This window comes from Onychostoma macrolepis, chromosome 05 (genome assembly GCF_012432095.1).
Source record: "Onychostoma macrolepis isolate SWU-2019 chromosome 05, ASM1243209v1, whole genome shotgun sequence".
NCBI lineage: Eukaryota > Metazoa > Chordata > Actinopteri > Cypriniformes > Cyprinidae > Onychostoma > Onychostoma macrolepis.
Window position 1 is genome coordinate 6,810,466 of NC_081159.1, and position 53,387 is coordinate 6,863,852.

The 53,387-nt window shown below is 36.1% G+C and overlaps 1 protein-coding gene across 2 annotated transcripts; it reads left to right on the plus strand.

The window, feature by feature from the left end:
• The first annotated feature begins 12,109 nt into the window (after positions 1 to 12,109).
• olfm1a (olfactomedin 1a) lies at positions 12,110 to 38,704 on the plus strand. Of its 2 annotated transcripts, none has more exons than XM_058776998.1 (6): positions 12,110 to 12,672; positions 17,899 to 18,048; positions 18,179 to 18,334; positions 20,577 to 20,796; positions 34,200 to 34,306; positions 36,386 to 38,704. In XM_058776998.1, exons 1-6 carry the CDS (start codon positions 12,607 to 12,609, stop codon positions 37,058 to 37,060), a joined length of 1,374 nt encoding a protein of 457 aa, XP_058632981.1. In that variant the 5' UTR covers positions 12,110 to 12,606; the 3' UTR covers positions 37,061 to 38,704. The 2 variants fall into 2 exon arrangements, with proteins under 2 accessions (XP_058632981.1, XP_058632980.1); XM_058776997.1 differs by lacking the exon at positions 12,110 to 12,672 and adding an exon at positions 15,046 to 15,536.
• Positions 38,705 to 53,387: the final 14,683 nt, after the last annotated feature.

The window sequence follows — 53,387 nt, forward strand, 5'->3', positions numbered from 1 at the left end:
GTGCAAATGTGAATCAAAGATTGCCACCACAAAAAAAAAAAAAAAAATAGGAGCACATTATGCTCCTATCCTTTGTGTTTTAGATCCTACATCAAAGGCTTGGTTGGTCCTCAGCATCCTATTGAAACTGTTTCAGAGAGGGTTTGTCCTTTAATGAGACTGTTAAAGAGTTTTAATCTTGCTCTATGGTGCCACTGCATACTGTTAAAGCTGAGGACTGAACACTGCTGATTAGGATAAGTGAGATTATAATAAGATCTCCTTTTGATGCATGTCACAGCATGATTTTAATTCACACTTCTATTTTTGAACAATGTCTTCAGATACCAGTCGTTTGGCTATTGTTATGGAAAAATGACTGCTCTATTTTATGCCATTATTTGAAGACATACTAGAATCATCCTCAGATACCGTTGCATCAGCGAGACACTTGACCACAGGGTGTTCAGTCAGGCCATCTTTGAAATGTTAATATGTAAAGCACTTGCAAAAATGACAAGTAACCAGGCAACTGAGAAAAAAATCTTTAATTGTGTAATACGGCACTTGTGCAAAGTGAGATCTCTTCCCCGAGATGTTAAATTATGAGCATGGCAGGGTGAAAAGATAGGCTACAGGAAATTGATGTGAGCTAAAGCAGCATGACCTGAAATTCTGTAAATGAAAGAGGCTGATGTTGAATCTCACTCCTATAGAGGCATCAATCAATGTCCAATCTGAAAATGAATGAATGTTCCTCTGTGTTCCACTGAGCTATGATTAATCTACAAGTCCAACATTATGTAACTCCACACATTCATTTGCCCCTAATTCTACTTTCCCTTTCACACAAACACGTTTGAAGACTTCTGTGTGTTAGCGTATGATTCTATAAAAATCTCTTTGAAAAGAAAGATTGTGGCAGCAGATGTAAAGGTACTGAAAAGAAACAAAAGCACTTTGTGTATTTTCACTAGTCTCAAAATCAAAAAGAGAAAGAGACTGAAAAGTGGGACATCTCCCCAAGCTTGTCTCAAAACCTCTCAAGGGCTTTGTTTTGCCTAAGCAGGGAGTCTATTTATGCATTCATTTATAAGCCTGCTTCGAGTATTTGCAGTGGAAAACAAACTATTTGCTAGAGACACTGATATAAGTCCTTGATGTGAGAGCACATTTATCTTATAGGATAAATTTGGTGTCTACTATTAGTGATATTAGATGAAAAGAATATATATCCACAAATAAAACTGCGTTCTTATCCATATGCTAACAAGCACAATTCAGTGCAGGTGGTGGGCTTCCCTAGAGTCTCCTGCATCATGGACTATCTTATACTGACAGGCAATGGTTTGTGAAGCTATATGTCAGAAATGACATTCATTGACAGTTTTCCTCCACCACCCCTTCTCCGCACTTACAACTATTCCTGTCCTAACCTGTAGTGGGGGAGGTAGGGAGGTGGGGAGGTGGTGGGGGGGGTCAAATATTTAGCACGCCAAATACGCTTAAACTTTATTCTATTTATTATATGTAAGTGTGAACTTGTGAAATGTCCTATATATCACTATTCACACTACCTGCTTAAGTTTTATAACAATCCATCTGCTGTAGACTGCATCACAAATAGCAAGCTAAGGGTTCTTGGACCTGAGAGTCAATGTTCATGGAATGTTCAAGTCAAGCTATGCAGTATTTTCTGAAGCAGTTTAACTCTTTCAACATGTGTAGCAAGGTAAAAGAAATCTCCAGGCTGGAGTGTTCATTTCTGCGCTGTGGTAAACTAGAAGGCTAACGTCAATACTGCATAACCCTGGATTCACACATCTATCCATCCGTCTAGTCCTGTGGTTGTCAACGTTTTTGACTCCAAGGCCGCAACGATATTCTGTTGCCCAGTGATTAACGATTAAAGATGAGGATTTAAAAATATATATGCTTTACAATTTTACTCGATAAAATATTTTAGAGCTTGACATAATTGCAAAAATATATATTCATATTCAATGTATAAAAACGAAATTACATTTTTTAAACAACATTTTTTCAATTAGGTTGGTGGGAACCATGGTTCTTCAAAGTTTGTTTTGAGGGTAAGAGGGTGAATTAAAATAAGAAATATTTTGTTATTAATGTTATTTTAATTCTTGTCTTATTTTAAATCATTTGAAGTCATAACCTGAAATAAAATCATTTAGTGGGCCCTATAGCCCCTAGTTGAAAACCACTGGTCTAGTTGGTGGTAGTCTATAGTCTGTTTGCTTGCTTGTTTCTTTTTGCATCTTTTAGTCAAAATATAATATATAACAATGACATTCAAAAATGGATCTGCGATCCCTAAGGAGTTTAATGAAGTACCACAGGAGTTCTGCTAATTATTGTTTGATCACAAAGTAATTTTTGTGATGAAAAAAAGTTAAACGAAACAACAGTACAATATTAAGTTACTTTAGCTTTAATTGAAGTTATTATATGTGTTATTGGCCAAGATTAAAATGCAGCAGTTTTATATAATATCTAACCTGAGGTCTCTGCTCTCACTCATCTCCATATGCACTATGTGGCTTATTTGGCATGAAAAAAGACCCCTGAATTATACTGTTAATTTATTTACTTATTATTTACATATGTAAAAGTAAAAAGTAGTCTTCAAACAAAGACTGTTTGCACATTCTGTTTGTTGTAGTACTGCAACAGCAGGTGTTAATTTGACCTTTAATACAAGGAGTTTACTCTAGACTGTTGTGCTTCTTAAGGCCACTGTGGTGATGACATTTAGCCTATCGCTCTTTTGGGTGAGTCAATTACTGTCAGTAAATGGAGAAACCTTAACGATGGCATTTAAGGTTGTTCATATTGATTAAATGAGGATGTTGAAACTTTAATATCTTGAATTTGTTCGGTACAGGTTGTTTTGGGCTAAAAATGACATTTATATTTGTATTTTTATTCAATACTTAAACGTACACATTATGTATAATTTAAACATGTAAATGATACACTACTGACAAACATTTGAAATAATTATGATTTTATGAAGTCTTTTATGCTCATGCACTAAGGCTGCATTTATTTAAAAATACAGTAAAAAATAGTAACATTGTGTATTTTCAAGAGCCATAATGCTTGTGCTCATTTATAATAATGTTTATTATTATTATCAATGTTGAAACCAGTTTTTGTTGCTTAATATTTGTAAGGAAACATAAAGCTTGTTTTCAGGAGTCTTTAATGAATAGAAATTTCAAAAGAACAGTATCTTATTTAAAATAGTAATATAGTATATGTATATATATGTGTGTATACACACACACACAGCAAATTTATTAAAAATAAAAAACTTAAATGATTCCATTGCATAAGTATTCATACCCCTATCTGGGACCTATCTCATATTGCTTGTAGATGTTACTACACTTTGAGTGAAGTTAACCTGTGGCAAATCTAATTGAATTGGTATGATTTCAAAAACGCACACACATCTTAATAAAAGGTCTAACAGCTGATAATGCATATCAGAGCAAAAAAAAAAAAAAACAAGCCCTGAGGTCAAAAGAACTGCCTGTTGGGCTCAGAAACAGGTTTGCATCAAGCCACGCATCTGGGGAAGAGTTCAGAAAAAATAAAATTCTGATTGAAGGGTCACAGCAAAATGTAGTCTCTGTTACCCTTAATGGAAGAAGTTTGAAACAACCAGGGCTGCATTTCCCAAAAGCATCGTAAGCTTAAGTTGATCGTAGCTCCATTGGGTCTACGATGTACTTAAGCTTACGATCCTTTTAGGAAACGCAGCCCAGGACTCTTCCTAGAGCTGGCCTCCTGGCCAAACTGAGCAATTGATGGAGAAGGGCCTTGCCTAGACTACTAACCTGATGGTTACTCTAGTTGAGCTCCATGATGTGGAGACAAGAAAAATCTACAGAAGGACAAACATCACTGCAACACTCCACCAATCTGGGCTTTATGGTGGTGTGGCAAGACTCAATCCTCTCTTCAGTGAAGACACATGAAAACACACTTGGAATTTGCATATAAGCACCTAAAGGACCCTCAGACTCTGAGAAACAAGATTCTCTGATCTGATAAACCTCAATGTTTTTCAGCGGCAGGCACTGAGGGACTCGTCAGAGCAGAAGAAAAGCTCAATGCACCAAAATATTAAGATAGCCTTAATGAAAACCTAGTCCAGAGCATTCAGAAACTCAGACTGGGCAGATGGTTCACCTTCCAACAGGACAATGACCCTATGCACGCAGCAAGAGTGGCTTAGACAACTCTGTGAAATTCTTTGAGTGGCCCAGCCAAAGTCTGAGCTTGAACTCAATCAAACATTTCTAGAGAAACCTGAAAATGTGCACCTGCTCCCATCCAACCTGACAGACATTGAGAGGTGAAGAGGTGAGGTGAAGAATGGCAGATAATTTACCAAATGTTGATGAGCAAAGCTTGTCGCATCAAACAAAAAAGATTTGAGACTTGATGTGAATTTAAAAAAAAAAAATTTTTAAGCAGTTTAACATAAGGCAACAACATAATAAAACGTGAAAAAATGAAGGGGTAGGAATACTTTTGCAAGGCACTGTATATATGTATATACAAGGGCGTAACCATGGTATAGATATTGGGGGGGTCCAAATGTGAACAGTGAATAGTGGCACTTATCTGCACCTCTGCATTGTAATACATTATAAAATAGTATGCAATAACTTATTGAGTGTAATTTTTAAATTTTATTTAAAATTATTAGGACAAAAGCCCTCCCTACACCTACCCTACCCGATACTTTATGCTCGACTTTTTGATTATTTACTTCATTTTTATTGGAAAATAAATGCTTTTCTGATGTGATTTGAAATTTAAAAAGGGAGAAAAAAAGTTCGCCAAAAGGCAGATTCGAACCCTGGTCGAGCGTGTCAAAAGAAGCGTAACACACGCTTTACCATCTGCGCCACTGAATCTAACGAATGATTATTGTCTTTTGCTAATTTGACTATCCCAATAATACCTTTGTGGGTGGAATTAATGTAAATAGCCTCTGTCAACAACATGGATATTGGCACTTAGACACTCCGATTTTTTTTTTTTTTATTCCCAACAATTAAACAGTTGCCCACAGAAAAAAACAGGGGGTGCTGCAGCACCCTCAGCACCCCCACTTCCCGCGCCTCTGTTACCGTCTGGAAAAAAAAGGCGAATGTCCGCCTGTTCGTCCAGTCCTGCTTCTTTGTTTTAGCTCCTACCTTCATTTAATTTAAGCACCAGTTACAGTCGGACTGAGCGGGTTTTTCAAACGATGCCGCAAGCCGGCGTTTACGGGCTCAACCAAGTGTACAATTGAGGGGGGGTGGTCACACAGTTTTGTTTCCCTTGTTTTTCCTAAATTGAAAGTAAATCGGAAATAACAGGTCCACTAGGCTACAACCAGGGTTCATTAAAGGAGGGAATACCATATGTCACATATTACAATATAATAGGCCTATTATTGGGGGGGACAGATTGGTATTTTTCCAATTTTGGGGGGGACACGTCCCCCCCAAAGTATGTGGTGGTTACGCCCATGTGTGTGTATATATATATATATATATATATATATATATATATATATACACACTGTAAAAAAAATTCCGTAAAAATACAGTACAATATACCGTAATAATTTGAAGGAATTGTCCGTATTTGTTTTTTACAGGTGTTTTTCCGTATTTTTTTAATTACGCTTTGCATTGTGGGAACGAAGCTCAGTCGATTATCGGCGCGAAAACAGTGCTTGAGCAGACGCCATTATTCACAGAGACAGTCTCGGTAAAAATTTCATTTTAAAGTCGGATTTCGGGTTTGAGGAACCGTTTTTACACTTCCGTGGTAAATTATATTTTGTTAAATGTAACAAACTGTAACGTTAACGTTGCTGTCTTCCTTGTTTGCCAAATGAATATCAGGGCCGTCGCATTTGACATTTTCAGCACACCGTCACATCTCACTCCACGTGGAGGTAAGTTACGTGTTACAGTGTGCTCACTTTCAGTTTTATAAATAAGTTTATTAACTTTTAATTGTTATTGATGCGGTGTATTTGTTACTGCGCGTGCCGTAACGCATCCGGCATGTTAACGTTAACGAGGTGATGTTAAGCAGCTGTGATAAAGTTAAATCTGAAGTGTCCTACAACTTTGTTTAGAGCGCTTTATGCCTTCAACAGAAGCTGGCAGAGCAATTGTCAAGAAAAGAAGATACCATTACGACTTTTTTTTTTTATTCTTTAAAAGAGATTTTACGACTAGGTGAAGATCTGACATCGCGGAATTCTTCAAGGATAACGCAACTTTTCTGCCAAACGAGGTAGGTTTAGACATTTTATTGTCTTGTTTGTTACACAAACACACGCACACACACACACACGAGAAGTTTGTTCGGTAACGTTAACGTTATTGACACGCTGTCGGTGAACGCACAAGCTTCAGACACGCGTCAGGAGCGCATCGAGTTCTCTCGCACTTACACGGACAAAAGCACACAAAATTATGTCAAAATGACCATTTTTGGTTAGTGACAGTTTTAAATAAGTTAAAATGTCTTGACTGATGTAATGTTGGGATGTGTGTCGATGTGAGTCATGTTTTAAAGGGACAGCAGTTAATGACATTCACTGTTTCTTCTGTTTTCTTTTCTAATGACAGGTCGTAATTGCTGCTGTATTGTGCATCCCAAGTACCCCCTGCATTCTTATCAAGGGTTTGTATTCTGTTTTATTTATTAACACTATAGTTTTTATTTATGGAAGCATATGGGGAGCAAAATTCAGTTTGAAATGCAAAATGGCAATGCATTTCTGTATTTAAATTGACATTTTCCCATACATACAGTGAGGAAAATAAGTATTTGAACACCCTGCTATTTTGCAAGTTCTCCCACTTAGAAATCATGGAGGGGTCTGAAATTGTCATCGTAGGTGCATGTCCACTGTGAGAGACATAATCTAAAAAAAATCCAGAAATCACAATGTATGATTTTTAACTATTTATTTGTATGATACAGCTGCAAATAAGTATTTGAACACCTGAGAAAATCAATGTTAATATTTGGTACAGTAGCCTTTGTTTGCAATTACAGAGGTCAAATGTTTCCTGTAGTTTTTCACCAGGTTTGCACACACTGCAGGAGGGATTTTGGCCCACCTCCACACAGATCTTCTCTAGATCAGTCAGGTTTCTGGCCTGTCGCTGAGAAACACGGAGTTTGAGCTCCCTCCAAAGATTCTCTATTGGGTTTAGGTCTGGAGACTGGCTAGGCCACGCCAGAACCTTGATATGCTTCTTACAGAGCCACTCCTTGGTTATCCTGGCTGTGTGCTTCGGGTCATTGTCATGTTGGAAGACCCAGCCTCGACCCATCTTCAATGCTCTAACTGAGGGAAGGAGGTTGTTCCCCAAAATCTCGCAATACATGGCCCTGGTCATCCTCTCCTTAATACAGTGCAGTCACCCTGTCCCATGTGCAGAAAAACACCCCAAAGCATGATGCTACCACCCCATGCTTCACAGTAGGGATGGTGTTCTTGGGATGGTACTCATCATTCTTCTTCCTCCAAACCCGTTTAGTGGAATTATGACCAAAAAGTTCTATTTTGGTCTCATCTGACCACATGACTTTCTCCCATGACTCCTCTGGATCATCCAAATGGTCATTGGCAAACTTAAGTCGGGCCTGGACATGTGCTGGTTTAAGCAGGGGAACCTTCCGTGCCATGCATGATTTCAAACCATGACGCCTTAGTGTATTACCAACAGTAACCTTGGAAACGGTGGTCCCAGCTCTTTTCAGGTCATTGACCAGCTCCTCCCGTGTAGTTCTGGGCTGATTTCTCATCTTTCTTAGGATCATTGAGACCCCACGAGGTGAGATCTTGCATGGAGCCCCAGTCCGAGGGAGATTGACAGTCATGTTTAGCTTCTTCCATTTTCTAATGATTGCTCCAACAGTGGACCTTTTTCACCAAGCTGCTTGGCAATTTCCCGTAGCCCTTTCCAGCCTTGTGGAGGTGTACAATTTTGTCTCTAGTGTCTTTGGACAGCTCTTTGGTCTTGGCCATGTTAGTAGTTGGATTCTTACTGATTGTATGGGGTGGACAGGTGTCTTTATGCAGCTAACGACCTCAAACAGGTGCATCTAATTTAGGATAATAAATGGAGTGGAGGTGGACATTTTAAAGGCAGACTAACAGGTCTTTGAGGGTCAGAATTCTAGCTGATAGACAGGTGTTCAAATACTTATTTGCAGCTGTATCATACAAATAAATAGTTAAAAAATCATACATTGTGATTTCTGGATTTTTTTTTTTTTTAGATTGTCTCTCACAGTAGACATGCACCTACGATGACAATTTCAGACCCCTCCATGATTTCTAAGTGGGAGAACTTGCAAAATAGCAGGGTGTTCAAATACTTATTTTCCTCAGTGTATGTGCAATATTTAGTGCAAAATGAAAATTCAATTATATAATTTACGTTTGCTATTTCCTACACTAGTTTTAATATGCAAAATAAAATCATATTTTAACGCTTTATAAGTTGCAAAATGAAAATGTATTACACAAATTTATTAGATATGTTTAATATGTCCAAGCCAAGACTGTAGTAAAATTATCATTTAATTGCTGTTTTTCCCAAATGCATTTAGACTTAAGGACACTTGGGATTGCATTTTCATCACAATACCGCATGATAATTGTTGAAAAATGCAGTAAGAATTTGAGGATGCGTTCTGAGCCAAGGGTGCAGCAAAAGGGTAGCAAAATGGTGTTTTAAATGTCTTTTATTTTTCTTAAATGCATTGACGCTTGCATATAAGACATTTCAATTGCATTTTCATTTAATACTTCGCTATGAATTTAAAGTCAATGTGGATTTGAAATGCATTTGAAAATGCAACATGCCCCTGGCCTGTCAATCGTTAGGTGGGGCTCAGCAACAGGATGCACAATAGGTCAATATTAACTGTCAACCAAACTTATTCATTGCGGGGTATCAAATGAAAATGTTATTGAAATGTCTTGTATGTAAGTGTCAATGCATTTAAGAAAAATAAAAGACATTTAAATCAGCATTTTGCTACCCTTTTGCTGCACCTTTGGCTCAGAATGCATCCTCAAATTCTCACTGCATTTTGCTACAATTATCATGCGGTATCACGATGAAAATGCAATCCCAAGTGTCCTACCCCTAAGTCTAAATGCATTTAGGAAAAACAGCATTTAAATGATAGTTTTGCTACAGTTTTTGCTTGGACATGTTAAACACATCTAATCAATTTGGGTAATAATTTTTGTTTTAATTAACTTAATATTGTGAATAATTAACTTATAAAGTGTTAAAATATGTTTTTAATTTGCATATTAAAACTAGTGTAGAAAATGGCAAATGTAAATTATATAACTGAATTTTCATTTTACACTAAAATTTGGACATGTATGGCAAAATGTAAATAAAAATATAGAACTACATTGCCATTTTATGTATTGCAATGCATTTCCATTTTGCATATTTCAAATTTAATTTTGCTACCCATATGCTTCCATTTTTATTTACCTTTAGGGATGTTCAATACTGACTAGTAATTGAGTCGTTTATTCAGTTGACTTTGTTATTTAAGTTCTTTTGTGTATGAAAGATTTAATCAATGTTTGGAGTGGCTTTCTGAATTTACAATGTGTTTATAATTTCTTATTTTTTTTATTATTGATGATTCCAGATTGCTGTCATTCAAGAACTTATCATTTCCTCCCCCATTGTGGCTGAGCTACACATTGTCTTCATTTTATTTTAAACATAAAACATCCAGAGGAGATGGCACCTACGTTGGAATTCATACAAATGTAAGGAACATATGTAATGAAACTGTGTATAAAGCATTTTGTTGTGTTGCTGTTTAGTTGAAAATAATCAAAGGGGTTAGTTCACTCAAAAATGAAAATTCTGTCATTAATTACTCATCCTCATATTGTTCCAAACCCATAAGACCTTCGTTCATCTTTGCAACACAAATTACGATATTTTTGATGAAGTCTGAGCGCTTTCTGACTCTCCAGCAAGGGTCCTTACACGGTCAAGGCACAGAAACGTAGTATAAGGACATTGCTAAAACAGTCCATATGCCATCAGTGGTTCAGTCTGAACTTTATGAAGTGATGAGAATACTTTTTGTACGCAAAGAAAATAAAAATAACTTTATTCAAGTTGTTATTTAACAAAAACAGCGTATCCGTGTGGTGCGGCTGACACAGAACAGCGTACGCAGTTTGCGCTTAGCGGGTATTCTCCAAAATGGCGCTACTGTGACGCAGATGCGACGAATTGTTGAATAAAGTTGTATTTTTATTTTCTTTGTGTACAAAAAGTATTCTCATCACTTCATAAAGTTCAGATTGAACCACTGATGGCAGATGGACTATTTTGACGATGCTTTTCAAACTTTTCTGGGTCAAAATATGTTAAATTGTGTTCTGAAGACGAACGAAGCTTTTACGGGTTTGGAACGACATGGCAGAAAGTGATTAATGACAGAATTTTCATTTTGGGGAGGAGTAACCCTTTAAGTATATCATAAAACATTGTTGACAAGATCACATGACGGATACAACTGGAGACCACTGGAAATGCAAGTTTAGCATTTTATAAACAATGTTTGAACTGGAACTTGATAATTCAATCTCAACCTGTTCTGCACGTTACTCTATACTTCACTTTCATTCATTTCATTTCTTATCATTTCCAGTCTTCCTGTGAAGAAATCCTGAACGAGGGTCGACTGTTCAGATGAAGGGATCCTACGCTTCCAAGACTCGTGTATGAACAACTTCGAGAATCCATGTACAATTTGAGCTTTTTTCAAATCTCAACATGGAACTTGGACTGAACATGCAGCAAAAGGGAAAAAAAAAAAAAGTTTCCCCAAGCTGGCACATGGCAAGAGATACTAAAAGCACACAAACACTTGGAGCCCTGCTGTTAATTTAGATTGTATAGTTCTCTTAGTTTCACATTGAAATGTCAGGCATGAGTGCATGAATCTTTGTTCTTTATTTTCAAATGATGTACAAAGTTTTTTTTTTTTTTTCTTTGTAGTACCATGTCAATTGTAGATGACAGAATTCACATTTTTGTCCTTTTAAATAACATTTCACTTGACTATTGACTAGAAGTCTGTAGCAATTGTTATTAAATGACAGCCCTGGCTTTGTATTAATTTTTTCCCATGTATCTGAAAATGTTTTGAATCTTGACTGTTTCACAGTGAAGTTTGTGACCACTATTTGGTGCAACACCAATATTGTACAAGTAGCTGCTCATGTTTTCTTTTTTCTGCCTGGTGCTGTTTAAAACTAAAACACATTGTTAAATGAATTGATGTCATAATATTTTTGTCTTCACCTGTTAAAGGCAAATAAAAGCTACTGAACGCACTTTTAAGAATGTTTACATGAGGTAAAAATAAACCATGTTCAATTTGTATATATTGTGCTGGATTTATTTGCAACTAAAGATAGGCCTATGCTATAATTTTTTAGAAATTTCTGCAAAACGGATTGTCCGTTTATGGTACAGAAGAAAATGTAAGTCTACAGAATTTTCCTATTTAATGTGGAAGGAAATGTCCGTAAATTTAACAGAAAATGTCCTGGTAATTTTCTGCCAGTATATTATCCGTTTTTTTTACGGAATTTGTTTTTACAGTGTATGTGTGTGTGTATATATATATATATATATATATGTAATTTTATAAGTATAAAAAGATATTTAGGATATAGGTATAGCTATAAAGATATATAAAGGTTTCTTATGATATGAATTTACATAATTTAACGTTTTATAAAACCATTATTTATTACGTATTATAAATAGCCTAATGACAATCATCATCATCATTATTTTTTATTATTTAATTAACTTTTATAGTTCTGATAGTTCTAAATGACAAACGAATATTTAATAATGTGTCAGCTTTAATTTATTATTATTATTATTATTATTAGTGGTACCCAAGGAGGACGTAGTCTCCATGGCAACGTCGTCACTCCTTTTTATTATCCTTATAGTGAAGTCCTGGCACCTGTGCTGTGAACTGTGCTGTTTGCCGCGCGCTGATAGAGCTCGTGTCCAGCAGTGATCGCAGATTAGGAGCGCGCTCTCCACTCCAGCAGCTCGTCTCGCGCTGCTCAGGTCCCCTCTAGGTTTTTGAATCTCCCACGCCAGTTCGTGTCACATCCGGTTCAGCACCACTGCTTGGCCCCGCTTCTCAAATTTCCTGCCCACACCTACTCTCTCGTATTAACCAGCCAAGTTTGTCTAGTGATGAAGTAATATTTTCGCCGCTCTCCTGCTCATCCCTACATTCGCGGTCGGAACGCCGGTTCAGCAGGACAGAGGACGAGGAGGCGTCGAGAAGCTGAGATGAGATAAATATGCAAAGAGGCGGCTCCGCAAACCATTCCAGTCTCATTTTTTCCATTATTTTGGCGCTGAATTAAAATATATACGTACATTCAAGAGGAGCATCTGATAGAGAGCCGGACAGCAGCACAGAAAACAGCTCTGCATGTGATATCCTCGGATCAGGTGGCATCGGCGGCAGAAGATGCAGCCTGCAAGCAAGCTCCTGAGTCTCACCCTCCTTGTACTGATGGGCACTGAACTCACCCAAGTAGGTTTATAAACGCCATTTTCAGCGCACATCTCAGGCTAATTAGGCAGATATGCTCAAAATAAGCCGGTCTCGTGTATTATCATAAAGGCAGATTAATCTATTGGGCAGCAGAGATCGGGAAGGACTAATATGATTAAACCTCATTTAGAAGAAAAAATCACAGCAGGGATTCTCTTTTCTAGAGCTTTGATCCCACATGGCTAGAGGGGTTTTTAAAAATAGTAACTTCTAGTGGTATATAGGCTTTATTGTAGGTGATTATGAATGTCTTTACAGAGTAATAGTTGACTGTTTTAGTGTTTGAAGATAAATGCATCTTGGTAGCAGTGAAGACTCTATTAGTGTGTGTGAGACAGTGATCATCGGTATCATTTTATCATTTGTATGATTATTCCTATTGAAGATAAAACACTCCAGGGCTTGTGTAGTGTATTCCCATTATCCACACACTGTGATTGTCTCTGACACTCTACAATCTCACTTTGAAGACAAAAATAACGAGTAAATTGCTTTCTCCACACTCCACATTGATGCCTGCTCTTCAGTAACTAGGTTTTTTCTTACGCCTTGACATCAAATCCCTGTTGGTGAGTTAATCAAATGGTAACAGCTATACTGAATGGACAAGGTCATTAGTATAATATTGCAAATTTAATTGATTTTGCCTCTTTTCTATATTCTCCATGCAAGACACAAGGCTTGATTAAATGTATGTTTTTTTTTTTTTTTTTGTCTTTCTTGGGGCATTTTATTTAACCTTATTAGACTACAAGTATTTAAACAGGTTAAAATGTTCTAAGTCATTATATACTGTAGGCTAATTGGGAATTATTGGATGATTCATAAAACAAAATCAGTCATCTGAAACTAAGTGCCCTGTGCCATAATTTGTAATCTGTCCCAAATTATGAACCACTGAAAGAGAGAGAGAGAGAAAGAAAGAGAGATCCTGTCTGATTTAATTTAAAAATCAGGTTGACACAAAAAAATATATATGTTAACTATGGCATTAGACGCACTTCATATTATAGCATGCTAATAATATCATAAGTTAAACATTATTTTAGACAGCATCTTTAATCAACCTTAAGTAGTAAGTAGTTTCACATTCGATTTTATAAAATTCATTCAAATTGTTCATAAATCTGATTGACCTGCACAGGAAGAAAACTTCTCATGTGTAAATCAGTGATTGATCAGATATTTCTCTTCATATGTTTGCGCAGGTGAAAACAAGTGAAAACAAATGTTTATAGCCAAAATTAAAAAGAAAAAGAAAAAAAAAAGGACAGAAAATGAAGAAGAAGAAGAAGATAACAAGGATGTAGATTAGATCTGTTTAAGAGTTGAGTCTGTCTGTGAGTGCTAATTTGTCACTAGTTCGTTTAGAACGTGTCTATGGTTTATTTGTGCATAAAACAAATATGCAAATAATAATAATAATAATATGATGCATGGTAGAGAAGGGGGTGTTGAGGGTTTGATAGGAACTTTTGTCCAGGAGAAAACTGTTAAACTGAGGAGGAAACCTGTACTGCCCTCTGTTGGCTAAATAATACCATGACATGCTGAGAGATAACCTGTGTCAATGCTCAGCTATCCTATTAAAAATCCTCTGTTCAGAAATGACTCATAAATAGCACTCATAAAGCACTCAGTTTTAGGCTGAGCATAAGTGAGTTATCTTTTTAATCAAACATCTGTTGATATTTCAGAGTTTAATGAAATGCTCAGAGAGCATTAACAATCATAGCTACTTTAGAGAACATAAAATATGTGGGTAGCCTACTGTGCACTGAGAGAGCCTGTAGATGGCTGCAATATTACACCGATGAGCCGCAACACAGCGCGCGAATTATTCAATGGGGTCGACTTTGAAGAGCAAAAAAGATCATTTTCGTCTCGCGTAACGCAAAAACGCAAAAATTGTACCGTCTACACCAGCACCTTTAACCGTCCGTCATAAGGCGTAGCCTAACAAAGCGATAGATAGGCTACTGTTTTTCCGATGCCCCCAATAGCCTACTTTTTATTGAGTCATATTATAACAAACCATTTAAATCAATAAAGCAATGAATTAAAAACTTTTCATCTAAAAAAACAAAAAAATAAATAAATAAAAACTGCTGAACTGTCGAACGCGATTTAGCTATGTTCGCAAACGCCTTTTTTTTTTAGCACATTCTGAAAAACGTGTTTTAATTTTTTTGAAGGTTTATGACTTAATAAAACATCGCTTGCTGTTTTAAGGGCGATTTTAGAGCAAACTAGGCTACACTGTTTGTCTATTAAAACCTGTTTTTAACTATTGCTGTCAGCGTGGGTATTGTGAGAGTAACGAAAAAACTTTGTATGTGTTTAGTGATTTATATATCCGTGCGTCAAGCGCCTGGAGGAGGTTTGTGATATTTATGAATATTTCACCAGTATAGCGGGTGGGCGGAGGCACGGAACCAATGAGATGAGATGGTCTGCTGAACCTCCGTCATTATTCGCGTGAAGAGAGAAGACAGAACAGCAATCTTCCCAGAAACCGAGAGAGCTCGAGTAATTATAAAGTTCAGTATAGGATAGCGCAAGTGGAAATGCCAGAGATGAATTCATTTACACTGGGTGCTTTACAGAAGCACATCACCTCTGTCAGCAGCGCAGGTTACAGTTTCCTCCTGGAATGTGTATAATGAAGGTTACTGGGAAAGAGGAGAGCAGAGATGTCGGTGCCTTTGCTGAAAATTGGAGTAGTGCTCAGCACGATGGCGATGATCACCAACTGGATGTCGCAAACCTTGCCCTCTCTAGTAGGTCTGAATAGCACTAAATTAAGCGTGGCACCTCCGGGTGTGCCGGACCGGAGCACTGGCGTGAGTTTCCTCATTCTCTTTGTTCATGAGCTGTGAAAACCATTTAATTATTTATATCTTATAAATTATAGGCTACTATTTAAATAATGTAGGTTAGAAAATGGAAAAATTATGTTCATACACAGTAGAATCCATTCCGACTCCGGAATATAGCCTAGGCTAAATATTTTTACAATGTACCATGTTAATATAATGTTTTTTCTTTAATGTTCTGTGCCGTTTTGGTTACGTAGTATTCTTTTAAGTACCTTGGAGTACCGTAAAATATCATAGTAGCCTATATAAATATGATAATTATTTAGTAGGCTACTACAGATTGAGGTCCCATTACAGTAGGCTATCAGAGGCAGTGAAACTGTTTAAGTGTTTGTCTGTCTTTTGTGTTTTGGTGGAATTGTTGCTGTGCTATGGCCAAAAAAAGAAAAAAGTAAGACCTCAATTATTCATTTGGACTGCACGACTTTAAGCAGACCTATTTCTTTTGTATGGCTCTGCGTGATTCATGTAGTGTAGCAACACAAAAGGTGGCAAATAATATAAATTCATTTTTTGACACATTGAACTTTTGCAAAGGAAAGCAAAAATGCATTATCATTAGTTCAGTGTTTCTTGTTTAAGACATCTGTACTTATCAGAAGGTTCGTTTATGAGATGAGGTACTGTAGTAGGAACCAGCTGGTTGGAGTCGAGCAGTGACAGCATGTGAATTCATTATTATACAGATTTTCCAATGGGCAAAAACCTTTGTCTTTTCAGGTTCAAACGATGCAATCAGGTAAAAATATGTCTCAGCGGGGGGGAGTATTGACTTTGAGTGTGTTTATAGTCTTGAGTAATTTTTATTAGTCACCTGCAATCTTGCAAATCCTGTGTTGAAATCTATACTAATTAAATCAGTTGTTTGTTAGCAAGGGAATTGTAAAAAAAGAAAATAAATAAATAAAATTCTTATGTAATAGTTTATATGCCTCCACTATTTTTGTATTGTGATGAGATCTGTCCTCAAAGAGTAAAAACATTAGATTTTATTATAATCTAAATTCAGCATTACAATGGCAGCAGATTTGCAAAGATGTTCCTTCGATTTAATAAAAAGTGCTTTCTGTCCGCACTGGTTATGAATATGGATTATTCATTAGATTACTCAGGATTAGGACAAGACATATGGAAACGCTCACTCTTCCAGATGGCTCTTTTATGTAAAACCAGTGGGTCATAAAATCCCCTTCGAGAAAAGACCATTTCACATCAAAGCACCAACTATGAAAATCCTTTAAAAAACTGTTTTGTCAGTATATATTGACCACTAATACACTGCTCTGCTCCTGATGTACAAGGAGGAACAAAATGTGAGCAATGGAAATAAAATAATACAGAGATTAAATACTGTACCAAAAAAAATTATATATATATATATATATATATATATATATTAGTGCTGTCAACGATTAATCGCATCAAAATATGTTTTGTTTACATAATATATGAGTGTGTACTGTGAATGTTTATTATGTATATATAAATACAAACACATGCATGTATATATTTAAGAAAAATATGTTGTTTATATGAATGTATAAACGTAAATATTTTCAATATATATACTGAATGTGTGTGTGTATTTATATATACATAATAAATAAACACAGTACACATACATATATTATGTAAACAAAACTTTATTTTGGATGCAATTAATCGTTTGACAGCACTTATATGTATATATGTATGTGTATATAAAATAACTAATTTTTATATATATAAATTAACAAATATATTATTATGATAATATATAATAATTAATTATTTTGTAGTAAAGTAGTTTTAAAACTAAAATAATATTATGTATGTATTATGTATAATATATCAACTTTATAAACACTTTTGCTGGAAAACAATTGTGTATGGTGCAACACATTACTGATTTGTTTTTCATTTTCATTTTATTCTGATGCTGCCAACTCATGCTGCCAAGATAATCACAAGTCATCCTTAAACTGACAAAACCCTTGTCTATATCATCCAGTTAAATAGTGTTACTTTAGTGACATGTTTACTTCAGTAGAATTCACAAAAGCAACATTTCATAAACCATAGGCAACCAAACGTTTAAGTTCACGGGACATTAAAAAAACAATCCATAAATGTATGATTATTGCAACGTAAAACTTGCACTGGCATGACAGTTTCTATCAGCTGGCCAGAAACTCTATCACTCTGACCCTTGTGTAGGGCTCAGGTAATTAACCTTCCCAAAGACTGCAGTGGGAGAAAGAAGAAGACTGTTACAAAGCTGTTTCCTATAAAGCACATCCCGATCAGTCAGTGACCTTTTTTCCTCTTCGTTTTGTCCTTTGCCCAGGTGCTGCCTGCTAACCCAGAGGAGTCGTGGCAGGTGTACAGCTCGGCTCAAGACAGTGAGGGCAGGTGTGTGTGCACTGTTGTGGCTCCTCAGCAGACCATGTGTTCACGGGATGCCAGGACCAAACAACTGAGACAGCTCCTGGAAAAAGTAACCTTTGAAACTAATCCACACAAAGACCTACTGACAGAATACACAGCTCACTGAATGCCTTTCATAGTTCTGTTCACCCAGCACATGGCTTATTATTCTTCTCTTATGTTCTCTTTCTCTCTCTCAGGTCCAGAATATGACGCAGTCTATCCAGAATCTTGACCAGAGGACTCAGAAAGACCTGCAGTATGTGCAAAGAATGGAGGTGCAGTTGAGAGGCCTGGAATCCAAGTTCAAACAGGTGGAGGAAAGCCACAAGCAGAATATCGCCAAGCAATACAAGGTGTGTACAAATACATGTGCTCATCCAGATCAGTGTGGTTATTCCACTATCAATGCCATTTTCATTTGTGACCGCATGCAGTGTGTCTCATTTACCAAAAGGTTAGCTCGCTTATTTAATTCAGCTCCCAATACTGGCCTTTAACATTACAAACATTACAAATCAATCTGTGAGAAAACAGCATATTCATTTTCTGTACACTTTCAAGCCAAGTGAGCTCAGTATATTTGTTATGAATGATTTTGTCCTCCTGAGTTGACGCCACAAGAAGTGAATTACAAAATATGATTCATTTTGGCAACATAGCATCTTTTCCATCTTAGCTATTGCTAGCTGTCTGACATCAATTGCATCTGCATGCTAATGAGGCCGTTTCTAGTTTTCTAAATGGAGGCGCAGTGATTTTGTTGCACGTTGCAATTTGTAATGTGTGTATCGAGCTCCCAAAGTGGCACTGATTTTATAGATCAGTCTCAGTTCCTTCGGCATCATCTGGCCCTTCAAAGTCTTTTAAACAAAATAGTGTATTGAACATTTTGTTTTAGTCAAACTGAAAGTTATGGTTAGGAACGTGGCACCTCCTGTTTATTTGCCAAGTAAGAAAACTACTCAAAACATTTTATGGCTTGACCTTTAAATATTTATTACATGAAGGCATCAAATATTTGGATGCAATCGCTGGAAAGGTCATCTTATACACCATCATATGATCTTTATACCCACATGGGAGTCCATATGGTGCACATTATCAAAAGTTCAGGTATACACAGAGCATATACAAACATGGCATTTCAGCAGAAGTAAGGATACATATAGAATTTGATCAACTTTTTGATCCCAGTATAATGTAATATAATATAAATTAGCTTTCAAATGTTTGGGGTCAATAAGATTATTACTAGTTTTATTCAGCATTACATTTTATTTAGATGCATTAAATTTATCAAAAGTTACAAAATATTTCTATTTCAATAAATGCTGTGTTTTAACCCTCTATTCAGAATTATGAAACAAAACAAAAAAAAAGTCTCACAGTTTCCACAGAAATATTAAGCTGCAATGTTTTCAACACTGAAAATAAAAAGTAATGTTTCTTGAGCACCAAATCAGTATATTAGAATGATTTCATATTAGGATGATTTTTTATGTCATACTAATGACTGGAATAATTTAGTTTTGCCATCATAGAAAAAAAATAAAAATAAAATAATAATTTTTAATTGTAACAATAATTGTAATTCATTCCCTCGTTGTGGCCATGTTGTACTAGTTTAATTAAATCAAAATGAGGGAACAAATAAGTATATTGTGGCCACAATTTAACTAAAAGGAGAGAACAAGATAGTAAAATGAGGGAACAAATTCTTAATGTTTGGCCATGATGATGTATTTTTGTCTGCATGCCATGTGCTGAGCTCTGTACATAAGAGATTTCTTTCAAAAATATTTAAAAATCATACTGTCCCCAAACTTTTAAACGGGAGCATATGTATAGTTTCAATAACTTCCTATTAATATTATGTTCTTTAGATCTATGTGCAGAAACCATCATGATTATTTGCACTTCTGCAAATAATTTCAAGCATGTTTATGTGTTCATAGCTCATCCTATCAAATTATTTTTAAAATAAAATGTTGCATCATTTCTGAACAAACAGCTGTATCTGTGAAAATGTGTGTGTTAGAAAGGCTAGCGAGTTAGTTATTCAACCAAATTTCATTTTCTTGCTTGCAGGGCTAACTTTATGAATTAAATCAAAGCTGCAGAGACTGAAGAACAAGTTCAATCCCATTGTAATCCTCAACTGGTCAACTGATTGCATCATTCAGTTTATTTTAAATACAAATACCTTTGAATTCTGTTCACAGTCTTTTTGTGCATGCCACTATTGCAGCCTTCCTTGAGTAGATTTTCTTATGTTATGACATATCCATGTCAATAATTCAGATTTGTTTATGCACATTTGGATATTTTGAAACAAGGGAAACTATTGTTGTATGTGAAGCATGTAACCCTTGACACCTTGCATTTTAAACATTGAAAAATAAAGAGAGTTTTTTCAAATTTTTGCTGGTGTACTGAGAACTTGTTTTATGCCATGTTGAACTCTACATCTGCTTGCTAGGCACACTCAGAAATGATGATAGAGTAGGCAGAGAGGGCAAGTGTAGGGCAAGACAGGTGTTTGGACGCAATCGTTGCACGCATGCCTACTGAACCAAGCCTATTTTAACCTTTCAGGCCATAAAAGCGAAAATGGAGGAACTTAGGCCAATGATACCAGTGTTGGAGGAATACAAGGCCGATGCAAAATTGGTAATGCAGTTTAAAGAGGAGGTCAAGAATCTGACATCAGTGCTAAGTGAACTTCAGGAGGAGATCGGGGCCTTTGACTACGAGGAGCTTCACAACAGGGTGTCTAATCTTGAGGAGAGGCTTCGTGCATGCATGCAAAAATTAGGTAGGATGAGTTTGAGCACAAACACAAACAACCATTATATTTCATTTCGAAATATTATATACGACAGTGCACAAGAAGATCTTCTTCTGATATAACACACACTTTAGTATGCAAGAAAATTATATAATTTTTTAGTTCACATTTTTTGAATCACAAAAAAGGCCAGAAAAAGCCACTATGAAAATATATTGGTGTAACTTTTACTCAGTTATATTAAGGGATTAAAGACTGCACAAATAAAGGTACACTTCACTTTTTTTTTTTTTTAATTAAAAGAATAATTCACCAAAAAATAAAAACTTACTGACAATTTACATACCCTCAGCCCACCCAAGATGTAGATGGGATTATTTCTTAATCAAATTTAGCATTACCTCACTAGCTCACCAAAGGATCCTCTACAGTGAATAGGTGCCGTCAGAAGGAGAATCCAAACAACTGATAAATAACAATACATTCACAAGTAATCCACACGACTCCAGTCGATCATAATCCATAAAGATCTTTCCTCTAGTGAAAAAGTCCATCCTGTTGTCCTCTGACATCAAAATCCACCAACATGTTTGTTTAGAACTGTTTTCCCTTAAAATGGTGCTTGCGACAATTTTTTTTAAAGGGGTCATCGGATGCAAAATTCACTTTGCAAGTTGTTTGAGCATAAATGTGTGTTGGAATTGTGTGTACACATCCATCCTATAATGTTAAAAATCCATCCAGTGGTTTGTTTAAAATCCCTATTTCCTTTCTCAAATCTGCCTAAATGCGTCTATGTTCAGGCAAATCATTGTTGATCCAACTTCATATACAGAAGAAGTGAGTATAAGGGTTTTTTATGAATCTTTGCAAATTGCCTTTCCTAATAATGTGCTAGTTAGCCAGTTTCGCAGCTAAACTTTACAGTCTGCTCGTCACTCCACGGAAGAGAGGGACGGGCTCAGCAGAGCTCATTAGCATTTAAAGCAACATGGACTAAAAAACAGCTCGCCGAAAACAGAGCTGATTTTGACAGGGTAAAAAGGGTGGTTTTTTATACTACCATTAAGAAATTTTAACCAAAGTATGTTATAGGCTTTTCATTAAGACCCTAAAGAATCATATCAACTTGTGGAAAATGGGCATCTGATGACCCCTTTAACTGGAGAAGGCAATATTATGGATAAAGGACTTGACATTAAAAACATCTTAATCAGGGGTGGGCAAACTTTTTGACTCGAGGGCCACATCAAGTTTTTCACATTAAGTGAGATGGCTGCATAATATGTTTATGACAAATGAAGCTTTGATTTAAAAAATAAATAAATAAATAATTATAAATTGACACTCACTTACTACTGTACTGTTTGTATACTTGTACATACATGGCAGTTCTATTCTTGTACCATATCTACCTATTTTTATGAGCACTTTATGACACACAGATAAGTCGCATTGGTGTGCAAGTCGATTGATGTATTAGAGATCTTTTATCATTTCATTCAGAAATAATGTAAAATAAAGAAACGTTTACAAACATTAGAAACATGTATTTATATTCCCCACACTTCACAACAAAAATCCTGTAAATTTAGCAGTGTTCAGAATAGAAAAAAAGAACAAAAACATAAGTAAAAAACAAACACAAATTATTAGTGGCATTCACTATAAACATATTATAAACGCCCAGCCTAAATATATATAATATAATATATATATATATAAATATATGATTGTTTAGGGTCTTAATGAAAAGTCTATAACATACTTTGGTTAAAATTTCTCAATGGTAGTGTAAAAAATACCTTCTTTACCCTGTCAAAATCAGCTCTGTTTTTAGCACGCTGTTCTAGTCCATGTTGCTTTAAATGCTAATGAGCTCTGCTGACTCCGCCCCTCTCTTCTGTGGAGTGAGGAGCAGACCATACACTGTTAGACTGTTGCCAGTAAGTTACTGTAATTAAGATTTACAGTAGCAAACTGTATTTGATTTACAGTTGAAAACTGTACGGTTGTACAGTAAATTACTGTAAATAAAATCCAATTCATCAGTATACTACTGTAATTCATTCATTTCGATATAGATTTCATTAGATTTTATCATTTTTAATATATAATTCATTTTATTTTTACTCTGCATAGGTACTACTGGCATTCAATTAAAACAGACACAATAATTACAAAATATAAAATTCTTTATTTAAAACATTGCATGTATAACTCTTAAAAATACAGACTTCCAATGCTGGAACAGTGCATCTTCACCATTTCTCCTGTCTTAGGGCGTTTTGCAGTGCATTATGTTGTGTCCTCTGGATTCATCCTTACAAAGAATCTTTAGGCAACAGAAACATAATGGGGAAAAAGACAAACAGCCAAAGAATACATAGCCATCTGCAAAACCCAGGTGCTGCTCCAAAACGTGGCCACCATCTTTGCTCACCATCCACTTTGTTAGTGACAGAAATGTCTTCTCTGAAAAACAAGAAGTAGAAATAGCACACTTTTAAAAGGCAAACCTCATATAGAATACACAAATCTCTCAAAACCATAGTTGTTGTCTTACCATGAATTATCAGTCTCAGGTTGGCTGGCCTGCTCATGTCTTTCTTGATGCTTCATTGCAGTTGCCTTTAAAACACAAAAACAAAAAAATGCAGTAAATCTTAAATTCCATTAAAAACTACAACAAACTAATTCTAAAACTAGAAAGGCAGCTAGCCATAAAACTAGTTTATCCTAGCTAACATACGATTTTATTTTCTCAGGCTACTGGCCAACATTAACTACTACCTGAACTAAATTTCACATTAGTTAACCTAATGTTAATATAAGATAAGCGTTGCTCGTAAAAAATAATTTTAATTCGGTAACTTAATTTAATAAGATGACAAAAGTCATTTGAAACGACAGCGCAGTTTACCATGGTAAAGTTCTGTAACCGCCATGTTGACGAGTAAATGTTACTATGGGTTAAACTGGTGTGCAAAAATCTGACACAAACACACAGACAAACGTACATATATTTTTACCTTGCTTGCAGGTCTTATTATCTCGTAAGGTGCATCGACACACAGCGCAGATGTTCTCCTGAACTCTCCCACTCTCGTGGGCTCATTACCCGGGAAATACCCGCGACGCTGCCCCGCTGCTTCCATGTCTTCCTCGGACGCGAGTGGCGCAGCGCGACTCGACTCGACAACAGACAACAATATAGAACCCATTATATATATTATCCACAGTAAATGCGGACAGTAAACTGATGCCCCGGTATATTTCTGACGTGCAGATATACTCCAAGATTTCTGACACGAAGTACAAACGGATTTTCCAATCATTACAAGCGATGTAACACATCCAGTGTAGTCAGTCCCAAGCTGTTGCGGCGTTGTAGACACGGTGTAGTGCAAATTGTGTCAATCCAAATGTAAGAAATGAGGAAAATAAAACGACCTCAATAGAATGGCGCCAAAGACACCGTTACAGCAAATACAGTAGTATACAGCAATTTAAAAAAATACAGTAAGTCTCTGTATGTGGGGTCTGACGTCACAGGAAATTCCCATGATGCAAAGGGTATTACAGTTATTTACTGTAAAGGGAATTTGCAGTATTATACTGGGTGATATACAGTAAATAACTATGGAAATTACAGAAATGTCTAACAGTGTAGATATGTGTAGATTCCCTATTCGACCGCTCCAGATATGTTGATGCGTCAGCCATCTCGCATTCACCAAAATAATCAATGAATATTCAAAGATATACAAGCATATAACTTGCTGTTGTAGATGCACACAGTCAATGTGCTCAAGGATTCGCAAACCGTTCCAAAAATTGCGGATGGCTTACGTATTGCGGCCCACAGAAACCGATAATGATAATGAGGCATCTAGGTATATACATCTATGGAGCATACTACTAAACCAGGGTTCCTCAAATCTTTCCCTGGAGGGCCAGTCTGCTGCAGAGTTTAGCTCCAACCCTGATCAAACTCACCTACCTGTGATTTTCTAATGATCTTGAAGACACTGATTAGCATGCTCAGGTGTGTTTGATTAGGGTTAGAGCTAAACTCTGCAGGAGTGGGCCAGATTTGAGGATGCCTGTACTAAACTTCAGCCGAGAAACTTGCTAACTAGCTCATTATTATGAAAGGCGATTTGAAAAGATTCATAAAAAACCTTATACTCACTTCTTCTGTAGATAAAGCTGGATCATAAATGATTCGGACGAACATAGATGCATTTATGTAGATCGGGGATCAGCGCATTCCCTTCAAAGCGAAAGTAACGTTAATCTTCTGCCTCTTCAGCGGCTCAGATGTCGGGAGTAAATGACGACTGCTATATTCATTATTACATCCAACAACAAAACACCTCTATCGCTTAATCGGAGACATCTTGCATTCCCCTGCACCGGAGTTGACACAATGGCGGACAGCTCTCAGCTCACTCAGGGCGGGTCTAAAGTAAGATGGCCTTGTCAATCAACTATCATGGGAGGGGCCTGTACAGAACTATGTCATTCTGACAGGAATCTCAGAACGGCCTGATTTGAGAAAGAGGATTTTAAAATAGGGATTTATAAAAAATGATGATCCCGCACACTATTGGTCCATGCTAAATATAGAAATTTATTACAAAAAACAGAGCCGTTTCGGTCCACTGACCTTCATCAAGCTTGTGTATGCTGTTACAGACAAGCCATTTAAAAACAGTCTCCACCAATGAATGTAATCGACACTACATGTGAACCAATCACCAACTTGTAAGACATGATTAGCGAGGACTCAAATATCCAATAAAAAGCACTTTTCAATATTACCAATAAACGATATTCCCTATTTTATAAACAAATCTAATGATATTTGCAAAGTCACATTGTTAGACAATAAATATCTAAACAAGATTACAATATCATCTCTTCACAATTAAGCAGACACTCAAAATTACAGTACAATAAAAAAACACCCTACAAAATTACATTAAATAATGCTTCATCATTTAACCCCAAGGGTGATAAGGTTTGCAAAGTCACAATCCAAAACAATTCACGTCTTAATAAAAGAGTTTCAATATCGCCACCACGTGGTGGAACCGACACCTTTTCAATCCCCAAAAAAAACGTAGGGAGGACACAACATGATTAGAAGAAAGGAAATGTGCAGCGACTGGATAATTGATATCCTTTCTCCTAATGGAGCTCTTATGTTCACTGATCCTCTGTTTCAATTGTCAAGATGTTTTTCCCACGTAACACAAACCACATGGACATCGAATAAGGTACACAACATGGGTTGAAGCACATGTAATGACAGAGTTAATTTTATATTTTCGACCTGTTCTTGGATGACATAAAACCGCAGTTCTGAATGTATTATTACACTGTGCACAATTACCGCACCGATAATTTCCTTTCTGTATAGGACTCAATAAGGTTTGAGATGTAGGAGAGACCGCACTCTGAAACCGGGCATGTACAAAAAGATCTGTAAAGTTTTTATACCGCTTATTTACAATCATCGGAGGATATCGAAAAAGAGGACTCAACTCTGGGTCCGAGGTTAGTAAATGCCAATGTTTTTTAAAAATGTTTCTGATCTGATAAGTTGTTGACGAATATGTAGTATAAAAGTAAACAAATGTTTTTTTTTGTCCGTTTTGTCTTCTTGTTTAACAACTCTGCATGTGTTATTTTAGAAGCTATATCAAAAGCATCATTAACCCATTTTATGGGATATCCTCTATCCAAAAATGTATTTTTCATAATCAGCGACTTTTCAATAAAATCAGAATCTGAATGGCAAATCCTTCTTAATCTGTAGAACTGACTCTTGGGTAAACCCCTTTTCAAAGAGGATGGATGGAAACTCATAGCTAATTAAAGAGTGTTACGATCAGCTTCCCTTCATGCTTCATGCACCCACATATCCAAAAAATGAACTTTTAGGGGGCTCACTTCAAGGGAAAATTCCAATTCCTCTACAAAAGTATTTAAAACGGTCACAAACTCATGAGCCTCCTCCAAGTCTCCCAAAAAAATACAAAAAATATAATTGATATATCTATACCATTTCATTATGCGAGAAGAAAATGGATTGACATCACAGTTATAAACATAGCGGTGCTCGAAATAACCCATGAATAAGTTTGCATAATTCGGGGCAAAAATTTAACCCATCGCTTCACTTGAAGATAAAAGTCCTTGTCAAAATTAAAATAGCTATATTTTAGAACATAAGAGGCCATCTCGACTAAAAAGTCTGAAGGTGGAGAAGAAGTCTCATCACGTTCTGCAAGATAGTACGTTAGGGCATTCAGTCCATTTTCATGAGTAATATTAGTATACAAACTAGATATATCCAAAGTTAATAACAACACCGTGTCAGATAACGAAACGTCCCTGTTTTTTGTAATAAATTTCTATATTTAGTATGGACCGATAGTGTGCGGGATCATCATTTTTTATTGATTGGATTCCACTTGTTGTTGGAGTGTTTTTTCTTACGCACCTATCAATTTCTCAGGTGTGCTGAGTTTGTGTTGATTGAAAATAGGGATTTATAAAAAACTTCTGGGTGGATTTTTATCATTATAGGATAGATGTTTACACACACTTCAAACACACATTTATGTTCAAACAACTTGTAAAGTGAATTTTGCATCCGATGACCCCTTTAAAGCGAAACTGAAACTAGCGGCATGGTTGTTGGAAAATACACAAAATAAACTCACTCGCTTTTTGACCTTGATTGCTTTATATAAGTCGCCTTGGAAATCGCAGCAGGTTTCAGATGAAAAAAAACGCAATTTATAATTAGGGTTGTTCCGATTCCGATACTAGTATCGGAAATTCCACCGATACCACAAAAAATTCTGGCATCGGTATCGGCGAGTACTTGAACCCATGTACGATCCGATACCATTTTCTTAAACAAGACCTATAGGGTGTTTCGCAAACGGAAGGCTGGATCCTACCGAGGCTGCATCCGTCCTAGTTCAGTCCTTCAGAGTCCTGTAGGCTAGACTCCTCATTGGCATATAAACGCTAGAATGAGACGCTCTAGTAAGTGCGCGTGGCTACGTCACATATGTTCCCCGCCTACCGCCACGGCACAAAAACACTAATAAAACTTGGTTTTGGAAAAAACCTTTGTATTACAAATCTTCATATTATTTGGCTTTCTATTAATGCAATACAATGAAAAACCGCCATCTATGATCTCCCTGTGGCATAAATTATTGGCAGTTTAGCGTTTAGTAAGTAATTTACACCAAAACAAAAGATAACATCCTTTCATGTCCGAAAACGTTATTTTTGTCTTAGATTTCATAATAAATTCAGACAAGCTCAGTACGGACTCGTTTTTCGTCAGTTTATTTTCATGAAATGGAATGGGTACAAAGGATTGTGGGTGATTGAAGGTTGCGGAGGATACATCCCATGCATCCTTCAAATTCAGCTGAAAGAAGGACGCGAAACGAAAGCTGTCTTCCAAGGATCCTTCCGATTGAGATGGCCTTCAGCCGAGATATGCAACCTTTGTAGGATGCAGCCTTCCGTTTGAGAAACACCCATAGTTATGCGCACTAGCTTTGCTTAACGCTGCAAATCGGAAATCAATTCTTCTTCGCTGCTCAGAATGAAAACACAGGAAGTTGTGCTGTGTTGCCACAAGCAACCACTATTTAGAGCAGCGAAGAAGAAATACAAACGTGCTAGCACATTGCCAATAAATCACTCGCATATGCGACTAAATAATGTGTAATATTAGCCACTGACTAATAAATGCTCAGATTTTACTCGCCAGTGTGTGAGTTGGAGGCTATGTATAAGTTTAGCACAGATATATTGTCATCCTCCGAACACTCTGACTGAGCGCTTCAGAGTTTCACTCTCCGTTAAGCGATCTGTGCTATTTATCAGTTCATCTGAATGAATGCGCAGCGCACCTGTATTTGGCGTACCGTAAGCTCTAGTGTGAAGTGCACGACTCGCCGTCGCTTTGCTTTTTTCCTCACACAGAGAGAGAGAGAGAGAGAGTCTTACATGTAGCGCATCAATTCTGCATGGTATATAAACGATATTCCTTGTTGTATTTTCCTGTCAAAATAACGGAGTTCCTTTGGAATTCTTCAGCTTTTAAGAACTGCTGGGTTCTCCAGTAGTAGGCGGAGCTAATGCGCAAACGACAATCTCGTTGGCTGGCGCTCACCTATTATCCGCCCTGTTTTGATTTCAGCAAATCATTTCGAGCGAACGCAAACAACCTGATTAATATTCATGAATCCATCAGCTCGTAAATCCTTAGTGCGTTTTATATTGTTCTTAGTAGAATTCATAGTATGATTATCTTTATCAGTATTACTGATAGTCCCCCATTTTTACAGAAACACTGAATGACCAAAAAAGCACCACCACCAGTCTTAAGTTCAGTTAAAATGACTAATATGTATTCATACATGGTTACCAAGTTTTAATTCTAATTGCTAAAGTTATATCATTAAATAATACTTGATTATCATAATATATTTATAATGCTTGACTGACTGATGTTGAGTGTACTTTTAGATATTTAAAAAGATGTGCCATTTTCCAAACATTATATATTATATTTTATATATTATTATATATTATATCTATCTATCTATCTATCTATCTATCTATCTATCTATCTATCTATCATCTCACAGTATATGGTGAAGCACACCATAAAATAATTGTATCGTTTCATACAGGGCTAGTAGTACATACAGCTGTATAACCAGATACACACCCAAGTATTGGATCAGTACTCGGTATCGGCCGATACCCTGAGCCTAGGTATCGGAATCGGTATCGGGAAGGGAAAAAGGGTATCGGAACATCTCTATTTATAGTCCAGAAAAACAGTAGCCTACTATATCCATTTTCATAAAAATGTGTGTGGAAAACAGAAGAAGAAAGCATATCTTTTGCAAGATAAAACGACAAATTATTTCCATGTTTTCCCCACAAAATTACAGTGCCCTTGAGCAGGCTACATTGCCATCTATTGGATTTTACTGATATTGCATCAAATTAGCTATTTTGGACCAACTGCCTCACGGGCTGGATGAAAATGCCCATAGTTTGCCCACCTCTGCAGATTCGTAGCATTTTTAAAAATCCCTCGCAGGCCGCCACAGGAGTGATAGCAGGCCGTAGTTTGGACACCCCAGGTCTTAATCAACAATTTGTTTATTAAAAACACACAACTTTTCACTTAACAAGACACTAATTGATGGACTGGAGTCATGAGAATTAATGTGATGTTTTTATCAGCTGCTTAGATTCTCATTTTGACAGCACCTGTTCACTGCAGAGGATCCATTTGTGAGCAAGTGATGTAATGCTAAATTTCTTCCAATGAAGAAACAAACTCATCTACATCTTAAATCGTAAATTTTTAGCAAATGTTAATTTTTTGGTGAACTATTCCTTTAAAAAAAACACATGTTCACAGCACATATAAAATAGCTAACAAAGTGTAGCTTCAGTGTTTATTGAAAATGCAAATTCAAGGATGCTTCGCATTACACACATTAGTCTTGACTCAATGAATGATGACTAAGGAAAATACAAAACACTGTAATTTATTGTGCTGCTTGGAGGCATTAGCATGCTGAATTTAAACAACACAACATATCCCTGTCATTTTCCCTGTTTGAAATGCTGTATCTCAGCATAGCTTATCTGATACAGATAGTAGCAGCAGATTCTGATGTTGCCTTATTCTGAAGTGAGGAATGGATCTCATATGGATGTTAGACACAGACGTGACTAATGAGAAGCTGCTGTGCTGTTCTCTCCTCTAACAAATGCCTTTGGGTCCACCTGAGCCATGGCATGAATTCATAGCGACTTTACAGGTTAATTAAATAACATTATCAAAATTCAGTATGACAAGACACAGTGTCTTACACATCTCTGATTTACAAACAAATCCTCAGTTGAATGAAGAATTTACGATTTTATCCAAAAGCAAAATGTAAATTTTCACAGAAATCTTAATAACATTCATACATTGGAATATAGGTCAGAAGCTCTGTGTAACAATAGAGAATTGCTCTTGCTTCTTTTTGGAGCATTTATTTTAGTTTCAGACGAATAACAGATTTAGTACGCATGCATAATGCAAATGCAGCCTTACTTTGATTGATTAAAGGAGGACACCATGCTGGGTTTTGGTGCTTAACAATAAATACCAAAAAAGAGCTGCAGTTTTAAGATTTCCACTGAGCCAAAAGCTACATGCAGTGATAAAGAGAGACATCTAAATATGATCATGGGATTCTTTTGAAAGATTACTGCTCACAGTACAGTAATCTCCTGGCTGCATGAATTTCTAATGCTGCATTTCACAAGGGAGTTAAATCACTGGATGGGAAAAAACACTGATAATTTGTTCACCAGTATAAATAACATGGACTTCATTCATTGTTAATATTACATTCATAGTTAATAGGGTTTTGAAGGAAGCCTGAACCAATTATTTTGTGATTGTTGCCCATAAAATTTCAAGCAGTTTCAGCAGTATCCTGTGATGTGCCACAATTTTTGTCCAGTTATTCTATAATTAATATCCCTGCAATGTATATGAGCCCATATTTCATTTAAAGGCTTCATGTAAATGGCTTAGGCTAAGGCTTCAGGTAATGAAAATGCAGTAAGCAGTTGTACACTTTCCATTATATTATATTATATTATATTATATTATATTATATTATATTATATTATATTATATTATATTATATTATATTATATTATATTATATTATATTATATTATATTTCAAATGTTGGGTTTGGTATACATTTCTTTTATGTTTTGATGAAAGAGTTCTCCTATGTTCCCCAAGGCTGCATTTATTTGATCAAATATAGCAAAACAGTAATACTGTCAAATATTATTTAATGCATTTAATGCATTAAATACTCAATTTAATGCATCCTTGCTGCATAAAAGTATTTGCATGGATATAAAACAACAACATTTTCTGACCTCAAACTTTTTGAACGACTGTGTATATTATATTTACATACATTCATGTAAAATTTATTCTAAAATCTTGATTTAAAAAGTCAACAACCATTTATTGTTCTATTTATTTTCTTGGAAAGGTGCATGTGCTAAAGATAAAAATCACCAGAAAGTCAAAGTAAATAGTTACTCATACATTAATGGAAGTACTGAGTTTCTGCTAAGCTTCTCTAGCAGATTATTCCGTTACAGTAGCACAGTAGATTTAGCAAAATAAAACATTTTATGCAATGCCATTATGTAAATATCTGAGAAAATTACATAAAGCAGCAGCAGTCATTAGCGATGTATGGCTGTGAACTCAGTGTTGCTTGCTGTATATTTCAACATAATTGCATCAACAGTCAGTGTCATGCACTATACTGTAGATCCTAGCTTTCAATCCACTGTATATTCAGTTGTGCTACTGCTTTGCAATCCTAGAAAATGTTCTCCACTACGTTATCACTCAAATACACTAATAAAACTGCAATTTATCGCCTGTGACAGACTATTCAGCTAACATTTGGCCATCGGGTCTGGTGTAAAGACTGACCACCTGTGCCGAGGCAATAATCAGGCTGGTAATTATGCGAATATTATGTGCCATAGAATATCTTTGAATGTAGGTTTTGTCTGAAGAAGCATGTTTGAAACAGAGAATTGGGTGAATAAATTGCAACTCATTCAATCCCAAAAGGATTACGGAATTGCACAGGTCAATATTAGCAGATTATGAGTAATCATGTATAGAGGTCAGTCTGTTCAAGGGCTTAGCAAGTTACTTTAATGTAGAGTAAATCAGTATTATTTGATAGCAGTAATTTTATGCCAAAGCTTCTGAAAATAGATATAGTTTAGTGATTTGTAATTTGAAATGGGAGTACAATATAAAATAAATATGAGACATGGGCAGTCAGCTGGTCATGGTCACAAAATAAACTCAGATGTAAAGCAGAAAGTTCTTATATCAACCTGAAAGGGTTTATTTTGTGACAATGCCTGGCTGACTCACCAAATAAATAAATACATGAACATGAAATATTGATTTCAGTTTTCTTATCATGTGAGGAGAAAGAGCGCGCAGAGGGAAACGAGAGATTTAAAACCAGCTTGGAGCCCGGTTGCCAGGGACAACTCTCAGATATACAGTTTCATGTCATTATGACCGCAGATTTCTGTGATTGACCAATCAGAAACAAGTATTCTGGAGAGCTGTGTAATGACACCAGATAGCCAGGTCAGTGAAATACAAAACAGTTCTTTCTCCAGAACTGGCTCTGGTGTGGTTTTACATAAACCAGCACGACGATCGCATTTCAGTGCCAAGAACAGAATATTGGAAAAATATCATGGGAAACAGAGGAGTATCTATAAACGTACATTTCGTTTAAAAGCAGTTGCTTTGCCCCAGTGGACTTCCAAAACCGCACAGCCAGAGAAAGAAAGAGAAAGGGAAACCACTTGAGTTCTCCGAAAGACATAAAGTGACAGAAAAAAGAGAAAATGCGGTTCAGAAAGAAGTATAAATGAGAGAAGAACACACTTCCTTGTGTATGAGGACTCTTACCACACTGCAGAGACGTCTACACAAGTTATGCTCCAGTGCATCTGTCTGACACTGTGTCAAAACAGAGAGTATGAGAGGTTCACTGATGCCTGAAAACTTCTGCCTGAGTGCCTAACACAAGCCAGAATATGACAGGAACTCCAACGCCTCTCCCATCCACCTCAAACTCATTTACCAGTGCAAAACATTGAAGTTTAACATCATATCACTCACTCATAAGAAAACAAACAAGCAGTGTGTTAAAGGAAATGGAAGAATTCACCAGAAATGAAAATTGTTATCATTTACTCACTCTCACATCACTGTAAATCCATATTACCTTTTTTCTAAGAGATGTCAGACTGCTATTGTCTATGCAATGAATGTGAATGGTCACCAGACTATTGCAAGTACAGCAGTCAATATGACTCTATATTCCAAGTTATTCATGTGATTTGAAAATGCCTATTCAAATGTGTCACATTACAAACAATTATCAGACACATGAGAACAAATGACGTTTGGTATCTTTGACGCTAAACCTGGTGTGATACATCTCAGTGCGCAACGCAATATCATGAGTGAATAACTTTTTTTTGTTGAAACTTTTATAGCACACCAGTCGTAAAGACTAATTTTAGGTTTATTTTATTGTACTTGACAGCCCCTAGTCACCATTCACTTTCATTGTATGGAAAAGAGCAGCATAAACATTCTTCAAAGTATCTCTTTTTATGTTTTATGCAATAAGAAAGTCGATTATGAGGGTGAGTAAATGATGAAAAATGATTACAATAAAATGTTGATTTTTACTTGTTACCATGTTTTACTGTTATCAGCTTGTGGGAAGCTGACAGGCATAAGTGATGCTATAACCATAAAGACATCTGGATCAAGATATGGATCCTGGATGACTGATCCGCTTGCCCCTGATGGTGATACGAGGGTGAGTTCATCAAATCTTTACTGTCTTAACTGAATTCCTCTGGATTTTTTGTGTGAAAGAAAAACGGCTTTAATCACTTCACACCCCTCACTTTAATCTCAACTGGTTTAGATTTTTTTTTCTTCTTAGCTAAAATGTCTTTGACTTCGTCTTATCAGCACTCTTTTTGTCCCTGCAGTATATTTTCTTGTAAACATGCCAAGAGTGTGGTTTATTAAATTACCGGCACACATTAAGATGCAAATGATAGGTGTAAATCTTGCAAGATTTCATTACTGTGGCAGCAAAGTCATTCCCAGTAAGAGCTGAATGATGTCTGTTAATTCCTGTGCCAGCATTTCCCACATACAAATGTTTGTATATTACTATTGGTTTCATATCTTTGTTTTCAGACATACTTTAGTATTCTGAGCTAAAAAGCAAAATCTTGTACGACTGTTTTATTTCCCTGCCTTTGTACAAGCTTTTCTGTCTTTCTCCAATTTCTTGAACAAATTTAACACATCCATCTTGGTTAGATGTCAGCAGCGAGTAAGTTGCTTGACAACTAATCCATGATCCCATCATATATTAATGCAACAACTTCAAAGAGGATAGCTGAAGGTGAAGTGGTGGAGTTTTTAGCTCCTTTGAGATGGATCGATACAGTAGAAAAGACCAGAAACAGAAAGGCATCTGGCCTGCAGATCTGTCTGAGCCTTAAATGATTGATGAGGGGTCAGAGAGTTGCCCTTGCTTGAAGCCTCTGATAGCCTTAGTATTTGTTTTAACAGTGAATACACACTTAAAGGGGTCAGACAGTTTAAAAACACGCTTGTTTTAAGAATTGGATTTTAGGAAGTCAGTTCAGAGCAGGGATAGGATAATAGGCAAGTAAAGAGCAAATTTAATACATCAGTCCCAAAGACTCCAATAGCATGCTGACCTTGACTGTGAAAGAATCAATGACATAAAAGAGCATCCACGATAAAGAAAAGGGGGGGGGGGGAAATCACGTGTCAAGTGAATGTCATGTGGTGTAACCATGCATTAAAAAGCAATAGCATATTTTCCTTTCACTGAATATATTTTTGCAGACATTTAATTGTCTGCAAAAATATTCTTAAAGGGGACATTAGACGCAAAAATCACTTTTACATGGTGTTTGCATATAAATGTGTCTTAGCAGTATAAAAATGCATCCATTCATTCCTTTTTTTAATCCCAGAAAAACCTAAACAGTTAATTATTTTGTTGTTGACGGTAACGTGCCACAGAATACGCAAAAAACAGAAGAGAGGGGTGGGGTGAGCAGTAGCTCATTATCATTTAAAGAGACATGCACCGAAATGGGTCGCTGTGAGCAGAGCTGTTTTTTGACAAGGTAAAGCATGTTGTTTTACATGACCTTTGAGGATTTTTAACCAAAGTATATTACAGACATTTCATGAAGACCCTAAGAGTCATACCAACTAAAAATATCATAACATTTTTGGAGAGTCACAACACGTTACATTTTACAATCAGAACTAACTTTGTCTCATCATAAAAAGGTAAAATTATCAGATATTTTAAGAGGTTTATTGATCTTGATCCAGTCAAGTTTTGTTTTTTGGTTTTATTCACACCACTTGACTTTTATTTGGTGGACAGAAGTTTTTACAATTTTAATGAGCAGTGAAACAGGTTAATTATTTTATTCTGCAAAATAATAATGAAAAACTATACAAAACTGCTTAAAATTGTATTCTTTAAGAATTTCATTCTTTTATCTTATTGTCTTTTTTCTTCTTTTACTGCATGTCCCCAAAAATATCAAAAATATTTTTAACGTATTTTTTGAAAAAATAAAAATAAAAATCCGAAACAAAGACCATTTTCGGTAGCACTTTATTTTATAGTCCTGTTCCATTTGTACATACTGAACCAACTCGTAACCCTTGTGAAACTTCCATAACCTTAACCCATGTAGTTACCTTATATTACCCTGCGTTTTCTTAGATAAGTACACGTAAGTGCACGTACTGTAAAATAAAGTGCAGCCTCATTAGCGATGTAATGTGTATAAACACTGATGTGCATTCATTTTTCCACCACCAGGTGTGGTACATGGACGGTTACCACAACAACCGCTTTGTCCGGGAATACAAGTCAATGGTCGACTTCATGTATTCGGACAACTTCACCTCACACCGGCTTCCTCACCCCTGGTCGGGCACAGGGCAGGTGGTCTACAACGGCTCCATCTACTTCAATAAGTTCCAAAGCAACACCATCATCAAATTCGACTTCAAGACAGCCACCATCAGCAAATCCGGTCAGCTGGATAACGCCGGCTACAACAACCGTTACCACTATTCCTGGGGTGGTCACTCCGACATTGACCTAATGGTGGACGAAGGTGGGCTTTGGGCCGTCTATGCCACCAATCAAAACGCAGGGAACATTGTTATCAGCAAGATCAACCCACTGACCCTGCAGGTCATCAAAAGCTACACCACCAACCACCCAAAGAGGAGCGCAGGTGAGGCCTTCATGATCTGTGGGACGCTTTATGTCACCAACGGATACTCAGGAGGGACAAAGGTCTACTATGCTTTCCATACCAACTCCTCTACTTATGAGTATATCGACATCCCCTTACAGAACAAGTATTCCCATATCTCCATGCTGGATTATAACCCTAGGGACAGAGCTCTTTATGCATGGAACAATGGACACCAGGTGCTGTATAACGTCACCTTGTTCCACGTCATTCGCTCTGAAGAACTCTAAAGTGACATTATCCATCCCTTTGAGATATACAGTAGCACTGATGGAGTTTATAACTGAAAAAAAAGAGTAATGCCTCATGATTGTTCAATAAAAGAAGACATAAAAATGTATCAAAAGTAATAGTTAATGGCAACATAATGAACAGCTGCCAAAAGGTCTTTGTTCTTTTGTAAGCTCTCCTTAGATAATTTTGTTTCAATTTTCACTGCAAAAAATGTATTAATTAGTATTTTTGTCTTATCGACCAGTAAAAATATTGAAACATTCTTAAAGGGGACATTAGACGCAAAAATCACTTTTACATGGTGTTTGCATATAAATGTGTCTTAGCAGTATAAAAATGCATCCATTCATTCCTTTTTTTAATCCCAGAAAAACCTAAACAGTTAATTATTTTGTTGTTGACGGTAACGTGCCACAGAATACGCAAAAAACAGAAGAGAGGGGTGGGGTGAGCAGTAGCTCATTATCATTTAAAGAGACATGCACCGAAATGGGTCGCTGTGAGCAGAGCTGTTTTTTGACAAGGTAAAGCATGTTGTTTTACATGACCTTTGAGGATTTTTAACCAAAGTATATTACAGACATTTCATGAAGACCCTAAGAGTCATACCAACTTGTGGAAAATGGGCATCTGATGTCCCCTTTAAAACAAGATCAATTTACTTGATAAGCAAAATTGTGTAAAATAATGTTCTTTAGAAAAAACCTGTTCTTAAAAATCTTCTGTTCTTCTAAAATTCTTACATTTGTTCTTAAAACACTATACATATAGTGTGTGTATTTTTTCAACATTTATGTCATATGTTGAAAAAAATACATAATATCTTTGAACATTAGAAATACTGTATTCTATCTGAAAACAAACCCAATTTTGCTTCAAGTAAATTATGTTGTTTTTTAGGTATATTTAGATATTTTAACTGCAAAACAAAAACACTGATTAATTAAAATATTTTTTACTGTGTTCTTAGTACTTGTACAGCTATTACGGACATGATATAGTTTCATAGCAGAGGGCAAAGAAGTGTGACGCAAGAAAGATGTCATTTAGTTACCCAGTTATGTCCTTTGTATCGAGAGCAATCAAAATTATTTAACATCAACTAAAGAACCGAAGGCACTGACTGTTGGAGGCACTCTGTTAAAGAACTGCAGCGTATTGTTGTGACTGTATGTAGTTTCTGATTTTCGCAAAGATTTGCATGAACATTTTTAGCACTACGGTTCACATGATTGTATTTATTTTTTCTCGCAGTAATATGAACCTTGTATGTGGAAAAAGAGATTAGATTAGTGATGGGTTTGCTGTTCTTCTTGCCATGTTTCATTTTTGCTGTATCTTTTGTGTTCTTTTTTTAAATTTGTGTTCATAAAGTGACTCTTAAATAGTAGGATGGATTGTAAGAAAAAGACGTCAAGAGTATATATATATATATATAGATATAACTTGTCAGCAAAAAAAGGTATCAAAAGACAATGTGAAAAAATGTATTTACAAGGTATTATTCTTTGACTGTATTTCAAGACAGATCCATGTGTCAGCTGTTAGAAGAAATAGATGGAATCATCTAAAACTGTTACGCTTGCATCCGTGTTGTACTTGCAATGTGATTCATATCAATAAAGCCAGTCTTTATTTTACACTTCTTGCCTAAGGGAAATGAAATCATGTGCCATATGTGTATATCAAATTACAATATCTGAAAATATAGCTCTATATAAATATAGAAAACAATAATCTCGTCATTTGTCTGCATAGAAAAAGATTTTGTGCAGATAATAACCCGACTCCAGCTTCCGAAGCTTCCGGAGCCAAGGGAAATGTCAAATGGGATTGAATAGTCTAAAGGAAAAAATAGGACCAGTCTAAAGGTAGATATCATTACCAGCCTATATTCTTTCTCCATGGCAACGGGGGCAGAAAGTGATGACCTCATCTGTTTGGCTGCAGTGAAAGAGCTGATCCGGAAGCGGTGGGACACGCGCTAAAGACAGAGCAACTCATTAGCCCTCAGCTCTTCTCTAAAGGCAGTGTCAAATTGAATTGTCTGGTCTGTCTGCGCTCAGCAAATGCACATTTAATTCAAGCCACCGTGACACTAGCAAACTGCTATTCAGGGAAAACATCAAGCGCTAAAGGTGCTTAGATTTAATGGCATTTCTTTCTTTCATCTCAAGGTAGCCATCAGAGCAGCTAATCTAATTCCCCTCAACTCATCAGTGCCATGGAGCCAGCACATAATTGAGCTTCTCTATGTTGCGTTCTCATCGTGATGATCAAGAGTCATCTTCATTCTTTATAATTGTTTATAATGTAATTATTTCAAATCAAACATCTAACGCTTGCAGATGCAGAAAGATCAGGCCCTTTCTGTCAGAGCATGCTGCACAACTTCTTGTCCAGGCCCTTGTCATTTCTAGGCTGGACTACTGCAATGCTCTTCTGGCTGGACTTCCATCAAACACAATCAAACCTCTACAAATGATTTAGAATGCAGCTGCACGACTGGTCTTCAACGAGCCCAAAAGAGCCCATGTTACATCTCTCTTTATCTCCTTGCACTGGCTACCGGTTGCAGCTCGCATCAAGTTCAAGACATTGATGCTTGCATATAGAACAACCACAGGCTCAGCACCCGCCTACTTCCACTCACTATTACGAATCTACATCGCCTCCAGAAGTCTGAGATCTGCTAGTGAGCGACGCCTCGTGGTACCATCACAGAGAGGCTCCAAATCACTCTCCAGAACATTCAAAATGTTCACCATTCCTGGCTGGTGGAATGATCTTCCCACCCCTATCCGGAGTGCTGGATCCCTGTGAATCTTCAAGCAACGTCTGAAAACTCATCTCTTTTGACACTACTTGACTTCATCCTAAACTTAAAAACAAACAAACAAACAAACAAACTTGATCTTTCTCTTTATTTATTCCTTACCTTGCTAGCTTGTACTTATTTGAACAATGCCTGAGACTTGGTGTTGCGAGCACTTCCTCTGTCTGATTGCCTCTTCAAGATGAATCGCTTTATGTAGTCCCCAATTGTAAGTCGCTTTGGATAAAAGTGTCTGCAAAATGACTAAATGTAAATGCAACAGACAAGGGATGGTTCACCCAAAAATGAATGTTTAATCATGTCGTGCAGTGTTGTTTTGGACTAAATGATCTACTTTTGTGTTCACAGAAGAAAGGAAATCATATGTAATCATAGTAAATGATGACAGAATTTTCATTTTTGGGTGAACTGTTCCTTTAATACCATATTGAGCCATATTGCAGTTTTTAAACAGGCGGTTTGGCTGGGTAACGTGGCCCTGTTAGCCCCTGCTGCTAGATGGCGTGACTGGCACCATCTGGCTGCAAAAAATCATCTTTCTCTATTGAGGGCCATTCAAAATTTGCCATGCAGTACATTCTGATGAAGACATTTTTGCAAGCAACATTTCAGGTTGGAACCTGCAGTATGGACCTTTTATTTTCATATAGACTGAATACGTTACAGAAAGTTTTAGACGTTATTTTGTTTTGGGCTTTTATTTTGTTGTGGGTACTTTTGGAACATTTGATTTTTGTATGTCATGCTCTATCCATAGCTTATGCATAATTAAGACCCCCTTCTTCAGACAGCCATGAAACTGTCATTGAGATGAATGGGGAAAGCTAAAAAATAGCTCTCTACAGATATTACAGGCCTTCTTGGACCTAACCAGCTCAGATTTAATTAAACAGTAAGTTAAATGCATCCTCAGGTTAAAATTCAGAAATTAATAGAAATAACTGGCAGTACTGAAGACAGGTTTAGTTCAGCCCTTATTACTAGCACAAAAATAAGTGCACGTAATCTTAGACTTAATCTGATCCTTTTTATCTTGTCCTTCTTGATGTGTTTGCCAACTCTTACCAGCATAAATGCAATAGTCCTAATGTGAACTGAATCATTACATGCTATGACCTTTAGATTTCTATACTTGACCCTAGTATAACTTAATTAACAAGCACAGATGGTGGACAAGTGACCGTATCAACCACAGCAAGACATCCGGGCATTTAACAGCTATCTTGCTATCTGGCTATTAGTTGACATTATACAGCCTACTGTAAGTGATGCCAGAATGAAAAGGAAAACAATTCATTATGATTTAATGAAAGATTATGGAGAATATTTTTTTTTTTACTTTGGAATAATATACCCTCATGTATATACATTCAGTAAAGACCATTAATATGCATTAAGAAAGAGAGTACTCTAGGCTACATTTATATTTTATTTTGAAATGTAACACTGTCACATCAAAGTTTACTTCAATGATAAACTAAAGGCAATTGATAATGAAAACTGTCTGAGACTGCCTTTTTTGTTGTTCTGAATTCAAATCAATTCAAAATATTCTCCTTTCATTCTCAAAAAGCTATATAGTTTCAGAATTGTAGTCTCAACCCTGTTAAAAAAAATAAAATAAAAAAACATATGCTGGTTATGTATGTTTTGAAGCATGGCAGCTGGTTTTAGCTGGTTATTAGATGGTAATGAGCTGGTCCTGAGCAGGAGCTAGTTGCTTAGGGCCAGCACGTGACCAGTTTAAACCAGACCAGTTTATAACCAACTCAGGACCAGCTTAAACCAGCTCAAAGCTACCATGCTTCAAAACATATCTAACCAGCATATAACCTACTGTTTTGTTTTGTTTTGTTTAAATTTTTTTTTCAACAATTCAATTCAATTAAATTCCAGTTTATTTGTATAGCGCTTTTTACGATACAATCGTTGCAAAGCAGCTTTACAAGAAATTAAGTTTCTACTATATATATATACATATATATATACACACACACACACATACATATATATATATATATATATGCATACACATATGCACACATATATACACATACACATGTGAAGAAGAAACCCAATATGTTTAAGTTATGACAGACTTAACTTGGTAATTATGTGTTGTCTGAGGGTTGGCATCCTCCGTGGTCCTCTGAGGGGTTGCCATCATCTCTTCTCAGGTGTTTGGTCCTCTCGGATCTTTTTAAGGGTTGGATCCAGACTGACGCTTCAGTAATTCCTAGTTACCATACCGTGGCAGAATCAGAGAAACAGATAGAGACATAATTAGCGTAGCTGCTGTCCTATTCAAGCAAAAATGATTTGTTCAACCCAATCTAAAGAATTATAATGTCAACAGGGAAGAAGCTATATAGTCTCAGATATGGTGAGCTGTTCAGATGTGCTGTTCAGATGTGAGATGTGCGGCCGATAGGGTTCGGTTTGTCCCTATGGACATCCTAAATGTGCACTTATCTTTTTAGCTACAGCATCGGATTTCTTCCGCTAACAGCTCTCCTCTCTCAGTTGTCTTCCTATAGTGGGAATGGCTTTTAAGTAAATTACATAGAGTACATCCCATGTTGCTTTGCTCATAATGCCTCTGAAGGGGAACGTGTTTTCTATTTTATCTTTTATATACCGTATATAAAATGCGACTATTGTCTATAAACAAACTACACCATGGTCACATGATTTCAATGTCACCACAACATTAAGCTTTCAACAACTCGGTCATGTTTCGGTTTTTACTTAAAGTGCTTCAGTCTTTACTTAAAAGACGTTTTCCCTGAACATTTGAGTTTATATAGTTTGCAGGAGAACAGTTTGATTGGCTTGCAGGTGCAAACACAATGTTCGCTGTGATGACGTTTAATGTCCCTGACAACCTCTGATTTCCCATTTAGTCACTTGTTAGCAACTGCCTTTTTCAAAACAAGTAAAAGCTTTAAAAATTCACAGGGGGGCATTACTGATGTATTTTATACTGTAGAATAATAAATGACAATATCCTGAGTTTGTGTTAACCACAGAGCTTATTTTAGGCATCTAACCAAAACATTTTTTTTTTTGATAAACCCATTGACTTTGATGATGATGGAACCAGAAGTGTTAAAATGCTCATTTCTGGGTTTTGGTCTACAGAAATACATCATCCCTGTAGCACTCTACAGTGAAAAAAATATTTACATTAAAGCATTTTAACACTTGGTAAGATAAGGGTTCAGAGACACTTATGTTTACTGCACAGGCTGCCTGCATTACATATCAAGAGAAGTAACATAATCTCACATTTTTAGAGGAATAAGAAGGACTGAAGCACCTACATTATGAAAGCAATGAGCTAAAGGTTATCTTTAGAAGCGCTGATAAATGGCAAACATGACCATGTCAATGCATTATTTAGTAGATGTTTTATACAAGCACTACAATATTCTTTTGCTTGGTTGTTCCTCTTGCCTTGCTGTCTGTTTCTCACCTCACCTGGGATGTGTGAGGGTGCTAAAGTGTTGCTGTGCATACCTCTGCAGCAGCCCAGAGCAACACCTCTCTCCTGACTGATAATGGCTTTTCAGAAAACGGAGCATCTGCTCTGTGCTATTTTTATCTTTTTTATTCCCTCTCCGATTCTGTCTTCAGGGGGGTTGAGCTATCGCGACTCTATCTATCTATCTATCTATCTATCTATCTATCTATCTATCTATCTATCTATCTATCTATCTATCTATCTATCTATCTATCTATCTAAAGATATTATGTCACATCATCATTGAAATGTTCATGTCGAAATTTAGACAATGTAGGAGTAATGTATAAATCATATTAAATTAACAGTAAAATACAGAAAATGGTTTAAATATAATTAACAAAATTAAATACATTTTAACAATTTACGAGACTATATATTTATTTATACAAATTGCAGGCCTCATGAGGTATTAAGGGTAACACTTTAGAATATTGTTCCGTAGTTAATGAATAACTACACAGGAACAAATGACTAATGCACTATTAACATTCTAGTAACTACTATCAACAAACAAGAAACTCTGATTAATGATTTAGTAAGTAATAGCACTCAGTTGAAACTGGTAGTTTACTATTAGCTAATCGATAACTACTATTTTTTTTCTTATATCCTACAGAACTACTAAGAACTACTGTATACAGGTCCATAATCAATGTGAATTATGCATAATGTATAATTAATTCTAAAGTGAAGATCATAGTAACCCACTAGTAATGACTCAAGTATTACCAAATCCTTCTAAAGGAACTACTAACTTGGATCAGTATTCTAAAGTGAAAAGCATGGCAACTCCCTACTGGCAGTATTCTAAAGTGAAGATTGCGGTAACCCACTAGTAATGATTTAACATCACCAAATCTAGCAAAATGAATTACTAACCAGAGCCTTACAAAAACCTCAAAAGTTTACAATAACTTCAGTAATTACTAGGGAGTTATCATCTTCACTTTAGAATACTAATCCAAAAATTTTGTTAAGGATGTAGTAACACCTGAATGATTACTTTACAAAACCCTCAAAAGCTTACAATGATTTCAGTCATTACTAGAGAATCATTAATTATCATAGAATTATTATTCACTTTAGAATGCTGATCCAAATAATTAGTAATTCCTTGTGAAGAATTTGGTAACACTTGAGTCATTACTAGTGGATTACCATGACTTTCACTATAGAATTAATTATGCATTATGCATTATTCATTTTAATGATGAACCTTGTATAGTATAGCATAGTGTAGTGTAGTACAGTGTAGTACAGTTTAGTATAGTACAGTACAGTTTAGTATAGTACAGTACAGTACAGTACAGTGTAGTGTAGTGTAGTGTAGTGTAGTGTAGTGTAGTGTAGTGTAGTATAGTATAGTATAGTATAGTATAGTATAGTAAAGTAAAGTATAGTATAGTATAGTATAGTATAGTTGTCACGCCCCTGAACTGTTTTGTTGTGTTTTGCTCCCCATGTGTTCCGTGTGACCCAGTTTCTGCCTCCCAGTCTAATTGTTAATTTGATTCCAGGTGTGCCTCCTTAGTTCCCTCGTTATCCTGAGTTTAAAAGACTGTCCTTTCAGTTAGTGTTTGTTGGTCCTTGAATGTCTTCCCTGCTTGTGATGTGTGTTATTTTGATTAAAAGACTCTCGTTGTAAAGAATTCCTCGTTCCTGGTTCCCGTGCCCCCGTGAACCGTGACAATAGTATAGTAGTTCTTGGGGAAGTATGAAAAAATAATAGTTACCGATTAGCTAATAGTGAACTACCACATTTGACTAAGCACTATTACTTACTAATTCATTAATCAGAGCTTCTTGTTAGATAGGCTACTAGTAGTTAAGAGTGCTAATATTGCATTACTCATGTGTTCTTGTGTAGTTAGTCATTAATGATGGAACGGTATTCTAAAGTGTTATCGTATTAAGATAAGCTGTCAAACATTTTTGAACATTTTTGAATCTAAAAATCCATCTGTGCTGACAAATTTGAATGTTTACAATTCATCTTAGTTCATGTTGTATCGTAGGTTTTAAAAGACTGCCTGCAAAACTCAAAATAAAATCAGACACCACACCAACAAATCGCACCCTTATTATGTGTATTATTATTATTTTATTCATTATTATCACTTATTTTTATAGCTATTACTTTTAAAGAAAAAAGTTTAAAGATGCATACAATATAAATATAAATGTTATACTATGTGTTGGCTGCTCATAGTCCCAAAAATAGTCTGCCATAAATCCAGTTACTGTGTAAAAAGTCAAACAGAAATGAAATATGACTCTATATTGGATATAAAAAACTCTAACACAGAGAGGGAACTTGTCTCTTCATTTTAGATGTTCACCACATGTTACCGCTCCAGTCCCATCATCACTTAAAAAGGCTTAGCCTGAGGACTACACACTGAGTAATGGGGGAGAGGGGGGTCTGCTTTGATGTCCTGCTGCCTCATCAATCGGAAAACTCTGCCTGTCTCATCTCCAGTTCAGCGAGAGCACCATAATCGCACCCGACTTCACTAAAACTACTGAGTTGATTATTTTTATTCAACTGCTGTTAATTTATGCATTTTTCTGATTTGTTAGGATACCAAAAAGTATTAAATTAGTTGAGGAAAGTGCTTACATCTCTGTACAATCACAATAATGTGTTTCTAAGAAAAGAAATCCGTGCTTCTGTGCACCACCTGTGCTCAAGGGTGATTAGCAGAGATGAATATTGCTGATTTGCATATAATGGATCTTCATAAGATAGGTTGTTCTCAACCTGCATGCTTTCATAACAATCCCACTCATTCATAACTTAGCAGCTGAATCTAAGATGACTTGTTTCTTTGATGGATACTATTTCAGGATCAGGAAGGAAGAAATTATTTAAGAACTTACATCACAAGGGGAAGAGATTCAGAGACTTCAAAGATGTTCAAACACAGGGAAGCGTGTGGAACAGTGTGCGTTCTGTCAAAGACAGAAAGAGAATGAGAAATTAATCGTTCAGCTTGCACAGAACCACAGTACTTTGGACAGTAATGATGCCTTTTGAAATGCACTTGCCCAGGCACAATCATCATGAGATAAAAGTCTGAACAGAGGAAAATGTATATTGCGGTCGGTCACAGAAAGGCTGGGATGAACTAAAATTTCTTTGTGTTCTGCTCAAGCATATTGCACATGAATCTGTTTCACAACAAAATGCATTCGTTTTAAATTAGCTTAAACACTACCTGGCTTCCTATTAGGGTTTCTGATGTTCAAAACATCCAACTACAAGATTCATTCCCTCCAAGCTCTGATACAGTTTCAGAGTATTGCATAAGTATCCATGTGGTACAGAATCACAGAGACACAAACCTGACACACAGCATGTATCAAAGTGGAGTTATGTAATGATGTTCCACAATAAGATTTTATTCCCATAAGTACTCATATATTCACCTTACTTTGACCAAAGCACTATATAAACTATACATGTCTATATAAACACATTCTGTTTGAATATTTCCACCGTTGATACCCAAGGAAAAAGATACAAATAACCAATAGGAGGGTATGTTAATTGTCACAATGGGAACTTGCTTGTACCTTAATTAGCCCTAGAGGGAAGTACCTTAAAGTTAAAAATTAGTACCTTGCATAGTAGTACCTTACTGGTACAAATTTGTACCTTTTGAAAAGGTACTGCCCTAATTACAGCTTTTGTACTTTTTTGCTGAGAGTGTAGGCTACTTTTGTGAAAGTAATTTTCACATATTGTCATATAGTTTCAATAACATCACAATGAAACAGAAGAAGCAACAGATCTTTTCTTCAGTATTGTGACATATACGTCTATATGTAATGGATTACTGAAAAAAATATAGAATGTAGAACAGGACTTGGTTCTACCCATCAGTTGTTGATTGGATTTTGAGATGTAGGCGATGCATGAGGCTGATCATGGAGGGACAACTAATATCTTTCATTTCACCAAACTGATTGTTCACTAAAAAAAACTCACAAATCATGTTTCATTTCAAGTTTGGTTTTGATGTGACATAAAAGCAGTGATATCTAAGAATGTGAGTTATACACTTACTTTTAATTCCAGTATTCCAGTTAACACCATTATTTATTCATTTAGACTGATTTGATGCAGAATGTGCACAAAATGCCTCCACGTTTCCCCATTATTTCTCAATTACCCACCACCAAACCCACTGTATGTTTTATGAGGTCTATTAAAATTCAATGGGATAGAAAGGAGAGACATTGTGTTCCACTGTAACTTTAACCACTGATGTTGCTGTTTGACAGCGTCACTTTAGAAAATGGTTTATACACTTTTAAATGTCATATTTCAAAGCATTTGCATTGTTGCATTCTTTTTCTCCACTGAGAAAATACCCTTGATATATATGGAAGAATTGTCCATAATAAGACCCAGTGTTGCAGAAAGTTACTTTTAAAAGTAATGCATTACAAAATTGTGTTACTCCCTAAAAAAGTAACTAATTACGTTACATAGTTACTTTTTATTTTGAGTTACTTTTTTAATCTGGGCAGGGCTTGCTTGTTTGCTTTTAATAAAAAAAAAAAAAGTTCTTCTTTTACAAATGTAAAAGCCCTTTAACAACAAAAGTGAAATGAATACACCTCAAGCTGAAGGAAATGTAAATTCATGTCTGTACAGTAGAGGGCGCAGCTCAAACAAATTGCATGAAGAATATGACACACAAGAAGAAAGTTTAACACTATTCAGCAATAACAAAAAATGAAACACTAATTCATTTTTGCTATGGTTGAATTGGATCATCGAAGGTCAGTAGCAAAGACATTGGTTAATAAAATGGGATTAAATACATAAAGGATTTAGTATTAAACATATTTCATTATTGCAAGTTTGTGTAATATTCGGAGTTTGAATTTGTCTTTTATTCATTTTGAGGAATACTGAATCTGTTTATGTGCAGGTGAGATGATTAAATACATGTTCATATTTAGTCTAGAACTACAGTAAGCATCATGTTCACAGCACACACAACGCTTCTGCACTTACTCCCGATTTCTCTCAACTTGGCAACACGAGAGCTGTCAGTCAAGACACTGGAAACAAAGTAACTGAAGTTATTTGAAAAAAGTAACTCAGAGATATTTCCTTCTAAATTAAAAAGTAATGCGTTACTTTACTAGTTACTTTAAAAAGTAATCTGAGAACGTAACTCGCGTTACTTAATATGACATTACTCGCGTTATGTGTTACCCCCAACACTGATAAGACCTATAACATGCATTAAGAAAGGAGATGAAGTTTCATTTCAACTTAAAGAATAAAAACATCACATTTTTATATTTCATTTGATTTTCTGCTACACTTATCCCTTGCATGCATGAAATTGTTTATCTGCACTGCTCTGCAAAAAGCATTTTTAATCAGTATTTTTGGCTTGTTTTCCATTAAAAGTACCTAAACATCCCCAAAACAAGATATATTTGCTTGAGAAGCAAACTTGTGTAAGATATTAAGATTTCAAAGGATATACCTTAAAATAAGTTTATTTTCTTACCCCACTGGGCTTTTTTTAAGAATAAACCACACAAATTTTGTTAGATTTATGCTTAACCAGAAAGAAAAACAACATGGTGATATTTTTAGCAGAAAACAAGAGAAAAGTAATGATTGAGAAAGTGATTTTAGGTTATTGTGGGAAGCAACAGTGTTGCACCACTGAGCACTTAACAACACTCTTCACCTGAGGGATCTTTTGTTCTGTTTTCTTCACTCACCAATCAATACTGCACTTTCTCCTCAGGATAAAGATAGTTCAGGAGATTGAAATACACGTGATGTGCTATGAATTCGAGAGCCGTTTCAGACTGCTATTTCTAGATGTGCACTGGGTTTGAGAGAGGAAACCTCTTTCCCTTTCACACAGTATGACATTTCTGAGGGGCCTATGGAAAGGGTGACATGCCAGAAATAAACGCTTTACTTGTTTTGCTATTTAAATCTTATTTTCTGTTCCATTTGTTCTTGAAATCCAATTTCATCAAACTGCTGTTTTCTGTCTCAACAGAAAGAAAGCCGTGTTCAATTACCTTCCTAGAGCTCTCATGATCCCACCGCTAATCTATCTGACCTACAGCTGACTTTGTGTTTTCCTCTTTTGGAAAATGCAATTTGGAGATGAGGCATTTTGTCATTGGCACAACCTGTCTGTGACAGATACTTTGAGCTTGTTGTCTAGCTGAGAGAAAGGAGAAAATGTGATGAGAAAGAGTGACGAGAAATGAGGAGACATAAGATAGAGAAAGAGAAAGCTGAAGTGTCCACTGGAATAATTCCTCTGTTATCCTTCAGCATTAAGGTTGAGCTCTCACAGAGCATGTGGTTATGTCTCGGGACATCGCATCTGAACCACAGTCTGACATGTCAGAAGGCCCCAAATATATGTATTTATTCTGTTTTAAAACAACTTTCTATTTAAAGAGAAATTAAGAAAAACTTTTGCTTCTGATCAAGTTGGTTTGGTTCATAATTATTTCTCCTAAATTTAGCAGAAAAACATATAACTGGCTGGTTAATGGCAGATTCCATTGTGACATTAAATTCAATATACATTAAATTTTCTCTCTTCATATATTGAAAAATATGACAATATATTTACTTATATATTGTAATGGATTTTCAATAAATTCATAATATAGATGTTACGTGATAAAAAAAATGGTATTGTGTGTGTATAAGTATATCTGAGCATGTATTGTGTTCACATTTATATGGGAACATGTGTGTGAAATATACATATATTTCATATGTATGTTATTAGGAAAACATATATTGCGATATATTTCCATATACAGGTGCATCTCAATAAATTAGAATGTCGTGGAAAAGTTGATTTATTTCAATAATTCAACTCAAATTGTGAAACTCGTGTATTAAATAAATTCAATGCACACAGACTGAAGTAGTTTAAGTCTTTGGTTCTTTTAATTGTGATGATTTTGGTTCACATTTAACAAAAACCCACCAATTCACTATCAGCCAATTAGAATATGGTGACATGCCAATCAGCTAATCACCTCAAAACACCTGCAAAGGTTTCCTGAGCCTTCAAAATGGTCTCTCAGTTTGGTTCACTAGGCTACACAATCATGGGGAAGACTGCTGATCTGACAGTTGTCCAGAAGACAATCATTGACACCCTTCACAAGGAGGGTAAGCCACAAACATTCATTGCCAAAGATGCTGGCTGTTCACAGAGTGCTGTATCCAAGCATGTTAACAGAAAGTTGAGTGGAAGGAAAAAGTGTGGAGGAAAAAGATGCACAACCAACCAAGAGAACTGCAGCCTTATGAGGATTGTCAAGCAAAATCGATTCAAGAATTTGGGTGAACTTTACAAGGAATGGACTGAGGCTGGGGTCAAGGCATCAAGAGCCACCACACACAGACGTGTCAAGGAATTTGGCTACAGTTATTCCTCTTATTAAGCCACTCCTGAACCACAGACAACATCAGAGGCGTCTTACCTGGGCTAAGGAGAAGAAGAACTGGACTGTTGCCCAGAGGTCCAAAGTCCTCTTTTCAGATGAGAGCAAGTTTTGTATTTCATTTGGAAACCAAAGTCCTAGAGTCTGGAGGAAGGGTGGAGAAGCTCATTGCCCAAGTTGCTTGAAGTCCAGTGTTAAGTTTCCACAGTCTGTGATGATTTGGGGTGCAATGTCATCTGCTGGTGTTGATCCATTGTGTTTTTTGAAAACCAAAGTCACTGCACCCGTTTACCAAGACATTTTGGAGCACTTCACGTTTCCTTCTGCTGACCAGCTTTTTAAAGATGCTGATTTCATTTTCCAGCATGATTTGGCACCTGCCCACACTGCCAAAAGCACCAAAAGTTGGTTAAATGACCATGGTGTTGGTGTGCTTGACTGGCCAGCAAACTCACCAGACCTGAATCCGTGGGGTATTGTCAAGAGGAAAATGAGAAACAAGAGACCAAAAAATGCAGATGAGCTGAATGCCACTGTCAAAGAAACCTGGGCTTCCATACCACCTCAGCAGTGCCACAAACTGATCACCTCCATGCCACGCCGAATTGAGGCAGTAATTAAAACAAAAGTATTGAGTACATATACAGTAAATGAACATACGTTCCAGAAGGCCAACAATTCACTAAAAATGTTTTTTTTTTTATTGGTCTTATGAAGTATTCTAATTTGTTGAGAGAGTGAATTGGTGGGTTTCTGTTAAATGTGAGCCAAGATCAAGTCAAGTCACCTTTATTTATATAGCGCTTTTAACACTACAGATTGTGTCAAAGCACTTAACAGTATCAAATTGAAAGATAGAGTGTCAGTAATGTATAATGATAAGATTAAACACTCAATTTTCAGTTAAAGGCATTTCATTATTGAATTCAGGGATGTCATTGTCTAGCTCAGTTTAGTTTAAATAGTATCTGTGCAATCAAATCGGCGATAATCGCTAGAAATTAAGTGTCCCCAACTGAGCAAGCCAGAGGCGACAGCAGCAAGGAACCAAAACTCCTTCTGTGACAGAATGGAGAAAAAAAAAACCTTGGGAGAAACCAGGCTCAGTCGGGGGGCCAGTTCTCCTCTGACCAGACGAAACCCGCAGTTCAAAAGTTTATATTTCTATTTTTATTTTGTTGCAATTTCTAACAATAATAGTATTATGTAGTTAGGTATTTTATTATACTTTTAGTTATTTTGTTATATTTTTAGTTTTATTGTATTTTAATCGAGGTCTTCACTGGGGATATGTCTCTGGGGCTCATCTAGGTGTCCTGGCCTCCGCCGACGACCAGGGCTGCAGACATCATCTCCCGGCACCGATCCACCATCTGATTGGATACGGACTCAGAAACAGAATAGGAAAGAAACAGACAAATATTAGCGTAGATGCCATTCTACTTACGATGTAACGAGTACATTGTGTGTTATGGGGAGTGTTCCCGGTTCCGGTTGATCTAATTAATGCAGCCTAACAATCCTTTAACGGATTTGAATCACCACAATTAAAAGAACCAAACTACTTCAGTCTGTGTGCATTGAATTTTTTTAATACACGAGTTTCACAATTTGAGTTGAATTACTGAAATAAATGAACTTTTCCACGACTTTCTAATTTATTGAGATGCACTTGTATTTTGCACTTAATCCATTAAGTTACAAATGTCAGATCTCATTTTCCATCCATCATGTTACCATGACCTTAAAAATACAAAAATTTTAATAGTTTTTTTTCTTTCATTTATTTCTACACCACCACACATATTTTCATGCATGAAATGTGTAATGCAAACAATTGAATATGTGTTCAGCTTTATTTAAACCTATGTGTTAAGTCCTGAAAGAGGAACTAATTGAGTGTTTCAAATAGGCTTCATATAAAAAAATATGTGCAGTCTTCATTATGGTTTCGTGTGTTAGCTAAATAAACGCACGATGAAGGAATGTAAACAAAAACAGAGTCTTTTAATAAAAATCCAAATCAAGAAACAGAGAATATCCAGGAGCAAGGGGTAGCAAAACACATTGATCAAATAATAGCAGACAAAGAAGCAAGACTGAACACAGGCTTTAAATACAAAACGTAATCAAGGGGAAACAGAAACAGGTGAGGAGCTAATTAACTAATGAGGAGAACTAAGGAAACTGGGTCAATGTGACAATTACTATATATTTTATAATAATTAGCCATGGTCCATACTGCAGTATACTGAAAAAGCACTAGTTTACCATATATGGAAATGTATTATTTAATATATCACATTATATTTTCCACTATATACCCATATATTTTTGATTCATAAGGGAACATCATATTTCTTAACTAATAACTTGCCTATGTAAACATGAAGCTTATTATTTTTACAGATTTAGTCATTCGCAATTATCCATTGCAAACTGGCTAGTGAATTGTTCTCAGGGCATATAAATGTTTAATTAATTAGAGACAAGG

What these genes read in the sequence shown, in the direction of transcription:
- olfm1a (XM_058776997.1), top strand. Translation starts at nt 15,387, where the DNA reads ATGTCGGTGCCTTTGCTGAAAATTGGAGTAGTGCTCAGCACGATGGCG. An exon ending in TGCCGGACCGGAGCACTGGC is followed by an intron (nt 15,537 to 17,898) that starts GTGAGTTTCCTC and finishes TCCTTTGCCCAG; the next exon opens with GTGCTGCCTGCTAACCCAGA. An exon ending in TGAGACAGCTCCTGGAAAAA is followed by an intron (nt 18,049 to 18,178) that starts GTAACCTTTGAA and finishes TCTCTCTCTCAG; the next exon opens with GTCCAGAATATGACGCAGTC.